Source organism: Phoenix dactylifera, chromosome 3 (assembly GCF_051530095.1).
Source record: "Phoenix dactylifera cultivar Ajwa chromosome 3, Ajwa_hap1_PhDact_Kaust_v1.1, whole genome shotgun sequence".
Classification (NCBI taxonomy): domain Eukaryota; kingdom Viridiplantae; phylum Streptophyta; class Magnoliopsida; order Arecales; family Arecaceae; genus Phoenix; species Phoenix dactylifera.
In genome coordinates this window covers 33,391,051-33,463,139 of record NC_143192.1, presented here as the reverse complement: position 1 = coordinate 33,463,139, position 72,089 = coordinate 33,391,051, and the positions used below count along the sequence as shown (strand labels likewise).

At 39.8% G+C, this 72,089-nt stretch overlaps 2 protein-coding genes across 8 annotated transcripts in view; both read left to right on the top strand.

The window, feature by feature from the left end:
* Window positions 1-16,032: 16,032 nt before the first annotated feature.
* Window positions 16,033-62,683, top strand: LOC103716998 (UDP-Glycosyltransferase superfamily protein). Its single transcript, XM_008805221.6, has 14 exons — window positions 16,033-16,595; window positions 19,351-19,437; window positions 22,988-23,106; window positions 23,318-23,368; window positions 34,382-34,553; window positions 34,654-34,971; window positions 44,994-45,197; window positions 45,287-45,790; window positions 45,874-46,083; window positions 53,570-53,758; window positions 57,269-57,438; window positions 61,415-61,567; window positions 61,647-61,728; window positions 61,823-62,683. Exons 1-14 carry the CDS (start codon window positions 16,200-16,202, stop codon window positions 62,222-62,224), a joined length of 3,057 nt encoding a protein of 1,018 aa, XP_008803443.3. The 5' UTR covers window positions 16,033-16,199; the 3' UTR covers window positions 62,225-62,683.
* Window positions 62,684-69,601: 6,918 nt separating this feature from the next.
* LOC103716995 (uncharacterized) overlaps window positions 69,602-72,089 on the top strand; it is a 54,879-nt gene continuing 52,391 nt past the window's right edge. For 5 of the 7 annotated variants that reach the window (XR_015976224.2, XR_015976225.2, XR_015976223.2 and 2 more), the window contains exon 1: window positions 69,602-70,320. Coding sequence is in view for 2 of the 7 variants with exons in the window: in XM_017845175.5 (XP_017700664.4) it covers window positions 70,111-70,320 (210 nt within the window). In the remaining 5 variants the exon portion in view is untranslated. The remainder of the gene's footprint in view (window positions 70,321-72,089) is intronic. The other 2 variants (XM_039123661.3, XM_088718047.2) reach the window with 2 other exon arrangements.

Below are 72,089 nucleotides of genomic sequence, written 5' to 3'. Positions count from 1 at the left end.
GGAGATAGGGATCACATACAGGATCCCAAAACCTACAGCGAGGCGATATCTGATATCGATTCCGAGAAATGGCTGGAAGCTATTAAGTCAGAGATAGACTCCATGCATTCCAACCAAGTCTGGACCTTAGTAGATCCACCAGAAGGTATTGTACCTATTGGATGCAAATGGATCTACAAAAGGAAGATAGGTTCGGATGGAGAGGTAGAGACCTATAAGGCAAGGCTTGTGGCGAAAGGGTATAGTCAACGCGAAGGCATTGACTATCAGGAGACCTTTTCACCTGTAGCCATGCTAAAATCCATCCGAACATTGCTTGCCATTGCAGCATTTCATGATTATGAAATCTGGCAGATGGATGTGAAAACTGCTTTCCTGAATGGATATCTTGATGAAGATATCTATATGGAACAGCCTTTGGGTTTCACTTCTAGTGATGGAGATCACAAGGTCTGCAAGCTGCAAAGGTCCATCTATGGACTAAAGCAAGCCTCTCGGAGTTGGAACACTCGTTTCGATGATGCAATCAAAACGTTTGATTTCATCAAAAACGAGGAGGAACCATGTGTTTATAAAAAGGTTAGTGGGAGTGCTGTCGTTTTTCTCGTACTGTACGTAGATGACATTCTCCTGATTGGGAATGATATTCCCATGCTAACCTCGGTCAAGGTCTGGTTGTCAAAAGAATTCTCCATGAAAGACCTTGGGGAAGCATCCTATATTTTGGGAATAAAGGTCTATAGAGATAGATCTAAAAGGATGCTTGGCCTGTCACAGAAAATGTACATAGAGGAGGTGCTGAAGAGGTTCAGCATGGAAAACTCCAAGAGGGGTCTCTTACCCCTAAGGCATGGAATTCATCTCTCCAAGAAGATGTGCCCCAACACATCTGAGGAGATTCAACGCATGAGCAAGATTCCTTATGCATCGGAATCATACCCAAACTAGGGCATAGATGGTTCAACAAAGATTGAAGCGATCAAATCTAATAGTGCTTGGTAGAGCTAGGGTGGGGCTAACACGCCGCCCGACGATTCTAGATCAGGATCCTTCACCTAGTCAATTTAAAATTACCGTGAAGAGTCCCTACTCGATCCAACTACCCTAGAGAGAGAGTATAGAGAAAAAGTCAATCCGAGTTCAATCAGGAATCTAGATTTGGTTGTTAATAGCACGGGTCAACCTTGATCAATCAACATGTCTGGCCACGAATCAAGAGAAAGAAACTTTGTAGAGAGAAATAAGAAAGCGAAAGAGACAGAGAGAGGAGAGAGAAAGAAGAGAAGACTCTATTCTTCTCAAAACACGGGAGAGCATGTCTCTTCTTTTCTTCTTTGGGTCAGAGGGGGCGGCAGCCATGGTGGTCAGCCCCGGTGATGGTGGCCACGGGCGGCTCGTTGGCCATTGCCTCGCCGGTGATAGTGGCTGGCCGGCACAAGGAAGAAGGAAAAGAAATCAACAAGAGCAAGGGGTCATCAAACTCGATATGGATCGTGGCCGGTTTCCTAGACCGACAACCATGCAACCTCGACGATCAAGGAAGTAGTGAGGTTCGGCCCGAACTGGCGGTCGGTAGTGGTGAACACGGGAGGAAGGGACGCCGAAATAGGGCACCCTTGTTTTGAATTGAATCCCGACAATTAGCTGGCTCAAACCTAAGCAAGGACAGCTATAAATCTAGGAAAAGAAGGAGAAAGAGGCATAGGGCAATTACCTCGGTCCGATAAGGTTCCGACAGCCCTTTCCGGTGATGAATTGAGAAAGAAGCTCGAGGAAGCAACCTTAAAATTGGCAGTGATTTTCGGCGAATCTGTTGGTAGAAATATGAGGAGGAGAAGGGGAGATATGTTAGATGTATGCCCTAGAAGCCAATTTGGCTGACACATTGTTGATTCTAGGGACATAATTTTGTACTTGACTATTTATTATTGAATAAATAAAAGGCATCTTTTCATTCATATTGTTTATGTGTCTATGAATCGTCCAAGAAATTAATAAGATGATGATACATATTCTCAAGAGTTGAGAATTTGAGCCATGTATCATTGGTGATTAATTTCTAAATGCTCCTGATCAATGGATCATCACGAGGACGGTGATCGATCCGATCAGTGCACAGATCACTTTTCTTCTGGATGGACGAGACTTGAGTCCACAGTGTAGGGACACTGAAGTGATAGTGCAGGTGCTTGTTAGAGAACAAGGGTACTGAGCGTGACCAAGACAAGAAGTCACTTGGATGTCTATCCACTCGTCAGTGACTTGCTCGATGTTGCAGTAGTGTGACTGGTCCTTTGACCTGCGGTGCTTCGGCTACTCACAGTGAGGTTATTGTAGTTTGACTGCACACATACATGGTCTCTAGCCATATGGGTCCATGCAGTGTAGATTGGCTGCAGTAGGTTCACTGTAGGAGTAGGGTATGCACCTATAAGGAATCTATCGACCTTGATAGAAGAGGAGTGATCCTATGTGATTTGTTAGACTGAGTTCTAAGACCTTGGCCAGGGCAGTAATATAAAGTGGAAAAAGAGTTTTCCACTATCGAACTCAAGTCGAATAAATCTTGACATATGACAGACGATGGGGTTTGACGAGTTGTCCATGACCTCCGTCCTGTAGGGATCCACGATAGTAGGACTGTATCACACGTTAACTGCACCTAGAGGTTCATCATTTCATTCTGCTGGGTAGCCACTACATGCTGCTAGGTGTCACTGGTGGATGGTGGGACTCATAGGGATTATCTTGATGATCGATAAATCCTAATGAGTTGAGTTGGAATCGTTCCAACCCATTGAAAGGAGTTTTCAATGATATAGTGATAGAGATCACAATATATCTCACTACCAGTCAGAATAGAACCTATGGGGTCACACACACTAGAAGTATTGACCGATCCGATGATTGAAATCGTGATTAGGAATCACAAGAAATCAATTTGATTGATAAGAAGTTGAAGAAGGAAAAGGAATTAATTAATTGGACTTGAAACAAGAATCCTACTTCGGGTAGGATACCTAGAGTTCTAATTGGATTAGGACTGGCATTCCTACTTGGAATAGGATTCCTCAATCCTAATGAGATTAGGAGTTTTGAATTAAAATTGGATTCCTACTTGGAGTAGGATTCCTAGAAATCCTAATTGGATTAGGACTTCGGATTCAAATAGAGTCCTAATTGGATTAGGACTAAAATTAAACAAATTCTAATTGGATTAGGATTCCTTAAGTCCTAATTAATTATTAATCTAATGAATCAACATGACTCCTAATTGGATTAGGATTGAAGAGTTCAATTGAGTCATGATCCATTCAAGTCCTAATTAGATTGGGACTAGCATAGATTGAACCCAAATTGGCTAATCCTAATTAGATTAGGATGAAACCATGAGAGAGGCACCTAATCCTCTTTGGAAGAGGATTAGGTTAACCAACTAAGAGGGGCATCAGCCCCTCTCCAATTGCTTGGGGCGACAAGAAGAGAGGAGCTAGGGCCGGCGCCCCCTTCTTTCTTTGGAAAGTTATCTAGGGCTCCAACTTTGGAGGAGCCCTTGATAGCTATAAGAAGCACCATGAGGCCGGCGCCCTAAGCATTGGAGCCCTCTTCCCTTGTGCCGTGGCCACCCTCTTCCTCCCTCTTAGTTGCAGCCGCAAGCAAGAAAGAAGGAACCTCCAAGTGTTGGCGGCCTCCTCCTCTTCCTTTTCTTCATCCAGCGCAAGCAACAGAAAGAAGGCTGTGCAGGGGTTCATCTACTTCCTCTTCTTCATCCTTCTTCTTCCTCCTCTCAAGCACAATCAAGGGTTGATTGAAAGAGAAGAGATCAGCCATCAAAAGAAGTCTTTGCAAGGGAGCTAGCACCCCGGAAAGATAAGAAAGCTTTGATCGGTTCTCTACTTCGTGTGGATACCCGTAGAGGCCGGACGTTTGAACGGCTTCAAACGAACCCTCTTCCAAAACCACGAATTCAGATTTGCGGTGATCATCTACCCGCGCAAGGTGAAGATTTGATCTTCCTATTAGTTTTAAAAGTTTAATTCTTACCTAATTACGAAAGGTCTTGAAACAACGTTCATGCGATGAACGTCGAACTCGTGCATGCCGATTCCGCTGCCATCTGAAAATTTTTGAAATATCAGCGGCATGGGCGGGTTCCCAACAGTGGTATCAGAGCCTAGGCTTCGTAGATTAAGGTAAGAATTAAATATCTAAAGGCTTATTAGATCTGAAAATTGAATGATCATGCATGCTGAAAAATTCTGCATGCAGATTTTTCAGGGGTGCTGATTTTTGCATGCTGATTTTTAAGTGATAAAAAGATGATTCTAATAGCATTGTTAATGGAATTACAAAGTTTAGAATCATGATTAGCATGATCAGCGACCTATGTCATGATATAATCAGTTAGTTTTCAGATCTGAAAATTATAATTGTTGCATACGGTGATGATCATAGGATTCAAACCCTTTTGGTATCAAATGTAATGACCTGCGATGTCATGTAATTTTTCAGATGCTTGCATGCATCTTATTTGATGTTTTGAGAGGCCTGCGTGCCTCCTAAAAGGAGATGTAATTTATTTTTATTTTTATTTTACATTTGGTTGTATTTCTGTGATGTGATGTACATCAACGATCAAGTTGAAGCAAAGGCATGAGATGAAAGGTGATCCAAGCGGTTGATGGCGATGGGATCAAGGGTTGATCAAGGATCGAATCAAGGAGGCTTGGAACCAATTCAAGAGTTGAAGACCACTTGATCGATTGATGTGCATGTGCTTGTAATACGACCTAATTAGAATCCATGATCATCACCTATTTAAAGTTTAGCTTTAATTTGATGCTGCGATTATAACTGCCTGTGATGTGCTGTTTGCATGTGATGTAAATGCGAGTCGGGTAGATAGGTTTACATGTGATGTAGCAAATCCAATTGAGACCTAAATCAAAACCTCCTCAATCAAGTCGAGAGTGAACCGACATGAGCAAGTCATATTAGATTAATTGATCTAATTGGTGTCTAGGAAAGCATGAAAGGTGGTTACTTAATTAGGACCTTACTCTCTGAGTAAGGGGAGCCTCCCACCTGCTTACCTGGCCAATTGTTCGATTACCTCTTATGAAGGGCTCAAGTTGCAAACACTAAGACCTGATTAACCAATATTAAGGCAATAGGTCTTCCACTGTAGTAGAGCTGCTAAGGCCTTTCTGATGTTGATTTGTCTCGGCTGGACACAGTGGTCAAGTTGCATCGGGGGGCTGGACCTCTCTATAGACATGAGATGTTGTAGGGTAAAGGTGGGGTTGGGCACCAATAACTGTTAGGTGAGGACCCAATGACGACTTTATTCCTACGGTTATACGGTGGGTCTGACTTAACTAAGAAATGGGACCAATAACTGTTAGGTGAGGTCTTCATGGCTTAGAGACCAAGTTACACTGCAACATGCTTGAGAAGCATTGTACAAGAGTTGTACACTCATCCATCTATGTGTCACCAATAACTTTTAGGTGAGGTGGCATGTAAATTGGTGGGACCGCAGTACCCACTAGAAACCCTAGTCGTGTAGGATTTCCGTTTTCCTACCAGGGGAGTGTGAGGGATTCGAGAAAATAGTGGGAGTTACATTTGTTCTAAAAGACCTTAGAACAGATTAGGATCAAGTACAAAAGTCTAACTAGAATCTTTACTCTCTGCAGATACAATGTCGGCTTCAAACCCTCTGACCCGTATTCTTGAGACCAACCGACTGACCGGAACCAATTACAAAGACTGGCTTAGAAATCTCAAAATAGTTTTGGACTGTGAGAAGATAGGCTACATACTCGATTCAGATATCCCCACACTACCAGCACGTCCTACTGATGTTCAGCGTGAGTTGCATAAAAAGTGGTTGGATGATGACATTAGAGTAAAATACTATATGATGGCATCCATGTCTAATGAACTCCAATGCCAGCATGAAAATATAAAGACTGCTAGGGACATACTGGCACACCTGCAAGAGTTGTATGGTGAGCAGAGTCGCACAGCTCGTTTTGAAGTGTCCAAGAGGCTTTTCAAAGCGAAGATGCGCGAAGGGCAGTCTGTCCATGATCACGGTCTGACCATGATCAAGGACCTAGAGGAGCTTGAGAAGCTCGGTATGGACATGCACAAGGAATTGCAAGTGGATTTGATCCTACAGTCACTTCCTGATTCATTTGGTCAGTTTATAGTAAACTACCACATGAATAAGATTGAATGCACTAAGACTGAACTAATCAACATGTTGGTAACTGCTGAGGGAGCCTTGAAAGGTTCAAGGGGCAATGTCCTTGCTGCTGAGTTGACTTCTGGTTCCAAGAGAAAGTCTACTTGGAAGAAAAAGAAGCCTGATAAGAAGCAGAAGAAAGACAAGAAGCAAAAGAAGGAAGTTCAAAAGAAAAGGGCTAACGACAAAGGAAAATGTTTCCACTGCAATGTCGAAGGCCACTGGAAGAGAAACTGTCCTTCATACCTCGAGAGCCTAAAGAACAAGAAAGGTGACATACCTTCAGAAGGTATAGACTTGCTCATAATTGAAACTAATCTAACGGTTTCTTCTACTTCTAGTTGGGTTATAGATTCTGGTTCTAGTGCTCATTTGTGCACTACCATGCAGGGTCTAAAGGAAAGTAGAAGGCTGGCGGAAGGTGCGGTAACCCTTCGGGTTGGCAACGGGGCAAAAGTTGCTGCTGTGGCTGTGGGCACCTACCATCTGCGACTACCGTCTGGATTTAGTTTAATACTTAGAGACTGCTATTATGTACCTGTTGCTAGCAGAAATTTGATTTCTGTTTCATGTCTAGCACAGGAAGGTCATGTTTTTATATTTGACAAAGACTGCTGTTCTATTTATTTAAGAAATAAAATAGTCGCACGTGGTTTCATGATTGACAGTCTCTATCATTTACATATGGATGTATCTGTGAATGTTACCGAGCAAGATGTGAGTGCCAAAGGATCCAAAAGATCCAGAGATGAGATAAACCAAAGATATTTGTGGCACCTCAGGCTTGGCCATATTGGAGAGGACAGAATGAACAAAATGGATAAAGATGGGCTTTTAGGCTCATTGACTTCCGAGTCATATCCAGTTTGCGAGTCCTGTCTTCAAGGAAAAATGGCTAGACTACCCTTTGTAGGACATGGGGAGAGGACCACTGAAATACTTACCCTGATACATACAGATGTATGTGGCCCATTCGATGTGCTAGCCAGGGGACGTTATTCATACTTCATTACCTTTACCGATGATTATTCACGATATGGGTATGTGTATCTTATGAGACACAAGTCTGAATCCTTTGAAAAGTTCAAAGAGTTCAAGAATGAAGTAGAAAAACAAACTGGAAAACCTCTTAAGGCTCTTCGATCAGATCGAGGAGGAGAATACCTTAGTGGGGAATTCCGGGACTATCTCAAAGAAAACGGCATAGTCTCACAATGGACACCTCCGGGTACACCTCAACTCAACGGGGTGTCAGAGAGGAGGAATCGGACCCTATTGGATATGGTCAGGTCCATGATGAGCTTCACTGATTTACCTATGTTCCTTTGGGGAGATGCCTTACTCACAGCGATTTATTTATTGAATAGAGTTCCCTCTAAATCCGTTCCTACCACACCGTATGAGATATGGCATGGTAAGAAACCAAGTCTTGGTCATCTCAAGATTTGGGGATGTCCGGCCCACGTCAAGAGACTACAGGCGGACAAGTTAGAGGCTAGGACCATAAGTGCTCGTTTTATAGGATATCCTAAAGAGTCATTAGGATATAATTTTTACGTCTCAGAGGATCACAATGTGTTTGTGAGCCGTCATGCCATCTTCTTGGAAAATCAGTTTATCCTTGATAGAGGCAGTGGGAGGAAAATTGAGCTTGAAGAGAAAGTCTCTGAAAAGCAACGAGTCATGGATCCTATTGAACCCGTTCATACAGAGCCAGTACACGATGTCCCTCGACCACCTCGTAGATCTAGTAGGGTCTCCCATCCTCCCGATAGATACTTAGGTATACTAGAAGAGGATACCGAGGAAATGTTCCTAGTGGGAGATAGGGATCACATACAGGATCCCAAAACCTACAGCGAGGCGATATCTGATATCGATTCCGAGAAATGGCTGGAAGCTATTAAGTCAGAGATAGACTCCATGCATTCCAACCAAGTCTGGACCTTAGTAGATCCACCAGAAGGTATTGTACCTATTGGATGCAAATGGATCTACAAAAGGAAGATAGGTTCGGATGGAGAGGTAGAGACCTATAAGGCAAGGCTTGTGGCGAAAGGGTATAGTCAACGCGAAGGCATTGACTATCAGGAGACCTTTTCACCTGTAGCCATGCTAAAATCCATCCGAACATTGCTTGCCATTGCAGCATTTCATGATTATGAAATCTGGCAGATGGATGTGAAAACTGCTTTCCTGAATGGATATCTTGATGAAGATATCTATATGGAACAGCCTTTGGGTTTCACTTCTAGTGATGGAGATCACAAGGTCTGCAAGCTGCAAAGGTCCATCTATGGACTAAAGCAAGCCTCTCGGAGTTGGAACACTCGTTTCGATGATGCAATCAAAACATTTGATTTCATCAAAAACGAGGAGGAACCATGTGTTTATAAAAAGGTTAGTGGGAGTGCTGTCGTTTTTCTCGTACTGTACGTAGATGACATTCTCCTGATTGGGAATGATATTCCCATGCTAACCTCGGTCAAGGTCTGGTTGTCAAAAGAATTCTCCATGAAAGACCTTGGGGAAGCATCCTATATTTTGGGAATAAAGGTCTATAGAGATAGATCTAAAAGGATGCTTGGCCTGTCACAGAAAATGTACATAGAGGAGGTGCTGAAGAGGTTCAGCATGGAAAACTCCAAGAGGGGTCTCTTACCCCTAAGGCATGGAATTCATCTCTCCAAGAAGATGTGCCCCAACACATCTGAGGAGATTCAACGCATGAGCAAGATTCCTTATGCATCGGAATCATACCCAAACTAGGGCATAGATGGTTCAACAAAGATTGAAGCGATCAAATCTAATAGTGCTTGGTAGAGCTAGGGTGGGGCTAACACGCCGCCCGACGATTCTAGATCAGGATCCTTCACCTAGTCAATTTAAAATTACCGTGAAGAGTCCCTACTCGATCCAACTACCCTAGAGAGAGAGTATAGAGAAAAAGTCAATCCGAGTTCAATCAGGAATCTAGATTTGGTTGTTAATAGCACGGGTCAACCTTGATCAATCAACATGTCTGGCCACGAATCAAGAGAAAGAAACTTTGTAGAGAGAAATAAGAAAGCGAAAGAGACAGAGAGAGGAGAGAGAAAGAAGAGAAGACTCTATTCTTCTCAAAACACGGGAGAGCATGTCTCTTCTTTTCTTCTTTGGGTCAGAGGGGGCGGCAGCCATGGTGGTCAGCCCCGGTGATGGTGGCCACGGGCGGCTCGTTGGCCATTGCCTCGCCGGTGATAGTGGCTGGCCGGCACAAGGAAGAAGGAAAAGAAATCAACAAGAGCAAGGGGTCATCAAACTCGATATGGATCGTGGCCGGTTTCCTAGACCGACAACCATGCAACCTCGACGATCAAGGAAGTAGTGAGGTTCGGCCCGAACTGGCGGTCGGTAGTGGTGAACACGGGAGGAAGGGACGCCGAAATAGGGCACCCTTGTTTTGAATTGAATCCCGACAATTAGCTGGCTCAAACCTAAGCAAGGACAGCTATAAATCTAGGAAAAGAAGGAGAAAGAGGCATAGGGCAATTACCTCGGTCCGATAAGGTTCCGACAGCCCTTTCCGGTGATGAATTGAGAAAGAAGCTCGAGGAAGCAACCTTAAAATTGGCAGTGATTTTCGGCGAATCTGTTGGTAGAAATATGAGGAGGAGAAGGGGAGATATGTTAGATGTATGCCCTAGAAGCCAATTTGGCTGACACATTGTTGATTCTAGGGACATAATTTTGTACTTGACTATTTATTATTGAATAAATAAAAGGCATCTTTTCATTCATATTGTTTATGTGTCTATGAATCGTCCAAGAAATTAATAAGATGATGATACATATTCTCAAGAGTTGAGAATTTGAGCCATGTATCATTGGTGATTAATTTCTAAATGCTCCTGATCAATGGATCATCACGAGGACGGTGATCGATCCGATCAGTGCACAGATCACTTTCCTTCTGGATGGACGAGACTTGAGTCCACAGTGTAGGGACACTGAAGTGATAGTGCAGGTGCTTGTTAGAGAACAAGGGTACTGAGCGTGACCAAGACAAGAAGTCACTTGGATGTCTATCCACTCGTCAGTGACTTGCTCGATGTTGCAGTAGTGTGACTGGTCCTTTGACCTGCGGTGCTTCGGCTACTCACAGTGAGGTTATTGTAGTTTGACTGCACACATACATGGTCTCTAGCCATATGGGTCCATGCAGTGTAGATTGGCTGCAGTAGGTTCACTGTAGGAGTAGGGTATGCACCTATAAGGAATCTATCGACCTTGATAGAAGAGGAGTGATCCTATGTGATTTGTTAGACTGAGTTCTAAGACCTTGGCCAGGGCAGTAATATAAAGTGGAAAAAGAGTTTTCCACTATCGAACTCAAGTCGAATAAATCTTGACATATGACAGACGATGGGGTTTGACGAGTTGTCCATGACCTCCGTCCTGTAGGGATCCACGATAGTAGGACTGTATCACACGTTAACTGCACCTAGAGGTTCATCATTCCATTCTGCTGGGTAGCCACTACATGCTGCTAGGTGTCACTGGTGGATGGTGGGACTCATAGGGATTATCTTGATGATCAATAAACCCTAATGAGTTGAGTTGGAATCGTTCCAACCCATTGAAAGAAGTTTTCAATGATATAGTGATAGAGATCACAATATATCTCACTACCAGTCAGAATAGAACCTATGGGGTCACACACACTAGAAGTATTGACCGATCCGATGATTGAAATCGTGATTAGGAATCACAAGAAATCAATTTGATTGATAAGAAGTTGAAGAAGGAAAAGGAATTAATTAATTGGACTTGAAACAAGAATCCTACTTCGGGTAGGATACCTAGAGTTCTAATTGGATTAGGACTGGCATTCCTACTTGGAATAGGATTCCTCAATCCTAATGAGATTAGGAGTTTTGAATTAAAATTGGATTCCTACTTGGAGTAGGATTCCTAGAAATCCTAATTGGATTAGGACTTCGGATTCAAATAGAGTCCTAATTGGATTAGGACTAAAATTAAACAAATCCTAATTGGATTAGAATTCCTTAAGTCCTAATTAATTATTAATCTAATGAATCAACATGACTCCTAATTGGATTAGGATTGAAGAGTTCAATTGAGTCATGATCCATTCAAGTCCTAATTAGATTGGGACTAGCATAGATTGAACCCAAATTGGCTAATCCTAATTAGATTAGGATGAAACCATGAGAGAGGCACCTAATCCTCTTTGGAAGAGGATTAGGTTAACCAACTAAGAGGGGCATCAGCCCCTCTCCAATTGCTTGGGGCGACAAGAAGAGAGGAGCTAGGGCCGGCGCCCCCTTCTTTCTTTGGAAAGTTATCTAGGGCTCCAACTTTGGAGGAGCCCTTGATAGCTATAAGAAGCACCATGAGGCCGGCGCCCTAAGCATTGGAGCCCTCTTCCCTTGTGCCGTGGCCACCCTCTTCCTCCCTCTTAGTTGCAGCCGCAAGCAAGAAAGAAGGAACCTCCAAGTGTTGGCGGCCTCCTCCTCTTCCTTTTCTTCATCCAGCGCAAGCAACAGAAAGAAGGCTGTGCAGGGGTTCATCTACTTCCTCTTCTTCATCCTTCTTCTTCCTCCTCTCAAGCACAATCAAGGGTTGATTGAAAGAGAAGAGATCAGCCATCAAAAGAAGTCTTTGCAAGGGAGCTAGCACTCCGGGAAGACAAGAAAGCTTTGATCGGTTCTCTACTTCGTGTGGATACCCGTAGAGGCCGGACGTTTGAACGGCTTCAAACGAACCCTCTTCCAAAACCACGAATTCAGATTTGCGGTGATCATCTACCCGCGCAAGGTGAAGATTTGATCTTCCTATTAGTTTTAAAAGTTTAATTCTTACCTAATTACGAAAGGTCTCGAAACAACGTTCATGCGATGAACGTCGAACTCGTGCATGCCGATTCCGCTGCCATCTGAAAATTTTTGAAATATCAGCGGCATGGGCGGGTTCCCAACAAGATATATAGGCGCGATCCTAGAGTTCGAATCGAACTCAAATCGCCTTATCGGAGTCTCTGACTACGCTGGATTCGGAGGAGGAAGAAAACTCCTAACCAAGGTCTTCTTCCCTGTTTCCCCCACACCTGAGCACGGGTTGACCTTGTGCCTGGCCTATTCGGGCCGGCCCACAAGTCTACAAGCAGGGTTGGTCTAGGTCGGGCTGGGATTGGCCACTCCAGGCCGGCACATGAACCCTTTTTTTTTTTTTTTGCCTTTTGGGCCAAAGCGACTGGGCTGGTCAAGTGGACTAGCCCAACTCGGTATCACGCCCGGGTATTACAGTAGATTTTGGAGTAGCTTTTATTGTAATGCCCCAGGGCAGCCTTTCCGTCATAAAAAAAAGTAGATGATGCTATATTATGAAGAAGAGAGTTATTTCGAGGGGGAGGCACGTAGCGCAGATAACCAAGTCTTTGACGGCTTCATGGGAAAGCTTCGTCCACCTTGGAGAAAACTGCAAGAAACCGTGGACGGTGCCCACCTCACCTCTATGGATGGAGAGCGCGATGAAAACGACTAAATATTGAGAATAAGATAGACGAGAGCCCATTTTCCCCATTTCTGTGGGAGATATAAGGGTCATATTGCAACAAATTGAAAGTAAAGGGATCTAATTATAATTGTTTAAAGAAAGGGAGACTAAGAGTCACGAGGCCAAAGTTAATAAGGTCTCATTAACTAATTTTATTTGCCAAAAATTATTTATCTTTGACCAATACCAGTATCTTTCCAATACGAAATATATTATTTGGTTTGTTAATTCACGATCCAAATCTTCCCCGATCAAATATTTAGGAGGATTCTCTACATTTTTTTCTTCATTTAGCATCATGATCACATATTTGGTAATGTGAACTCTTCAATACGAGACTCATTCATCACCTCTTCGTTTTTGTCTCCATTCCTAGGGCGATGCTAGCAAGCTCTTTTCTTTTCCTTTTTTAGTTTTTTCCTGTTCCATGGCGCACCTTTCTTTTCTCTCATTTAAGTTGCATGCAAATTAAGCATGCATTGAATAGTCATATAAAACAAACACAAACAAATATATTTACATGCATGGATAGGCTTTCTTCATGCATGGATGAAATTCCTGTTCATCCTCCAAATAAGAAAAAAAATTATTATCATTGGATACTAGAAAATTTTGGGGGGTTAATACTTGTTGGAGCTTTAATTAAAAAAATAAAATTTCTTATCCCCTAAACTGTATTTGTTTTAAATGCTTTAAAATATTTTTTTTATAAGATGCCTTTTTTAAAGAGTTGTGACTTCTCGAAAGAGAAAGTAGATATGGTGTTTCCAAAATATGACGCCTTTTTGAAACCATCACGTCTCTTCAGTCTTCCAAATAGAGTTTATAAATAGACTCCTCCGAGATTAATAAAAAAAACAATCCAATCCCTCTCTCTCACTCGCACTTTGTCTTCCGAGAATTTGTTCCACATCTTTCATTCTTTAACTTTCTGTTTTCTATTTTTTTTTCTTTTTGGACGTCTGAAGGAGTTGGTCAGGTCAAGCCTCCCTAGCAATCGTGTTCGTTAAAGGAGGGTTGGCCTGAGCCGTATTGTTACACTTTGGAGACGAGATCGTCACAAACTTGTATATAGAAGGCGAATTACATTCTTAGGGCAGTGGATATCATACGTCTCGATTTAGGCAAGCTCTTTTCAATCTTCTAATTTTATACTAGTAGATTATTCCTTTATCATACTTATATAAAATAAAGATATAGCAATTTCTAGGCAAAATATTTCCAACAATACTATCCAAGGAAAGACTTAAACCATTATATAGCTTTCAGTCTGATTGGTACCTAAGATTTAGCAGTTTTTGCAAAAGAATTTCCAAAGTTTGTTTTGAGTGACTAAAAGTGTACATTGAACACCTTTTTCTCATTCTTGGTACTGTTGTTGACCTTTCTTTGAGCCTTTTTCTTGAGATTTCGAGTTATATTTCAGTTTATATTTTAACTGAACTCTATTAAATAATTTAAAGATAGTTTGAAACAATTGAAGGAGTTTTTGAGCCATTTACCTTTTTTTAAGTTCGTTGGTATTTGGAGGCTGCCAAGTGCATTGGCATAGCTAGCAGGTATTACCTCGGTTGTCACCCATCTCATAGGTGCTTGGTCTTTGAGAGGTTTAGTATTTAAACTTTGGTAGTAATATATTACTACTATACTGTCCAGTAATAATTAGGGTGGGTTTTTAAACCTTTGGAGAGACCTTAGGATATTTATCAAAAGGATGCCATCTGAATTTTCTATTGTAATCTTTTGCATTGTCTAGCAGGTAAATGGTAGTTCCACAACGCTATAATTTAAATCTTTAATTTATATTTGAAATAACTGGAGCAAAATCCTTAGCACAATTCGCTAATATAGCATGCTCTAGACATTCAAATTGATATATTTGAATGTGTGCCCATAAAGCTTCATTTTTATGGCTTTTTAAATTTTAGCCATGTTTCTATTAAAGAATAAGGAAATAGCCCCGCTCAGTGAGCAACAACATAGGCTATCACGAAAATCCTCTTTCTTAATATTTATACCCACTAGATTTGTTCTTTAATAAAAAAATATACAAAATAAAAGATGGAGTATACTGATCCTTTTTTTTCTCTTCTTTCTTCTAAAATTAAGGTGAGCTAGAGTTCATAAAAGGAAAAATTGTGGTAAGGATAATATCAAACCTAGCGTTCAACAATATTCAATTAACTTTAGCAACTTAGTCAATTGCACCCTTATAGTTATGTATGGTTGTTATGTTTATTAGTTTCACTCCATAGAAGTTTGATCATTAAAATCAAATCTATTCATAGAATAATATTTTCTGAAATAAATCACATGCATCATAATGCTAAGATTTTTTATGTCCCTATATTCAATATGAGACTGTGGTGCCAAATTATCTCTTACATCTTCATATTTTTGTTGATAAAAAAAAAAATTCTTAGGCAAGACTACAAAATATAAGATAGTCAATTTATATTGTCAGTCCATCTAGATTAAGGGTGGCAATTTACTCCACCCTATCATATACCTAACTCAATCTGTCCCTAATGGGGCGGGTTTTGCTTGACTCACAGCGAACACATGATATATGCGAGTAATGATAAAACCTGTTTAGAATCCGAATCCGATATCTGAATATATATTTCTTCACAAATCTCTTCCTCAAGATAAAAAAATATTTTGTTTGCAAAAAAAAATAATTTTTGTGTAGTTCACCCAACCGAATTCGTCCAACCTACTCCATCCCGCCCAATTTCAACATAAATATGGAAAGAATATAGGTAATGATCTACTCGGCCCATTGCCATCCTTACGCTTAGTCAAAGATAATTACTATGTTTTGCCAACAAACTAGTCAAAACTAAATCTTGACCACTGTGAAATCTGAAATAAACGGGATCTAGTTACCTAATTGTGATGCGATGGGACCCAACAACGTAGCAATTAAGCTTGATGCCATATGGCATGAGCCTATTGGAGAAATGAACAAGAACATTGCTGTTCTCTGCACGAAACGTGGCAGCGGAGAGTTTGAATCTTTGCATGGAATAGGCCCAAAGCATTTTTCAATAGATAATATTTTCATGCATTTTCAATCTCAGCCGTCCACCTGGAAAATGTAGGAAAAAATAGACCTTAGGTTAAAACTAAATGGTTCGCTAATGATATAATTAGTTTCCATCATTAATTAATTAAACACCCGAGACGGTTGGTAATCCAAATCAAGGAGGAAATCCAATAGGAGCCTTCGCCATTAAATTAAACTCCCCTAAATCCTCCCTTTCCCCTATCGTCCCCCCTTCCCCTGCGTGTCGCCCGCTGCTAAAGTGCGCCGGACGCGGATCCTTTATAGCACCGCGTCACCATTTCTCTCCTCTCTCCTCTTCTCCTTCCGCGAGAGGAAGCGATGGCTCGGGAGCTCTTCTCCCGGCGGGGTCCGCATCCGGCCGACCCCCGGCTCCCCTCCGACGGAACGCACCGGCCGGCGATGGATCGCCGGCACCGGGCCCATGCGGCAGCGCGGAAGGGCTTGACGTGCCGGCCGTCGCGCGTCATCATCGGCGGCCTCGGCCTCGCCGTCGTCGTTTTCTTCGCCCTGGGGCTCTGGCAGCAGAGCACCATAATGGGCAGGCTCGGGGACGACGCAGCCGGCCGCCGCCGCGGAAGCGGCGGGGGCCGGCCGCTTGGTAGCGTGCTGCGATTCGTTCCGGCGGATCTGCAGCGGCGGTTCGAGGAGCAGGGCGGGCTCGATAGGCTGAGATCTGAGCGGGAGCCCGGCATCCGGCGGCCAAGGGTGGCGCTGGTGAGTGATTCTTAATCCCTTGGGATTGCTTCTTGATCTCTTTCTTTCAGGTTCTTGGTTCAAGATTCTGGGTTTTGAACGTTTTTCGTCTCTTTTCGTTGCTGTTGGATTTGATTAGAGGAAATTCATGCCAAGAATCTTGCATCTCAATTCATCGTTCTTTCATGTTTGTTTTCTTTTTCTCTCGAGCTGGAAATTTCTTTTCACTACAGTTCTGGCGGATTTTGAGGATACACCACAGACTGTTTTCACTTAGAGTCACTTGCATTAGGTTTTGCTATATGCTCTGATTCAACTGAATCTAATCAGATTCTTTTGTCTTATAATCCTAACAACTACAATGCTGTCAGTTTCCAATTCGAATCTTCTTGACGTATTGGGTACGTCATTCTTATTACATTACTCTTTTCCCATCATGTTAATGATGTGAGAGTAGTGGTGATAGAAATGAATTATGCTATGTAGATTACATGTGAACTAAGTGGCACAAACCACAAGCTAATACTAATCTGTCATGGAAATAACTGAGCTACATTGCACTCCAAATTCATCACCCCCATCAGATCTATAATTGGAATGCTTTCAACAACCCTTATTCCTAGGGAGTATGGAAAGAAAAGAATTTAATCCTAGACTAGTAGTTATTTGAGACTCACCCGCTCACCAGATGAGATCAAAAATAATTGAACCAAGGAATCATAAAGAAAGTACTAGGGCTCAAAGTCAGCTTTGAGTAGATATAGTATACAATTGAATTGGAATGAAAGCCAAGAATCATAAAAGGCATTCGACCCATATTATCTAAAAATTCACTTCTTCATTTGACCTATCTTTTTTGGTAATTTGATGCCAAAACTGAAGGCTGATTCAGGTTTACACTCCTTAGAAATCCTGCTTTCTTGATGTATAAACTAGAAGAATCACTTGGAGCTTTCGGAAGTTTTAGTTGCTTCTCCGAGCCATTGGCCTTTGCTATTGTGATTCAAGAAACTTTTAACGTAAAAATGATTAAGTTCTTTTGCTGCAAAAATCAACCCCTTGGAGAGAATCTTAATAGTTTCTTTGTTTTATGCGACAACCTTAACTAGTTAGGACAGTAATAAGATTGATCTTATTTCGCACATGATGCATTCAAACCCTTATGATGTTCTGTTACTTGTTTTTAACATTGATTCTTGGGTGCTGATCTTTCATTGTATAATTAGCCTTAGTCCAACATGAATGTGGCTTGATTTAGGTCCAACCTAGATTCGTGACCCAGCTCCATGGATCAAAATTGGGTCACCATGAAGTTTAAAATTTGCAGTATGCTGGTATGGTACTTATCATTATGTTATATCATACCAACACAGGGTATGGGCCATTATAAGAATTTTGAAAAAAGTTCAAAAACACTTTTAGGGTTGATATTGAGTGGTATGGGTTGGTATGATGTGGTTTGAGCTACTTCAAGGCGGTATAATTGGTTTGAGTTGGTTAGCTTGTGAAATCGCCCCTAGAGATGCGGTATACCAAACCTTTGGTTGTTAAGGTACACACTGGTTGGTATGGAATATTATGTGTGAGATTTGAATTTTCAGTTCCAATGTTGACTTGGCTCTCCTATTAGGCTATGTAATTTCATTCAAAACTAGAATAGCCTTGCTAACCCAAACTTGACTTAACGAGACCTACTAAAATTTATCAAAAATGCTAGGACCATAAATATCAACTTCTTTGTGGACCTTTTGACAATATAGAATCATATTTTGGTTCCAATGGTTGATAAAAACCAATTCAGGTTAGTTAGAGTTCATATCGGACCTGGTGGAGGTACATTTCATGTCAAACTTGCACCATTATGTCTCACTACCAACACCCTCTAGAACTGTTAATTACAAATTGATAACAAGAATAGCCATCATCAATGCAAATCTATGAATAAATGCGTCAAATATTTCCTAAAGCAAATTGATTTCTAAAATTCAAGGACCATAAAAGCAACACTGAATTTGTTTATTGTTAGCTCATGTATTTGATAGAATAAGTTAGCGATGCATGTCTGGTCCATATTTGAGATAGTTCTTTTTTTCCAGTCCAAGCCTGATCTTTTGATTGAATCAGGTTATTCTTGGGTCAGTCCCTAACTATATAGTTATATTTGTATTGCACTTTTGCTTCATTAATACTTTTTTCCCATCAAAGATGCATTTTTATTGGTTTTTTCTTTGAGATATTAGATTCGGAATTGTATAACATAATTTTCTATTGTATTTTTATTATGAGAGTTTGCTTTCCCCTACTTTGGCCTTACAATTGTATATAAAAGATATAGAAACCCATATTTGATCACTTTATTTTTTAACTCCACTACGAAACACTGCATTATTAAATAATGTGATGCTGCTAGAAATTCCTCTCAGGCACCAATTATGTGGACTTCCTCTTAGCATCATAAATCTTTCAGTTGATTTACAGAAGTAGTCTTAGTAGTTCAGCATCCACAACCTTCTTTTTGTCCACCAATTACATGACAACATTTAAATATAAATGGCTCTAAGTTGAAAATTTCTTAACCCGTCTCAATAATTGGATGGATGTTTTATGTTCTGAGTTTGGCATTAAATCCCTGAGACTGAGAACCATAGATTTTTTATTTGGGTTGTACTTAGAACAACAGTCTAGGGAGCCCTGTGCGCTGAGCCACTGTTTGTATACTATGACACGACAATGATATTTTTCTGTCAACTGACTTTGGCGATGTTCATTATCTCAGGTCATAGGAAGTATGGACAAAGATTCGCGAAGTTTGATGCTATTAACTTTGGTGAAAGATCTTACAGAGCTGGGATATAGATTTACAGTGAGTTACTTTCGCATTCTCCTAGAGAATCCTGCGTCACTTACATGATGGAAGCTCTTGCAAAGCCACATCTCTATATATGTTTGTGTATGCTAATTTCTATCTAGCAACATTGTTAAAGCCTAGTTGCATCAAACTCATATTAAAAATACATTATCCAAAAGGGTAATATTATTAATGCTAAAAAAGTTTCCCATTCTTATCGATAAATGAAATTTCATTTGTGAAATTTGATTTATTGTATATGTTCCTGTATCTTGTCTAGAAGTTCTGCTAACAAATTTTTGATAGATAGTATAATCCAAAGTGCTGACATTTTCTTGTAAATTTTGTGTTGTTCTTATATTAGAAATCTTAGTGGTCTTCCATTGATTCAGTTTATCTTAGATTATGCTTTACTTATATGGAAACAATGATCATCTCATAGGTTCCAGTTGCTTCTGCAAGAAAGGCAGGACTATTTGGAGTCTGATTTTTGTAAGGCATTTTTAAATTGGGGAAAGTTGTAGGATTGTTGAATAATGATCGTTAGTGGGAGATTCTACATGATCGTACAAGACAATATGAAGGTCACTAGTACAAATTCTAAAATGACATCAAGGACATTCTATTCTAAGTTGTTATGGTGCAATTTTTGACTGCAATCTGTCATTCCATGTTAATTTTTTCTTCTAGAAATGGTGTTTATGGATTTCTGGGATCATTTTCTTGTTATAATTCAGAAACTCCCATCAATACTCTAATGTTTAGATAAACCTTCTTGTTTCTGTACAACAACTTCATTTTGTGTCTTTTTAACTAAGTTTGTTGTTAAGATGAGATTGTCGCCGAGATTAAATCAGTCAAGTTTTCAATTATAGTAGTAAGTTGGTGTATATGGATGATATCTTTTCATGATGTGGTGCTTAAGCCATCAATCTTGATGTTTTGGGTAGGGTTGTTTTTTCAATTCTTCATCTGTGGATACAGTTTTATTAAAAACAATTAGAAATGTCAGGATGGTAGGTTAGTTTCTTTGTTTGATCCCTTTATTTCCATTGACATAATCTCTACTAATATATGATTAGTTCTGAATTGGAAAAACATCATTTTTTCTAATACTATGACTGAAATAAACTTAATAAAAGCTAGAGGCCTGGTAATTAGGAGACAGAATGGAGTGAAGGTGGAACTTTGCAGAATGCTGAGTGGACTTCGTGATGACATAGATTCCATTTGTCTGACTTGTGTAGATGGTCCTTAAGAAAGCTTTAGACAGTATGCTTGTAGTTAGCCTACTAGGTGATACTACCAACAAGGAACTAGATGGGACCAAGCATAGCTATGAAGGTGTTGTAGTAAAAAAAGATAGAAAATGATTTAAAAGCTGTTTGTGAAGAACAAGAACTAATGCTTTAGGCGCATTGGTTGCCCGGGTAATACCACTAAAAGCAAAGAGCAAGTGAGATGACTTTTTGGTAATTAAGGCTTCAAATCTGGCATTTTTTTCTCTAAGGAAGTCAAGCAATGGATGGCGATAGGTTCAAGGGAAATCTTAAAAATCTACAGACTATATGCTTGTGTAGTGGGAGAACTTGTCAAAGTAGAGGAGATGTGAAAAAGTATTTAGGATATGAAAATAGAATTGGTGGGTTACTGAAGGCTTGTTTGTTAAGAACTTGATCAAGAAGATTGAAGAATGTTTAGGAAAGTTTCTTGACTTGGGATGGGTATCCTATTATATTACATTCTAAAGATTAGACCTTCAAAAAAATGAGATAGATGGAATAAATTAAAATTTCTCATATTTTTCCATGATGATTTGTTATAGTTTGTCTATTGTTAGATCAAAAGCTAACGACGTTTCATAAAAATATAGATGACAATCCTGTCTTCCATGGCATGCATAACAAAAGACATCTTAAGATATACAATTGGAAGAAAGAAGACAATGTGGAAGCTATTATTGTCAAAGACGCACCTAGGTGCAAGGTGCATGCAAGGCTTAGCCTAAGCACCTAGCTTAGCCGCCCTAGGCAAGGCTCCTTTGATTAGGTGTTGGAAAAGAATCCTTTTTTAGCACTTTGATAAAAGCCCGAGTGCAAATGCAAAGTGTGCCCTCCAACTTTGATCCTAGTCATAGGATTTCAATCACATTTGATAATGATGACCAGCTTAAAAAAAGAACGGGAGAGAGGATTAGGATCCGAAGTCCTAATCAAGAGGAACCATCTAGCGAATTGGAAGCTTCTTCTTTTTGTCATTCTCCTTCCCCATCTCCTTTCTTCTTCTTCTTTTTCTCCTTCTCCTTCTCCTTCTTCTTCTCCTAAATCTCCTCCTCCTTCCGCTCCTTCTTCTCCTTCGCCTTCTCCTCCTCCTCCTCCTCCCGAACATAAACATGATCTTACTATTCAAAGAAGTCATACCAGTGACAATCACAAATAGACGTTATATATTAAAGTCTATGGGGTTGAATTTTAGAATTATATTAGATTTTCCTGATTCTATCAATTCTCCATTAAAACATTTGATATCAGTTTTGAATTATGACAATGTGCAAATATACTTGAGCTTGATGGTTCGTTATCCCTTCTGACTTACATTGTAATGAATTTTTGTGATATGGTGCATTGTAACAAATATGCATCCATACCCGCTGTCCGACATAAAGTGATACATGATGCATGGGACTGCATCAAGCCGGTAAGATTGCTGCTTGGTGTAGGATCATATGCATGGTGTACTAGGAACTATCACTGGAATCTAATGATAAGAACTTTCTCTTTTGTTATTTTGCTTTGCGAACACTCTAGTTGTAATATTTTCTTCACATACTTTTTTTTCCTATTTTAATTCAGCCTTCTTTTAGTTGAATATCCTTTTATGTATCATATGCATGTCTAGTTGAGCCAATATGTGACTGTGGATCACGATATAAATTTGTATGGAGACTACTATTTCTAGCTATTGATGTACAAGATACACTTTTGTGAGTAGGAATTCCTCTCTTGTTTTTTGGGTTTCTAGATACTAGTCTGGGATTATTATTTTTTATTTCTGAAACGGCATTAATGTCTATCTAGCAAGCATCTATCATCCAGAAAATGACCTCCTGATTGAATAAAATATTTCTTTTCTATTGTCATAACAAGGGGCTTCGTGAAGTTCACTATGAAAATCTATGTTTTTTAAATTTTTCCTTTTTCAATAGCAATAATGGGAACTTATTGCCTTTTGATCTGGATATTTTGATTGGCATGCGGAAGGTTCTTGTTAGTGTTTTTCTCATATTCTATATAAGCATTCTAGATTTTGTACATGCTGCTGATATTTCAGATTTTTCCTGCTCTATCAGGAAAGTGCACCTCTACTAGTTCTTTGCTTAGCGTTCTGAAAGTGAGAGACAGCTAGATCTTTGGCTGCTAATTCCTAGTTGTTTATGCTTCTGCTTGTCTCTGTAATATTTCTTATTATTTTTCCCCATTTTAGTGATGCTTACATGCTTATGTGATTATGTTTCTTTCTGGCCATCTTGTTATACCATGCTATATAAACATTAAATATTAAGCAGATTTTCGCACTCAAATATGGGGAAGCTCACAGTTTGTGGACATTTTCTGGTTATCAAGTATCATTTCTAAGTACTAAGCAAGATTCCAAACTGGAGTATGGCTCTATTGACTGGTCAAAGTGAGTTTTGGTCTGTGACATGCATGCATCCATGAACATATCTGTCATTATTTCTTTTGAATTAAGTATTTCAACTAAATCTTTTCACTAAGTATGTCTTTTGCTTGCATTGGCATGTAGCATAGTTGAATTATCCTTTTCTGTTTCAGTCATGTTGGCAATGATGGTATTTTCCTGACTATTGTAAAAACTCTTTGTTCATATGTGATAGCTATGAAGGTGTTATTCTAAGCTCTCTTGAAGGCAAACAAGTGATTTCAAGGTACATACATATTCTCTTAACTTACATATTTAAACCCCTACACCCTTTTTGAACTGTCAAAACTGTCCATTTATTATACTGTGATGATGATATTGATGTTCACATATATTGACAAAGGAATCACTAAGGTAAGGAATAATATTCTTGAAATATTCAGTATTTTTGTCAGATAACTAGAAGAAATCTAATTTTTTTTAAGATTAATTTCTAGACTGGAAGAAACAGCATGATGGATTAGTCGAATTAGTGAATGTTAAGCCAACTATAGGGGCTGGATTTACATATCCTTCTATGCAAACCCTTCATTGAGCTGCATGCTCCATTGATTGTAGCTTCCTATTTATGTACGATTTTCTTAAAATTGGTTCAACCTGAAAATGGTGTGAGACTAACATGATGTCCAACTATAATAGCTGAGTTTCATACGTATACCTAAGTGCATGCATAAATACTTGTATATTTGCAAGCATTTATCAAGATGATTTGTTAGTCATGTATATAAAAATATATAGGCATGCCCAGGGTTTTAAAGTGCTAGATGCTGGTGTCATGCTGGACTGGCACTACCGTACTATGTGCCGCATGCGTGTCTTGCCATGTGCATGTGGTTATGTTTCACTTTCATGCACTAGAATAATGAAAAATGCTCTTTTTTAAAAAATAATTGACCATGTTAAACATCTTGTTGAGGTGTTTAAATGTTGTTTCATCTAAAAAAGAAAAGAAAAGAAAAAAATATACTATTAAGGTAAAAGAACATGGTTTTACCCCTAACAATGCATTGGAGCCAACAAAATCACATTAGGTTACAAAAGTAGACAAAATTGTGCTAAAACATGTAAAATCATGAAAAATAGACAACTCATGATGGAGTATCAATTTATTAATTAATAACATCCTAAGTTATTCCTTTACCTTACAACACTATTAATGTGTCTATACTAGTATCAAATACATATTTTGCCTCACCTTTGTGCATATTGACTGTTTAACAACCTGCTCAACATTCTTATCAGCTGGTAGGTCAATGTTTTATATATATATATATTATGGAGGTATTGCCACTATCATGAGAAACTCATGTATTATTAGTAATAGTATCATAATAACATGTGCCCATGCTAGTATCAAATACATGTTTTGCCTCACCTTTGTACCATATTGAATGTTTAGCAACCAGCTCAACATTCTTATCGGCTAGCAGGTCAATGCTTTATATATATATATATATATATATATATATTATAGAGGTATTGCCGCTATCATGTGAAACTCATGTATTATTTGTAATAGTATGATACTATAGCCATAACCATGTGAATCAAGCATTCTCCTAATTATCACAGGTAGTAAATTTGTGAGCACCTCTATGTCATGCTAATGACTTGCCAACATTTCTTGGGGTGGCTAATTTAATCATTTTCTGTTTCTGTGCATGTATTTTGTGTTGACCAAGGTTTGCCGAACTAGTACCAAGACCTGTACTAGTCGGCGGATGGGTCGGTACGGTACCGGTTCGGTATCGTACCGACATGGTATGCTTGGGGGTGCGATTTCGAATTGGCACGCCTATTTTTTTTTTTTTTTTGAGTTTTCAAGTTCAATTAATTGGTAATCAATCTTTTTCAACTTTTTCAGTGATTTTAAGTCTAATTTGATATTTTTTTGATATTTGTTGATATTTCTATGATCTTAGTTTAATCTGAATGATACATTTTATTGTTTTAAAACGATACAAAATATAAGATCATTAGTGAGATGCTACATGCTAGAAGATGTCAAATGATCTGAATCCATCTCAATGAAGGGTTCCTTTCATTAAATAAAAAATTCTTTCCTTAATTACAGCCTACCATCAATCTCCTATCAATCAAAATCTTCCTAAACAACTGTTGCCTATCTATGGATATACACTATATAAGGAAACTATATACAACTGTTGCTTATCTATGGATATACACTATATAAGGAAAAATTACAACACACTGACACCAACACACCCACACCAACACACACACAGCTGTACACTGTACAGTGTACACACTGACATCCCCCCTCAAATTGATGTTGGCCGATCAAGAAGCATCAATTTGTCAACCATGAACTGACGCCGGTGACGTGGTAGAGCCTTGGTAAACACATCAGCTGTTTGAAGGTCGGTGGAAATGTGAGGGAGAGTAATCACATGTTGATCAAGTGCTTCACGAATGGAATGACACTCTACTTCAATATGCTTGGTGCGTTCATGAAAGACCGGATTGGCAGCAATTTGAATAGCACTTGTGTTGTCAGCATGAAGTGGAGTAGGGGTAAGTTGAGGAATACCAAGTTCGCCCAATAGGCCCCGAAGCCACACAATCTCAGAGCATGCTGATGACATAGCACGATACTCAGACTTAGTGGAGGACTTCGATACTCGATCTTGCTTCTTTTTCAAGAAATAAGAGCATTGCCAAGAAACATGCACCAACTAGTAACCGAACGATGAATATCCGCACAACCAGCCCAATCAACTGTAGAGAAGACCTAGTAGGAAAGAATAACCCTTGATCAGAAGTACCCTTCAGATAATGAAGAATACGTCTCATCATGGCCAAGTAGAAATGTCGAGGTGCCTGCATAAACTGACTGACCTACTGGACTGCAGAGGAGATATCAGGCCTGGTAATCATCAAATAATTCAAACTCCCTACCAGCTGCCTATATAGGGATGGATCAGATAATAGCTCACCCTTCTCCTAACGTAGCTTCAAATTTACCTCCATAGGTGTAAGTATCGAGTTTCCTGACTGAAGACCTGCAAAATAATAATCTCCTAGGTATACTTGTGCTGATGCAAAAGCGTATCAGTCGGAGTAAGTTGCACTTCAAGGCCAAGAAAATACTGTAGCGGACCAAGATTCTTCATATGAAAGGAAATCTTGAGGTGCTGCTGCAGCTGCTCAAGAAGCACAACAATCCTAGTAGCAATTTTTCTAAGAAAGAGAGAGGAATCAAACTGACTCTGAGTAAAATCAAAATCAAGAAGAGTAGTACGAAACTTCTCAAACCATGCACGCAATGCCTGCTTTAACCCGTACGGAGACCGCTTCAATCGACAAACCTCAGAGGAGTGAGTGAACATGCATGGAGGAGTCATGTAGATCTCTTTCTTCAGATCTCCATGTAAAAATGCATTCTTCACATCCATCTGTCGAAGAGACCGTCCCTTCGAGGCAGCCATGGCCACGATGGTTCGTACGGTAGTCATCTTAGCCACGGGTGCAAAGGTCTTCTCATAATCAAGACCATACGCCTGTCGATTCCCAAGTGCCACCAGACGTGCTTTATACCTTTCTATGGAACCATCAGGCTGCAGCTTGATTGTATATACCTATTTGCATCCAACAAGCTTCACCCCATCGGAACACGGTACGATATCCCAGGTGTGGTTGTCTTGAAGAGCCTGAAGCTCTTCTTGCATAGCTCGCTGCCAACATGCTTGAGTAGAAGCTTGAGAGTAAGACGAAGGCACAGAAGTAGTATCTAGAGTTGCCTGAAGCGTTGTATGAGAGAAACCATACCTATCCGGAGGGCGAGTGACATGGGTTGACCATCAAGGTTCAGGCGCGACTGGATCAGGCGTTGGTTCAGTGTCAGAAAGAGGCATTGGGGATAGTGGGCGATGTCTCTAATACACGACCTCTGGCTTAAAACGCTCAATAGTACAAGGCACATCATTAAAAGTAAGAAGCATAACGGAAGTGGAATCATGAGTGACACGAGACTGAAAGAAATATTGGTTTTCAAAGAAAACCACATTTCGAGAGACACAGAGCTTGTTAGCAGCCACATCATAACACACAAACCCTTTATGTGCATTACTGTACCCCAGAAATGCACACCGAGCAGCTTGAGTAGCAAGCTTGTGATGTTCAGTGGGTGGCAAGTGAACAAAACAAACACAACCAAATGTGTGGAGAGAGTGATACTCAGGAGCAACACCAAACAAACGAGAATACGGAGAATCATAGTGTAAAATCTAGGAGGGCAAACGATTAATCAAATAAATAGCCGTAGATAGGGCTTCTACCCAAAATTTAGTAGGCATAGAAGATTCAATCAACAAGTTACGAACAACATCCAAAAGATAAATAGGATTGCGATTTAGCAAACCAGCCTGTGCAATCTCAAATTCTGGTCTTAGCTTCATCAGAAATTGATCTCTTTGACTCTCAGCATGGACTACTTGTAGTGCCGCTAGTGCTTCCTTGGGAACCTTAGAATGAACTATCCCAGAATATTTGCTCCACAAATTAAGGAATCCAACATAGAATTGTTCAATAGAGAGATTACCTTGACTGTAGTTAGCAATCTCTAATTCCAACTGAAACCTTTGGGCATTATTATTTTATTTATAAAAACGCCTGAGATAATCCCACAGCTCCTTAGCGGTAGTGAATGATCGAAGATTATTTACCATATGTGGCTCAATTGAACCCAGCAACCAAGACACAATTCGTGCATCCTTGCTCTCCCATTGGTCAAGCTCCTTTGACTCAGTGGGAGCCTTAGACGAGTCATCTAAATGACTCCACAATTCCTTTCCCTTCACAAACATCTTGAATTGGAACTCCCATGTGGAGTAATTTTTTTCATTAAAACGAACAATAAAATTTTTTCCTGACATTATAAAGCAAAATGGAAGAAAAGGGCTGAAAAGTTTCAAAAAAAAATATTGACCTGAGAAAACCCGAAGCACTTCAAGAGAAGAAGAATTCATATCTTAATAACCAGGTCAAGCCGAAACTTGCTTCTGCAGACCAGTACCGAGAATCTCCAAGAGATCTTGCTGCCGAGAATACTGCAAACTGCCGAGAACTTCAATCTCCAGAATAGCCGAGATTGGCTAGCACAGGCACCAGAATCAAAACTGACCAGAAACTAGAACAAAATGCAAGAGCTCGAGGGCTTTACTGAGAGATTGAGATCGAGAAATCCTTAGGATCAGAGGGGAGGCTCTGATACCATGTCAAATGATCTGAATCCCTCTCAATGGAGGGTTCCTCTCATTAAATAGAAAATTCTTTCCTTAATTATAACTTACTATCAATCTTCTATCAATCAAAATCTCCCTAAACAAGGAAACTATATACAGTTGTTGCCTATTTATGAATATACACTATATAAGAAAACTATATTCAACTGTTGCCTATCTATGGATATACAATATATAAGGAAAGATTATAACACACTCACACCAACACACACATAGTTGTACATTGTACACATAGACAGAAGAAACAACATAAAATATCCTCAAATCAAGTAGTGAGGTGAAAAATATAAATTAGTACAATCAATTACATATATTTAAAGTAACGCATACATATCGATATCTAAAATCTTGTCGAGTGGCGATGCCTCTTGTAGATATTCGGATCACTAGTATAGTTAGGAGGTATATCTGTCCATCCATCTATTCAAGCAGCGTTGTAGTCTTGTATGTTCATCCTATAAGGAACGCGCTCTGGGTTATAAGCATTCTCGGATCTCTCACTGAAGCTCTAGCTCTGAGAGGTGTTCTCTGGTTGATAAAAACACTATGAATGGGCCCATCCGAATAAGCTGGCAGCAAAATCCGATATGTAAGATGCTCCGAGTTGTGTAAGGTAGTAACTACCGGAAGATACTTCAGACGCACTATATTATATTCGTATTTATATGAGTCATTGGCTGTCCGTGGCTGCGGATAATAGGATCCAGTTTACGACTCGAAATGTGATATATCTATGAATCCTACTCCACGTGCGAGGTCATCTGCAGCTGCATCGTGTCCTCCTGAATGACCTCGAGAAGCCCGTCTTCTATATGCAATCGGATGCTGGCGGGCTCCACCAGATCGTGCACTATGGTCGCTATCTTGTGTAGCATGTATAAATTGGGACTTACCGGTGAATTGAAGATCACCCAGTTGTTGTCTCATAAACAGTGATCTCATATCCTCCACTTTCTTCTTGATCAGTAGATCCATGACTACCAGAACTGCTGCTCCTGATATCTGAATTTGAGTGAACTGGCTCCTCCACACTGTCCATTAGAGTTGTGGGTGCCTTTTTTGTTTTTCTTTTTTGGTGTGTTGGGCAGCTGGCTCCTTACTCTTCGTGCCTGTTTACCATGGGCATGGGGAACCCACCGTACCAACACAATTGGCTGGTGTTGCTGATACCGAATTCGTGCCACTTGCTGCTTGTTTACCCTTCATTTCTCTCTCTACCTGCTTATCCTTCGTGCGCCTCTCTGTCTGGCTATGTTGGAAGGATGTATGATGCCCTCCTAACCGAGTTGACCGGATAGTATAGTGGCCTCATCTAGATATCTCTTGATCATATCTCTGAGAGCATCTCTCAGTCCGATTTCGATCTTTTTTGTCCGATTCCGGTCGGTTCGGAACCTATTCCGGCCGGTTCGGGGCTGAAACCGAATTTAATAGACGAATCAACCTGGTTCCTCATCGGGGTTGGCTCGGTATGGGCCGAACCGAACGGTTCGGTCCGGTTCCGCCTACCTTGGTGCTGACCAATGGCTGATCCAAATTAGGCCCGGTTAAGTCGAGTTTATTGAATCCTTTTGACCTAATCATCTAGTTATAACATCATCTGGTTGCAACATGCCTAGTTACTTGAATGAATAATTGGCTCAGACTTGGTTTTGGGCCAATTTAACCTGATTATGTCCTGTTTAGATATATATATATGCATGCATGCATTATGCATGTATATCTCACAAAACAAATATTGTAGATTTAATATTTAGATTTGTTTGATTTAATTGTTAGATGTAGATCAAAACCTAATGGTTTGGGTGATGACATTTCACAGATGAGGGAGGGGAGAGACACTTTACATGAACATCTCCATTCCTTGTCCTAGTGTCAATTCCAGTTCTCCCCTGCCTTTCAACCATAGGACGTCCTCATTCATTATGGGCATCCATCAACCTCTGATGACCATTGATGGGACCAGCAGACATTGACAGCCAGTTGCAATCACTTTAGGCCTAATAAACACATTCTCTTCATCTCCCTCTCTTTCATCAGCTGGCTGTGATCTCCATCTCTCTTCATGCACACTCACCTTCAACCGGCATTCCCACTTCTAGCCTTGCTGCCCTCATCCAGGTCTGAACAACATCGACACCACCCTTTGACCCTCGATCACCCAAATTCATCTCCATGTCGAATACAAACACTGACCCTAGTTCAAAGTCTTAACTGGATCAGGTTAGCTTATGATGTCGAATACCTGATTCTTGGCCAGATTATGTTTGCACTTTCCAGTGACTTTTTGCCAGCCGGTTCCCTTATAAGTGATTGACCTTGCAATAACAGGTTGCTAATGTGTCAATTCCTTTTCCAGTTAAGTTCATTGTCCTTTTCCTTACCTAAGTTATGTTGTTGGCACAAGATTCTAATAATTGATATCAGGATTTATTTCAACAATGAATCTGATGATCTCATCAATAGATACCTTTGCGCTTATCCATTTGCTTGACTCTTTTCTGTTATGCGAATTCAAAAATTTGGTGTTTGGCATTGTGTGTCATATTCCTTGAAACTTTGTTAATTCAGTGTTCACTAAGTAAAAGCTCACTAAAATGTTGAAATATTCAAGCTCATTTATTGTGATATGGTTTATAATTTAATTTTATCTTCGTCCATTTCTCTAGCATTTCTGTGCTTATTGCACTCTCTTGGTTCTATATGCTAAATACTTTTCCTTAAATTTTTAATCTTTCAAGTTATTCATGTTATTGTTGGAAAGTACCAGTTCTTTTTACTCGTGCATATATATATCATTCCACTATTATGTCACTTTGTTTCTGTGCATATTAGTGTTTAGGCTCTCTATTTGTCGTATTTTTGAATTGGTTTATTTTCTGTGATAATGTTTTGCATCTGTCTAGTGCCACATAAAACTAATAATATGTCAGTCTCCCTCTCTATCTCTCTCACCCTAAATACTACGAGTTATATAAAGGCAAATCCTTTGTTCAACCTGCCTATTTTTCACCTGCATGAATTGAGGAAAGTTTTCCTCTATTGTATTTGATGAATCTTCATTCAGACAGCTATTATGTTAATACAGTTTTTATTATATCTTACTATATGGTTGTGATTAAAACATAAAACAATTAAAACATTCTATGAGGTATTTTATGTATTTATGATTCATTAAGTGTATAATAAATATAATTCTCCTGAGAAGAACTTGCACCAACTAGTTGCTGGTAATTGTGTTAATTTTGTTAAAGTGAAGGAAAATGAGTTATAAACATGGACCCGGATTCGCTTATTTTTATTGTGATATTATTATATTTATGAGTCTCTTAATACATAATTATGTACATTGTTGTTATAAATGTTATGCCTGATTTGAGACATAACATGGCCATGCTATGGACATGTACAACCCATGATAACACAAAGCCAACAATCATAATCAGCCCACAAATCCATCACAAATAAAATGTAATAAAAAGGGTCCAATTCCATCATCCATTAAGTAATGAAACAAATACTGGTTTAGAGCATCTAAATCCAAATATAAATACCAAAATTTATAATCCTCAAAATTCAAAAAGTCTCTAACTACAAATTTATAATCAATTAAAGAACTAAAGTTCTGCTTCAAAATCGCCAAGCTTGTTAGTGCGAACTTCAAGTCTGGACCATCCTTTGTTCCTAGGGATCTTATTCGTCTAGAAAGAAAAAAAAAGGATGTGAGCTACATAGCTCAGTAAGTAAAACTTACATACCTTATCAGATCAAGCATATGTTTTTCTACGACAATGCATCATTTATAGAAAATAACAGATATTAAAAAAATAAAATATTTTATAGTACAATATGGTAAAGCAAGTTATAAAGCAAATTATGCATTAACAAATCATCCATATTTCGTAAACATAGTTCCAAGCAAGGTCCGCCGTACCGGGTCCGGTGGGCGTACCGGTTGCCTACCGGACCGGTACGGGCCGGTTCGTACCGTGCTCCGGGCGGTACGAACCGGGAAGCTCTTCCTCGTCGGAATCGGGGAAGAAGAAGAGAACCAGAGAGAACGCGGGGAAGAGAGGCAGAGAGCCCACCTTCGGCCGCCATCGGAGAGCCGCGGAGGGGCGTCGGAGGCCGGTGGGGGGCGGCGGAGCCTGCGGGGGCGCTACGGAGGCCGCGGCCGCGTTTTTTAATTTGGGACTTTTAAGTGAAGTCGGCTCCCCCGTCCTCCGCCGGGCTCCGCCGCCCCCCACCTGCCTCCGACGCCCCTCCGCGGCTCTCCGATGGCGGCCGAAGGTGGGCTCCCTCCCTCTCTTCCCCGCTCTCTCTCTTTTTCTCCTCGTCTTCTTCGTCTCCGGCAAGAAACCGGCCTGTACTGGTTTCCACGGCTCCGCCGTACCGGTAGCTGGCCGGACCGGTTTGTACCGGCCCGTACCGGCCGGTACGGGCCGGTTCGGCATATGCTGGTTCCAAGTTTATATTGCAAATAAATTCATAAATCATTCTTTCCATTTAGCCAAACGTAGTTTAAAACGTTACTCATAGATATTCATTCTATGGCCACTTTATACCCATGACAGAGCTCGGATTCATAATCAACAAAGCATTATGTTTCATAATGATAACTCTATACCTGTTGGCAGGGCCTGTGTTCATATGAAAGTAGTTACGGTGTCGATTTTTCCTAGTACTAGGGGTCATACATGGCTATCTAAGAGCCTTAAAAGCATTTATATCCCTTTTCTTAAAGCATACACATAAGTAGAGATGGGCATTGGGCCGGGCCGGCCACGGCCCGGCACGAAGCGGGCCGTGCCAGGCACGGCCCGCTTGCTACAGTAACGGGCCGTGCTAGCATATAAGGGGGGCGGGCTGGGTTACGAATTCCTGGCCCGCGGGCCGAGCCCGGCACGGCCCATAAGGGCCTGGGCTGGCACGATTCGCGAGCCAGCACGGCACGGCCCGCGAGCCAGCCCGGCACGGCCCATTAGGGCCTGAACCGGGCCTGGGCCGGGCCAGGCACGGCCTGTCCCCCTTAAAATAAATGAAAATAATTTTTTTTAATAAATTAATAATTTTTTTAAAAAATTTGCTAGACGGGGCACGGCCCGTCTCGTGCCTTACGGGCCGTGCCAGGCACGGCCCATTTCGCGGCCCGTGATGGGCTGTGCCAGGGCCCGGCACGGCCCGCCACCCCACGGGCCTAGGGCCGGGCGTGCTTAGCTTTTAGGCTAAGCGGGCCGTGCCCGGCACAGCCCGTTTACGAAACGGGCCATGCCAGGCACGGCCCGTTTATTCTGTGGCCCGGGGGGCCTGGGCCGGGCCGGGCCCGGCACGGCCCGATGCCCATCTCTACACATAAGTAGGTGAAAAAATACTAAATGGCATGATAAGATTCATGCTTCATAAACATGTTGTTTTCATTAAAAATATTCAGAAAACCACTTTTCATAACAAATTATAATTTTTCATAATACATATGCTGATCCTTTATTTTTAAAAAATATGATATCATCAATGGCAAATTATATGCATGGAAAATATGATAGTTTGAAAATTAATAAAGAGTGTAGGGTTTACTTACCTCTTCTGCCTTAAACCTTCAAACTTCATATTCGGACACCATGAGAAAATATCAGGATTCATTATCTGATTTTGCAATTCAATTTTTCCTCCTCTTACATCTTAAGAAATGTTACATCACATTGCTCTGATATCTTGTTGTTATATCTTGTAATGTTATGTTTCCATTTTGTATCATACCTAAGAAAGCTTGAACAAAATTTGTTTAGTTGCCGTATATGAACTTTTTAATTGAATCAAATATTTGAAGTTTAACTTCTTTTTCTTTTTTTACTTTGATCTCTTTTCTTTTTCTTCTTCTCCTTCTCCTTCTAGAAGATATCTATGGTTCATTCAGTTGTTATCTTGTTCTACATGAGTACTTCATGTTGTATCTGTAACTTGTGCACTGCCTGCAGCCTTATGCTAGAGCCTTACATATCTGTACCACTTATCTGGCTTATTCAAGAAGATATCCTTGGGAAACGCATTTCACATTATACCGAATGGGGCTGGCAGGATCTTATCAGTGAGTGGAGAAGTGCTTTTAGTAGGGCTGATGTCATGGTGTTTCCAGATTTCTCTCTTCCAGTAAAAACCCAATGCTCACTATTTTGTATAAAAGCAGCCACAATTGACTTCTTTTTAAAAAATTAAATAATGTTTGACTAGCTTCTTATTTATTTTTCAGTTATTGTATAGTCTTCTCGATACTGGGAATTTTTTTGTGATTTCTGGATCTCCTGTGGATGACTGGGCGACTGAGAGATATATTAAATCCCATTCGCGATATGAGTTGCGGAAGAAATATGGATTTGGTGAAGATGACCTGCTAATTCTCGTCACTGGAAGTCATTTATTCTATGATGAGTTACCATGGGACTATGTCGCAGCTATGCATGCCTTAGCACCTCAAGTTAAGACACACGCAAGATTAAAAGATCTGGGAGGAATGATTAAGTTTGTCTTTCTATGCGGCAATTCTACAGATGCCTCTGGCTCTTTTCAGGTACCTTATTAAGTGCATGATATAGTTGTGCTATCCTCTTGTAAATTACCTATAAGAAGCAAATGTTGTTGTTGTTGTTGTTGTTTTTGTTATTATTTATGGGCAACTTATTTCAAGTGACATATTGTGAAAGCTTCTCTATTTATATGATATATGACTTGTTTTTGTTCTCCAGTAAATTTATCAGCATATAGAGTAGTTGTATATAACAATCAGTAAGTTTTTTTTTAAAAAAATAATTAAGATATCTTTCTTTGAGCTTTACTCATCTTTTTGACATATTTGTCAACATATGTACTTTGGTGTATATATGTATATCCATGTGTTAAGAAGCAATATGAACAATTTATTTATTTTCATTCACAATTTGTTTGAGGCATAGAGCTGTATTTGTAGCCATATTTTAATGTGAATGCTGTGAATATCAATGCATTTGCTATTAACATGTATCTATAAATTTAGTCATTATTTATTTGTTTTCTGCTCATTATATTTTGTCATGTGACTTTCGTGCTGGATTTAGCAAGAGTCTAAGAGTTGTTCATATTTTTTTATTCTGCTTTACATGTGAGAAATTAATTGGAAATTATAACTATCAATATCAACCAAACTCATAATATCACTTGAGTTTGAATCTTTTATGATGTTAACTAGATATTATGCATGGGCCATACATTTGATTGTTGCACATTTGTGTGCCATCAAATTTATCTTGAAATTTCTCACATAAAGGGCTTTTGTATTTTTGAAAATGTGAATAAGGAAATATTTTCTTGGTTAGTTATGTCATGACTATTTCATCCATCCTATCTTAAGTAGGTGCCTAATGTGCCTGGGCTATTTAGAGGTATGTTGAGGAAGACATTAATCCTATCTTAACCTAAACACCCATACCCCTAGCACCACACAATTATCTCCCTAACGGTGTTGTACAAGGTTCGTCGTTTGGGTACCGAACTCCATAATGGTACCATGCTAGTATAGTGTCAATTCACCTGGTATGGAGTTCGGTTCGGTATATCGAGACTCGGTACGCCCGCTGTAATGAGTTTTGGTTCGTTGCTAGTATGGTATGCCTGATTCCGGGTACACAAAGCAAACTACTGAGTCTTAAGGATGTAATTGGAAACCATGCAAAGCCTAAGTTTTTTCCTGAACTTAGTCTAGGAAAGTATACCACGATGATTTTGGATACAACCCGACCTGGTAATAGCCCAACCGGATCTTGCATTGTTATTGATTGTATCTATGAATTTGTTATTAATCGATGTGACTAGTGAATTTTTGATATTTACTGGAATTTCTTGGCAAAATAGCATGTAATGCTTACAATATCCTGGGTGCAGCTAAATGATAGCCTTGTTTATTCTAATCTCAAATATGATAATTTTTTTACTATGGCAATTTTCATCTTGATTCTCATGATCTGTATGTTTACTAACTATACCTAGATGAAAAGTCAACTGCTAGCAAGATTTTCATTTCAGCTAAGATATTTGTTTGTGTCATTATTAGGCATTTAGGTCAGTATGTTTACGAAGTACTTAACAATATGATGTAGTTAAGATATTGGTCCTTGCTATCTTGGCCAATATAAAATGATATATCACAATATACTAGCCAAAATGATATTAATTTATAGGGCAATGTCACTTCATCATTTTTTTATGTTAGACACTACTTTGGTGGCACACATATCACCTACGATGGCAGGGATGTGTCATAAAAATGGAAGTTGTTGACTACTAGGCATATTGGTGCATGTGGAACATAGGGAAGAAGGGAAAAAGCACAAGGTGGAGCATGAAGGAAACATGCCAAGGCATCAACCTCATATGTCATATCCTCAACCTGAATTCATTAGCCGAGGATGTGGCAACTGCTGCGCACTCATAGAAAACTCTTTCTACAAGCATGCAAGGCATCTCATCATGATATCATAAAGAATTAAATAATCAATTAAATAGCCCAAAATTTAAATAACAGAAATCCAAATTTAATGTATCACAAAATTCCAAAATATCTAATAGTTTTACATGAGCTTTAATAAAATTCTAATAAAAAATATAGAAACCAAAACTCCACTTCTAATCACTCTCCCAAAACATATCCCTATGCCATCTTAGTTCCTAGGATTTGTAAAAATAGTAAAATATCGAATAATGGGCCAGATAGCTCAGTAAATAATGAACACTTTAACTAAATAAATCAGTTAATAAGATAAATAATAATCTATTGAAAATGATCATATGAAATACATCAGTTCAAAATCAAATCTAGACATGCAACATTATTATAACATTATACATGCAAATCCAATCTCTCAAAATTCAAATTTCGTTCATAAATCCAATTTTTTTAAAACATCAAATTTATCTTATCAGCCATGAACTACTATCACAATTATACCATGTGGTTGGGCTAGATAATGAGCTTAGAAATAGTCGTATTGCTAATGCATAACTCCCACTAGCAGGGTATCGAAGTGCCAATATTTAACCCCCACTGGTAGAATATCAAAATGCCAATATATAATATTTACCAAGTAGGATATCAAAATACTAATGTATAACCCCCACTGGCTGGGGATCGAAGTTCCAATATTTAACCCCCACTGATAGGATATCAAAATGCTAATGTATGATTTTTACTAGCAGGATATTGTAGTGCCAACATATAACCTTTATTGGTAGGGTATCGAAGTGCCAATGTAACCTTTATTGGCAGGATATCGAAGTGCCAACATATAACCCCTAGTGGTAGGGTATCGGTGTGCCAATATATAGCCCTCACGGGTAGGATATTGTAGTGCCAACATATAACCCCTATTGGCAGGGTATCAAAACATAGTTTGCGAGTCCAAATTTGTCTCGAATAAAGCTCTTTTTCTCAAAAACATATTTCATGTTTCAAATCCAAAGATAAATAAAACCATGTGATATCGAAATTAATCGAGCATAGTCCATATCGGCATCAATACGTTCGATCATGAGTCATATAATATTCTAGAAAAAGGCATACTCAATAATAAAATACTATGCATCAATTTCATAAATCATGAATAATACGACTTCAAAATCTATTAATATTTTGTAAATTGCCAACAAAATCTAGAAAAGTAAAGCATTACTTACCTCGCAAGATAATCAAAAGCTAAACTAACTCTAGGAATCATCTTCAACACCTAATATCCAAAAATTATATCTCTACTAAAATTAAAATTAAAATCTGAATCTCAACACCCTCACACCGAGTTGAACCCAATAATTGGAAACCGATTGCTCGGAGGTAGTGCCCTACAGACTGTGTTGAATTATGGGATAAAAAGAGAGGAGACCTTTCATGGTTCCCACAAAATGGGAAAGAGGACTTATGGTTGAAAGGTGGAGGTGGTCGAAGGGTGATGCTCTGCAATGATTGCGGGCAGCATCGAACAATGACAAGCATGGCGAAAGCCGGAGAAAGGCTAGAAAGGAGAAGAAAAAGGGCAAGAAAATTTGAAAAAATTCTCCAAAATAGGGAATCATGAAGGTTAGGCGCCAGATCATGCTTTAGCCATTCACTAGCAGTCGAGCTCATGGTCATTAAGGGTCGATGACTCAGTCGAAGCTGGCATAGGATCTATAGTCGCCAAACAGATAGGGGACTTTTCTCTCTATTTTCTTTTCATTTTCTTTTTGAATGAAAAGAGGAGCTTCATGGCCTCCTCAAAATAGGGGAAAGGGGGAGAAGGACCAGCGGCTCGAGGGTGGCCGTGGCCGGAGGGTCGCAGTTTGCGGCAACTGTGGGTGGTGGCGGATGACTGGCAACAATGGTGGTTGGTGAGGGATAGGTCTAAAAACAAACCAAGACATAGCTAGAAATAAGGGTTTGATTGGCTCGATTCTGAACACTAGCTTGCATGTCGGTGGTTGGGCTTCGGCATATGGCCATGGTCGGCCAAGGGAAAATGGAGGAGACGATGGCCGAAAAAAGAAAAGAAATCGACAAAAAATGGTGCTAAAATAGGGGATGCCTTACCAATCCAAATCTGATGATCTCACTATAGGATCCCGATCAGTTTCGGCTTTTCGACAAGGTGTGGGATCATCAATAATCTTGATGGCTGTCGGCGGTGGAACTCAAAGAGGTTGCATTGTGGCCTCTCGAGGGATAATGGAGATCTTATATAATCGGCGAAGGCTAGCTTTTCCAACTTCGGTTGGAGATTGTGGAGTCCACCTGCTTAGGCTGAAATAAGGGTTTTTGTCTTGATTCAGGCCACACGAGCCCTTGTTTCAGGCTAGGCTATGGCAAGATCTGCTGAACTGGTATCGTGATCCATATCAATCGACGAGCGGATCGATACAGTACCTGTTCGATACCGTTCCGACACGGTACGCTTGGGCTTGTCGGTTCCGTACCGGTACACCAAATTTTTTTGGGAGTTTTCCAAGTTGATTTAATTATTAATCAGTCTTTTTGAACTTTTTCAATTATTATAAGTCCAGTTTGATGTTTTCTTGATTTTTTTTATGTTTCTATGATTTCAATTTAAACTAAATGATGCATTTTATTGTTTTAAAATGATGCAAAACATAAGATGATTTTGTATGATGTTGCATGCTAGAAGAAGCAACATGAAATATTCTCAAATCAAGTAGCGAGGTGAAAAATATAAATTAACACAATCAATTACATATATTTAAAATAACACATACATATTCATATCTAAAATTTCGTTGAGTGGCGATGCCTCTCGTAGATATCTGGATCATTATTTTAGTCAGGAGGCACAACAGCCCACCCCTTTAACCAAGCGGCGCTGTAGTCTTGTATGTTTATTTCATAAGGAATACATTTTAGGTTATAAGCACTCTCAGATCTCTCGTTGAAGCTCTGGCTATGAGAGGTGTCTTTTGGTTGATAAAACAGCTGTGAATGGGCCCATCCGAATAAGTTGACAGCAAAATTCGATCCGTAAGATGCTTCAGGTTGCGTAGGATAGTAGCCATCGGAAGATGCCTCAGACGCACCATATTTGTATCTGTATGGATCATAGGCTGCTTGTGGCTGCAGATAATAGAATTTAGTATACGACTAGAAATCTGAACCTGATACGTCTATGGATTCTATTCCACGTGTGAGATCGTCTGCAGTTGCGTCGTATCCTCCTGAATGACCTCAAGGAGCCTATCTTCTATATGCAATCGGATCCTGGCAGGATCTACCAAATCGTGCACCATGGTCGCTATCCTGTGTAACATGCGTAAACTGGGACTCACCGGTGAATCGAAGACCACCCTGCGATTGTTTTATAAGTGGTGGTCTTATATTCTCTATTCTCTTTCCGGTCAGCAAATCCATGACCACTAGAACTACTGCTCTTGGTCTCTGAATTTGAGTGAACTGGCTCCTCCTCGACACTTTATTGGGGCTGCAGATGTCTTTTATTTATTTTTTGGTGTGCTGGGATGCTGTCTTCTTATCTTTCATGCCACTTTCTGTTTGCTTATCCTTCGTGCTACTCTCTGCCAGTTTATTATTTGTGCTCCTCTCTGCCTGGTTATGTTGGAAGAATGTGTATCGCCATCGTGATCGAGTCGATCGGATAGTATAGTGGCCTTATCTAAGCATCTCGATCATAACTCTGAGAAGATGTCTCGGATCAGAAATTATGTGGTGACCGATTTTTCTATGGCTATGGCTGATCAACTAGAAGGATGCATGAAATATTGCTTTTTTTCATTGCCCTGCATTGACCCTAGCCTCGCTGGCTACGAAACTGGTCTGTTGTAGCTACAATGGATGCTATATATATTTTTCTAGGTCCGTGGGCAGGTATCAAAAGATACTTATTTCTTATTTTTTTTAAATTTAGGCCTAGGCCACTGTGCGCATGATCGCATCAAAATTTGAATAAATGGACACCAAATTTTGCTAGAGAGTAGCTTGCATGCCCTTAAATACGCTTCCGATTTTACAATTATTTTTAAATTATATATATATTTTAAAAATATATTTTAAATTTTTAATAATTATATATAATCCAAAAATTGAAAATTTTTATATCATGTAGATCATCCATAGATTTACCACATATAATAAAATCAAGTCCAAACTGAAAATTTTGGCATGATCTTATCTTATTTTGTAAATTTTGAGCTATTTTTTAAACACCCCTAAAAATTAGAGAGAATGAGATAGGGAAGAGAAAAGACATCTTATTTAGGCTTAGATCTTTTTTCAATCGCGCTGAATCGGTGTGATTTCGCAAATTGGGAGGAAGGGGAGCCGTTTAGGCTTAAAACGCCTAAATGAAGAAGAGAATGAGGTGTTGGGAAGGCCGAGGAGGGGGACCAATTCTGAACTAGGTTGACTCAGTGCGAACCGGACGGTTTGCATCGAGTTCGATTGTAGCCGGCTGGTTTCGAACGGTTCCGGCCGGTTTGGGCCTTTTCCGACCGGTTTTGGCTGGTCGGAAGGCCGAAATCGAATCCAATAGGCGAGCTGAACCGGTTTTCTACTGGGTCGGCTTGGTATGGGCCGAACTTGTCCGGTTTGGCCTACCTTGGGCATGGGCTAAAGCCCAGGCTGCGATCCAAATTAAATACCGAGCTAGTCAAGTGGACCAAGCCAAGTTCATTCTGGGCCGGATATTACATCATATTAGCCATGAAAGTTGAGAGAAAGAGAGATATAGGTAGAGGCAAGATTAGTTGTACCGTATTGAACCGAGCAATGCATGCATACTGTATCGTACTAGTTCGATACCGGTACATGGTACTGGGATAATGTCAACACTTGATATGCTGAATTGGCTCCATATCGTACCGTACCGACACAATGATAGTGTGGCACCGGTATAAGGATCAGTACTGAGACAATGTATCTTAGGTATAGGAACCTAAAATCAGAGATAGGAGAATGAGTAATGGAAGCGTGTTTGTGAACTTGCAGTATTGGCATAGAGAATGTGAAGATGCAGCTGGGGGGCTTGCAGTTGAGCTTGCCCAACAAGGTACAATTGAATGGACGAAAGATGTTTTTTTTCCAAATATTAATTTCATTGGTCAAGATTTTGATAATTGTGCATATCAGATTCATCCTACCATCCTGGTATTGGATCAAGATTAACCATCATCTTGACCATGGTCTGCCGTACCGATCGGTACGGGTCGGTACGCGCCGGTACGGTACAACTATATTTTTCGGTTCCGACTATTCGCAATCCTTATCGGTCGGTACCGGCCGGTACCGAACGGCTTGTACCGACCTCAATTTTTTTTGGCTTTTGGCCTGAACTAGCCGAACCGGTACAGTACCGGTTCAGTTCGGTATGGTACCGGTACCGTACCGGTACCGGTGTCCACCGGTACGTCGGTATGGTCGGTACAGCAGACCTTGATATTCTTGACCAAGATAATTGGGATGTTTGTCTGGGTATTGGATCACGGTCACAATGATTAAGATTTCCTACTTTAAAACCTTGAGTGCTAGTTTAAGATGCTCATCATAGATTAGTAAGATATCCTACTTTAAAAAACATGATTGTTATATGTATATATAACTACTGGTTATTGCTAAATTGTGTCAAATATATGGTTTAATAATTTACTTGAAAGTTAATGGTTAGATTTTTGGAGCCAATAAACTTTTTTGCTTTGCAGATGAATGTGGTGTATGAATTATGCACTATGAGCATGTACCATATTGAGGTCACATAATAGAAATAGTCAAGTCATATTATGACAAGCAATAGTTGGGCAAGGTTCAGAGAGAGAGAGCATGTTGATAGAAATGCTTGGTTAGAGGAAATAACTAGCCTTCAGCATTATGAAATATAAATCATAAAGGAGTGGAGAAAACGGTTTGTCATGATCATATTATATATAGTGTTAAAAGCGTACTAAGCCCGTGAAACAACTTTGACAATCAAAAGTGGTGAACTCTCTGATGGATTTAAGGATAAGCTAAGAAAAGAAGTAGAACCCAAAATGCCAATCTGAAAGGCTGGACCAACATATGCCGTACTGGCCCGAACTAGGCGGTACGGAGCGTACCGTACTGATCTGAACCAGACGGTATGGAGCGTACCGTACTGGCCCGAATCAGGCGGTACGGAGCGTACCATACCGGTTCGATATTGGTACCCGGTATGGGCGGTGTACCGACATTCAGTATTTCAAAAAAATTTCGTACCGTGCCGTACCGACACTGTGCTAGTGTAGCACTGGTAGAGATGGCGAACCATGGGCTGGACAGCATGATAGTTTTTGGTATGATTTGTGATGCATTACGTATAGTAGATTGAAGCAAATTTGGGAATATGAGAGATGTGGAGAAGACCATCGAGATCGAGATATTAGTAGCGGTGAACAGTTAGTATGTGCAGGTCTAGGAAGAAGATGATAACTTGAGGCAAACAACCCTTAAACACGCTGTTTTAAAATGAACATGATAGGAGGAAAGATAATATAAGATTGAAGCAAAGGATGCCATATATTCTCATCCCAGAAAACATAGAAGAGAGCTCCAATAATTTCAAAAAAAAAAATGAAAGAAAGACAAGTGTTCGTGATAGAATGTAACCCCCTTTGTAGTCAGAAGCATATGCCTAACATCAAAAGGGTAAACAGAAAGAGAACTAGCTCCGTATCAAGTGTATTCTACAAGCTAGAAGGGATGGCGTATATTTGAAATGGTTGTGCAAGCTTTTATATATTAATCAAGAATTTAGGAATCAACCGTGCTAGTCCATACTAGTATGTTATGTGCCATACAGTCATATAGAATTGGGACCTAGCAACCTGTGTATATTATAAGGTTCTTAGGCGAATTGCTTCAGTGCAATCGCAGCTGAGGGAACACCTGTTGATGTTGCTCTATAACAAGCTTAAAGGTATGAGGACACTTATTCTACTTCTTTTAAATGGGCCTTCTCAATAGGCATGACATATCAGTGTGCCACAGCATAGTAGAATGTGAAATGCAAAACTAGTGGTCGGTGGTTTTGCAATAACCAAATTTGAATCCAGTTACCATTGCCAGCCCTACAAGAGATGTGCACCAAAGCATTGATAAAGTGCTTTGAGTTGGCAACTTTTGGTGTCCTGAGATGCCTAGGTCATTGGAATTCATTGACCGATTGGTGAGTGTTATTGTCAAATATTTCCATATTTTGTCTTCAGAGCTTCAAATTGGTAGCAGGCAAGCAGTGGCTTTCATACCTTTAAACTTTTGAAGCTAAGAATATTTTCATAAGGTCATGGGGCCAACATATACACTTGAAGATTGTGAGCATGGTCTCAAATTAGGGTTCCATATTGATCCCATACAAACTATCATATACATTATTTGACAGCACTATTACATGTATATTCTCTGATGTATATGCAATGAAATAGGCTACTGGATAACTTAACATAGCGTATATTAAAGTTGGTTGATCCTTTTGCTCCTCTGTGATAGTTTGCCCCATCACATGCATAGCAGGATTCCTTATACTTGTGTCACTGTACTGTTTCTCAAGCAGGTCACATTTCCACATTTTGGCAGCCGATCTGGTTCATGTTTTTATTTTGGGTTCAAATAGGTCCATTGGGCTAATTATACTATAAATAATTTACATCTTTTCTTTACTGTCATTGTTCTGGGGAACCTTGACACCAAAACACTTTGCTTTGGTTTAATAGTTTCTGTCTTTCTTCACTCTAACTGTCAAACCATGAGATACTTATATAGTCATATTACAGACTCTCTTATCATGCTGCTTGGATTATCAGGATTCCTGTTGGATTATCTCAGTATAAGTATTAATACATGACTCACGGATTTTTTGAGCAGTTAATTCTTGATGATATATGTTTTTTTTTTTTGGGTTGCATTCTTCACAGTTTGATCTCGCATGTACATTTCAGATTGGATATGTTCTAACGTCAAAACGTTGACTGTTGTCGGACTTGAGAATATTGGCCTTAAGGTCTTTTCTTGTGGAGTTATACTATGTATTAGTGGACTGATCTTTGTTATTGTTGGGACAGGAAATTGCTACTCATTTGGGATTTCCAGAAGGTTCTGTGAGGCAATATGGTATGGATCATGATGTGAACAACTTGCTATGGATGGCTGACTCTGTACTTTATGGGTCTTTTGAAGAGGAACAGAGCTTTCCTCCACTGCTGTTGCGAGCCATGTCATTTGGAATTCCCATTGTTGCCCCTGATCTGACTACAATAAAGAAATATGTGAGCTTAATTCTGAATCAGCTACTGGTTTCATTTTTTCTAAGCATTCTTGATCACTTTTCCTTATTAAGACACTATATGTACTGCAGGTTGTTGATCAGACCCATGGCTTTATTTTTCATCCTAGTGATCCAGAATCATTGGCTACAGCTTTTTCACATTTAATAAAAGATAAGAAGTTGTCTTCTTTAGCTTATCATGCTGCATATAATGCCAGAGAACTTTCTATGAACATGCAAGCATCAGATTGCATTGCTGGTTATGCAAAGCTTCTTGAAAATGTACTCCAGTTTCCATCAGATGTAATGCTCCCACATTCCTTTTCTCCAACCCGGCAAACCTCTTGGTTATGGGACCTTTTTATGGGGGATGAGGAAGAAAGCAATTATCATGTGCAAACTGAAGGTTATCTTCCAAGAGAAAGATCCAGCATTGTATATTTGCTTGAGGAACAATATGCTAAAAATCATATGGATAACAGATCTAGAGTTGAAAATGAGGCTCACACTGAGGACTTCCCAACTCAGTTAGATTGGGATATTGTAAGTGAAATGGAAATATCTGATGACATAGAGAGACGAGAGATACAGGAGGTAAGCTGGTTATCGGCATTTCTATGTTTGATATTTTGTTGAATCATCATTGCTGAAATGATTTTTTTTTTGTTAATCTATAGCTTGAGGAAAGGATGGAGAGAACTTTGGGATCATGGGAGGATGTATACCGCAATGCTCGGAAAGCTGAAAAGCTGAAATTTGAAGCAAATGAACGTGATGAAGGTGAACTAGAACGGACTGGGCGGCCATTGTGTATTTATGAGATCTACAACGGAGAGGGGGCATGGCCGTTTTTGCATCGCGGTTCTATATACCGTGGAATAACTCTTGTAAGCTTTGTTAGCTTAAATAACTTCCCATCTATCAGTTATTCCACTTATTCATATAGCAATTCTTTGATTTCTTGCTATAAGTTAGTATAATAGTCAGAAACCAATTTTTCTGCTACTTCTGACCACCATTTTTTGTTTTAAACTTTTATCGTTAATCTAATGATTCTTTCATGCCCTATTGTCGAATTTTCTATCTTTTATCCGTTTGATGTTGTCATCTAGTTGATGTAATAAATCCTGACTTTAGAGTTGAGATTCCTTTTCTTGTACTCTGCCATTATTGTTGTTTCTTTTTTATAGCTTGTTGCTTCCCCCTTTTAGCTCATGTAGTGTCATTCTGCCCCTATATTGACCTTTCATTATTCTTTCATGCCCGGATGTAGAATTTTGTATCTTCTGTCTGTTTGATGTTGTCATCTAGTTGATGTAATAATTCCTAACTTGAGAGTTGAGTCTCCTTTTCTTGTACTCTGCCATTATTGTTGCTTTCTTTTTTTATAGCTTGTTGCTTCCCCCTCTTAGCTCATGTAGTGTCATTCTGCCCCTGTATTGACCTTTGTAACCATTTATGTGCTTGCACATGTCGGTATGCTTATTGTAGACATTTAATTGATATGCATATTGCAAGCAGTTTTTTTCCTATTTTTTGTTTTGATACTTAGTCTTCTACTATTTGGGGACGTAGGAATTAAATTTTTTTGATTTATTAATTTTAACACGTTTGACACTTTTTTATAGGTATTGCCCTCTCCTGGACCTAAATCACATTAGTGATTGTTATAGGACTTTATTAGAAGTGTGATATGTGGGGACCATATAACGAAAGAATTAAATAACATGTACCTTAAGGCTTTGTTATGCATTCTCAAGTAATTACTAAATTACCCAAGGTATGCAATCTCGATACTGGTGATTGCAGGTACCAATGCAGTATTGTATCGAGTTGAACCATGCCGACACATTACGCAGACGTATACCATACTAGTTCGCTGTTTTTTGCCCTTTTGTTTTTCGATTTTTTGGTTTTTTTAGATTATTTTAATATTTATAGATCTTTAAATTATGATTTTAAGTATTTTTAAATATTATTTTATTCCATATTGATCTCAAGGGACTATATGATTACTTAATGGATGTATTTATAATAATTAAACATAGATTTATCAATAATCCAACACATACAATGCATATTTTTGAGCTTGAAATATATATGCCAAATTGATTTGAATTACAAAATACATACCTGTCTCTAACTTCTCGTGGTGTCTATGTTGTTCATAGACATTGGGATCTTGTCCATACTCGGGGCTTTAAACATGACTCCAGCCCATGTACCATGCCCAATCCTGCATTCAATAATTTGAGCCTCCATGTTTGACACCTTGTTACTGGTCCTCTCTCTGATGTTGTGTTCGCTATCCCACTCCCTTCCGAGGGTAGAAGATCTCGGCAGCAAGATCCAACCTATAATCTGGTTGAGGCTGTGGAGGATAGTAGCTACTCCAATATGATGGCTTAGTCAATAGATATGTTTATGGGTCATACTCTGGTTGTGCAGAATAGGATCCAGTGTATGATAAAGATCTAGGTACATGCAAGGACCCTACTTTGTGTGCTGTCATGAGCTGCAGCAGCATCTTGCCCTGAATCACCTCAAAAGGCCCATCTCCTATATAATATGGCATCCTTGCAGGCCTCACAACGTGTGTCGTGGATTGTATCTTGCATGGCATAAGGACAATGTGACTCATTAGTGAATCGAGTCAAATTAGATGGCTGTCGTATACACCCCCATGTTCATCTTTACCTCCTTGACAATTTTTAGTATCATCACAAGATGATCTGGGCAACTGGTCATCCAAGGATGCAGTGGTCTCAAAATCCAAGTAAACAGTCTCCTCGCCAACCCTCTATGGTGGATCTGCAGCTTTCTTTCCATTCCCTTTTCAATGTTTTGGAACTTGTTCCTACCTTACTGGACAATGAGCCATGATGGCCTGTCCTTAGCATCTCTTTGTCATATCTCTAGATGGATATATTAGGCATAGAACCTTGCGATCTTGATTGGCTCCACCTGACCTCCATGGATGCTCCTACTGCTGGGCATCAGCTAGTTGTGTGGCATGTGTGGCTTTGCCTCTTTGAACTTATCCAAGCCTCCTTTGCTATGACACTAGCAAGTTGAAGGAATGATTCAGACTCATCAAACTCTTGATGCTGTTGCTAGCCTTCAAGTCAACCAATTATGGATCCTCGTCATTATATGCAAAGTCATTATGAAGTGTGTCATCACACTTCAACTCCTAATGGATGATGCACTTCAATCTAAGCTGTAGACTGTAGTGCATGTATACCAAGTCATGCAATCTCTTCTATGTTACACAGTTCCTGTATTTGCTATATATTAAGGAAAAGGTTGGCCAGTTGCGCTCACAGCTACTGGAGGAGATCACCTGACAGGATTCATATTGCTAATGTCTTGAGATTTTTATATGAAATCCCTAAATGTAACCACAATTCAAATGCAAATGCAATCCAGTAAATTGGATATTAGTAATGACTTATTATAAAACTTGAACCAATTAAAGTTGGTGTCCAAAGATACTTGGATCATAACGTCTTTACGCACAATTGCCTTCTCACTAAGATTAAGGCCCTTTGTAAAAACTTTAGACTAAAAGACACATGACATATAACATCATATATCTGCTTGAATTGACAAAGTTATTTTCCCACCTGTTAAATTAGCCTACCTCCTTTAGACATTTGGCATCAATGAGCTTATCAGGCTCCATCTTCTAAATGACATTGCGCAGGGCAATCAATAATTCGTCGTCTATGTCCATTCATTGGATGCTATGTTCGTACTTTGGGTTGAGGTAATAGGCTGTCAGGACATATAACTGATTTCGTTAGCAAACAAAGGATTGTATCATTATATTTTATACAAATAAACAAGCATTGTGGCTTGTATTCGGATTACCTACTAGGTGCAGCTCTCTATCTATCAGGTAATCCTATCTCTCAATGATGTGAATATACTAGTTAAGATATTTAGGATCTACCTGCTTGATCTTGCACTTGGCAGTCATATATTTTTATGCAAGAAGCCCAACTGGGGTTACCTGTTGTTGCTATTCACAATCCTATGCACTTGACATAGGGTTGCGATTGTCATAACTACTCTCTCAGCTCACTTAAAACTGCTGGCTTGTCACAGATCCCTCCACATGACTCCCTTCCATGCCAGCATAGGCATGTCTACCTTTTTTCCACTCTAACACTTATGAATATGTGAAGCAAGCTTGTCTTCTTTCAAATAAGGCTAGAGAGTGCAATTTGTGCATGGAGAAGCAGGTGACTGCCGGACTCAATATATCACCCCCCCCCCCCCCCCCCCAACCCCCCCATTTGCTTCCTTATCAAAGTGAACACTCATGTGTAGTAGTGATAGCTCGGGCTGTCTCCATCACCTGCTTCGTCTTGTGAATCCTGCCTGTCTCCATTAACATCAAGTCTATGCAATAGGCAGCACATGTGGTCCAGAAGATCCATGAATCATGATCATCAGAATATATCTGACAGCCTTGTACTATACCATCGTACATTATCAGTAACCACTTGCAAGACATGCTTCTCTCTTATCTGGGCAATTACCTACTCCACCAAGCTCGGGATGCGTGGGACATCATGCACCTTGTCAAAAGGATCAATTGATTTATGAAAGAATGCCTTTGTATCATAAGATATCAAAAAAATGGTATTCTTCATCTCATGGGTCCTGTCCAACCATCACACATCAATATCACATCATAAATCTCCTACTTGCTCTTGTACAAGGCTATCCTTCTTTTTGGCTCGTCATTTTCATCAAGCAATGCACTATGGATATCCTTGGACCGAGGAGGATCAACATCCTGATCAGTTTCTAGATGAGTTGATAGTAGAAGGGTAGTAGCTGTTATCTACAATATTTACAAGGATGTGGTTGTAGTGGAATCATGAAGTAATAGCTCTCCACATATCCTTTTTTCTATCATTGAGGAGTATAGAATTAATTCTTTGCTGCTTTGAGTCTTTACTGGAGGAGGCATATGGATCTAAATCATGAATGGTGGTCCCTACTGATATATCTTTGGGCTCCTTTCTCTTCTTGCTAGTAAAAACCCCAAATATAGATTATTTAGTTGCTACCTTCGCCCACAACCTTTCTCACAAACTGCCTCCTCATTTAGCTTAGATCTGGCCTAGCAGATTTGGATCTAGAACCCACCTCATACTGTAAGGACCCAAATTATGCATGTGGCTGACAACCTCCTCCCTTTACCAATGATTATTCAGGATGTCTCGAATGACAAGCAAAACTTGAGCCTCCTCCATATCATGTGGATTTATGCCTACGGTCCCTTGGAATTCTAAAATTGTATGGTGTCTCAACAACCCGACAATCAATTTTTCCTTATTTCTCCGAACTGTTTTCCTTGCTATATCTAGAGTCAAGAATATGCTTCTTTATTAATTTTCGGACTTTTTGTTGACTTCTCTTACTTGCAGCCACATGGGGATAACCACCGACCGGATGCTGCTTTAATCTTGTCACCCATGTCCCTCCACTATGCATTGCACCACTTTCACCTTTAATGGTGCCATCCCAAAATCACTATACCATTCTTACAACCTAGATTTGTATCACTGTCTTGAATTTGTTTGTGCAAGTTTGATGAACACTTGTCATAAACCACCTCATTCATTATTATGAATCAAATAAAGTGGATCTATTAAAAATTTATATTTTTAGATTGATTAATGATTTTTATAATTTTATTTCATTTAATACATCTGATAATTTATAAATTATGTAGAGATATGTATGTTGTCCCAAAAAAATATGTGCTAATTACTAATACTCATTAATATATTTTTCATGAACTTTAGTAGATTTAATAATTCTTTAAGCAACTAAATACTTTAAAATTAGACATTTACATTGTATTGCAAAAATTGTTGAATTACTTAATGGAATGCTTCTATATTATTTCTATATTAATATTTAATTATAAAATATCTAAAATTAGTTTAATTCAAATCAATATAGAATCCTATCAGCCATGGTATGCTGAATCGGCCCGTACCGGACCGGTTTGGTCCCGGACCGATCCGGTACAATGGTGGAAAATGGTTTCGGCCCTTTGGGGCCGGAACCGAGCAATACAAAGGTGTATTGGTGCGAATCGGACCGGTTTGCACCGGTACTCGCAAGCGAGCGGCAGCTCGCAGGGATGTGGAAAAACGTGCCTGCGCACGCGACGTCTCGCGGGGAACTGCGCTCGGGCGCCCAGAACCGCGCGGGCGTGTTGGGAGCTGCGCAGACGCACGCCCATGTGCAGAAAACCTATAGATCGGTTTGGTACCGATTCGGTATGCCCGAACCGGTATCGAACTGTTCCGGGTCTCCATCGGTACGCTGACCGGTACTAGTTCGAGTGGGCCCGACAGGGGAAACGCATCCCTTTCTTAACTTAGTTAAGGGTAGTTGTTGTTGGTTAGGTAGATGTGAGGAAAGAGCAGTGCACCTTGCTGCTAGCAATACTACATATATTTTTTTAACACATGGGTATGTCTTAATTACCACCTAATTTTGAAAATTATTTGAATTTGGGCTTAGATTTGGTTTAGCCATAACTATGCCCAAATTCGAACAAATTTCTATTAAAACAAGTAGCATGCATACCCCCAAACATGCCATCATTTTTTATAAATTTTTTGAACATGTGTATTTTATTATTATTATTAGATCTAAATTATATTTTTAATCTAAACAGTTACATGATCACTGAAAAATCATGATTTCTTCTTCAATACATAAATCACCCTTAAATCTATAGCATATCATGAAATCATGCCAAATTGCAAAATTTTGAGATGATTTTCCTGGATTTTATTTTTGCTTATTTTAGGCATAAAAATGAAGTTAAGAAAAAGAAAAATGAGGAGGAGAGAGGGGATTGTACCTTGGATTTGGGCTCAAAACAACAAATTGTCCTGCTTCCCTGTTTTTTCCTCAAAATCTATTACTGAAAGCTCTCATTTGGAAGAAAAGAGAGGAGAAGGTCATCTTGTGGCCTCCTCTCTTATTAGTGAATGGGTGACCGAACCATCCCGAGTTGCTCCAACCTGAGCGGACATACCAACATGGTTCTTGCTAGCTCGAGTTGGTACAGCCCAAACCTATTGGTTCTAGTCAGTTTGGCAGACTGTGAAACTACCTAATTGTGTTGAGTTTGATTTGTTCAATATGGACTTTTTTTAAAGTCAATTTGGAATTTTTCTTCGCAGTTGCATACTCAAGGAAGGTTGAGGCAGATTCTCCATCCGTTGTACCCTCGCCAAGTTGCTTCTTAGATCTTCTCCATTTACTAGGAAAGGCCTCTAGAATTGATAAATAGATATGCCTTGGAAAGACAAAAAAAAAAAAAAAACTGAAGATATGAAATTTGCAAAAGATATTACATCTGCTTATGTTTTTTTCCCATTTGGGAAAGATAAATCAGATCAGATTTATCATGATGGCTTCAATCATTGTTCTACTACTCAAAAATGTGGATTTTCATAGATCTAATCTTAAATTACCTTGATGTTGATAAATCGGATTAGTTTTAGCATGATAGCATTGATCTTTAATCTAATGCTTAAAAAGTAGAGTTTCGCAGATCTAGTGTTAAATTGTCTTGATGTTTTTTGTGAAGCTTCTTTCCATATATATGTAACACAAAAGTTATTTCCATTTTGTATATTTAATGGAGTTAGACTACTCAATAGAAGTTAAATTTTTGTAAAAATATTTAACTATTCCAAAAATAAATAATGGGAATTCAAATTGAAAATTCACGCTGTTGGGTTTGATCTACACCTCTATAAATGGCCAAAAATCATAAATCATTATATTTTGGAGATCTTTAACCTGCATGTGTAGTGACCAGAAAGATGGCTGGTATCAATTGCACTGGAGTGCCCAAATGTACGATAAGACACATAAACTGAAGATACATTTTATTGATCATGATCGAGAATCGAGATATTTTAAAACATGGGTAGATTTGAATTCAATGGGTTTTGATGATTAGGTCATAGCAAAACATAGTAATGTGCTACTAAACCCTTTCATCTTTCTACCCATTTGGTGCTTGTATGAAGGACTACCAAAAACACATGATTTTTCGTTTAAGGCTTTGCAGTGTTGTTCATGTTCAGTATTTTGGATCTTTAAATTAGGTGGTCCATCATTAATATTGAATTATTATATCTTTTACCAAACATTTAATATTTAGTGTTTAGTCCAACTATATTTAATATATCTGTTTATTTAGTCAGTAGATTTTTTTCTTTTTTATTATTTTTAGTGGGAACTATTGCACTATTAGGTTACTAAGTTATTCAACCGTGTGTCCCTTTTGATATTTATGGCCTGATCTGCTTGCTTCAGTTAAGCAGTGCCCAAAGATCAAGAGCAGATGACCTGGATGCAGTTAGTCGTCTTCCTATCTTAAATGAGACATACTACAGAGATATTCTTTGTGAGCTTGGTGCCATGTTTGCGGTCGCAAATAGGGTGGATAATGTTCACAAATTACCCTGGATTGGTTTCCAGTCATGGCGGGCTGCTGGAAAGAAGGTATGTACTGTAATGTAGTTTGAAATGCAGTTAATTCTTTTGTTCAAATACTGTCTAGATTTATAATATTGGAGTAAGTGTCAGTAATTTATTGCATCAGAATTTGATGGCATAAGTTTATTATTGGCAATCATTTGTCTGAAATCTTCTTTATTTGCTTTGATTTTGTTCTTTATCCACTATACAGGCAGACCAGGGTCATAACTGAAATCATGTTTAAATTTATGTAACATAACAAAATGTTCTCTAATTTTCTAATTGAAATTTATTTGTCTTAGAATGTATGAACTTTTCCTTTTTACTCTTTTTCTTTTTTTCTTTCTTTTGTGGGGTTTGAATTTGAAGTGCATCCAGAAATTAAACTTAATCCACTCAAACAGTAATTTAGTGATTTATTATGCTCAAATATGTAATACAGCTGATGCTTAGATGTTTCTCCTTTTCTTTTAAAAAAAATAAAAATCTGTATATACTTTGGTAGGACTGGTGTTTTATTTGAAAGATAAAATAGTAATAGTACATTTTTATATTGCAAAGAAGTCATCCTGGCACCAATTAGATACATGTACAAAAGATTCTCTTTAGTACAAAGAAGTAATCGCATTGATTTCTTATGCAAGTTTTATGGAATTTAACACATGTGAAGCTCATTATTTATTGAGTGGACACAATTGATTCATAGTTTTCAAGCAAGTGGTTGGCCCGTCTGGTACATGTGGTGGAAGCATGGATGGCTGTGATCATATATTATTATAATCTTTTGTTAGCTATGTAACTAAGTAAATGCACTTCCACTTTCATTGGTGCAGATCTCATGATTCTTTACCTCAAATAGAGCAAAATGGAACCATGCTATGTTTATTAATAAAGTGTGTGCTTATAGATGGCTGATGCAAGGGTTTAGGAGATGTGGATTATCAAGGCATGGTAGAGGTAGAGATGTTATTTTGGTCTTTTGACATTGGTGCTCTCAGGCCGCATGGTGCCATGCAAAACAGTAGGAAAATTAGATTATTTTTTCAATGTATTTGCCTCATTTGTTATTTACTGTTGTTTTAGGAAATTAGACATTGTAGTGAACCACGTAAACCTTTTATGTGAAAAGTCATGATAGTGATCTTGTCGCCAAATATGAGAAGTTTCCAACCCGAATCAAGGTTATCAAGAACTTTATTTCCAATATACTGCAACTCCATAACACAAATACAAACAATAATGCCTTTCTTATATTTTTAATATGTTTTGATAGAAGGTAGCAAGGTTCACCGTACTGGTACCGGTAGGCGTACTGATCGCCTACGAGGCCGGTACGGTTCCGGTTCGGATCGGTTTAAATCAGTACCAAACCGGCCAGCTCTTCCCGCCGGAGCCGGAAAAGAAGAAGAGAACAAGAGAGCGAGCGGTGAGGAAGGGAGGGAGGAAAGGAGAGGCCGCCCGCGAAGGGCCGCGGGGGGTGGCAGAGGTCGGGGGAGCGGCAGAGGCTGGGGGGACGGCGGGACGCGGCGGAGGCCGAGGCCGCGGCCATGTCCCTTGTTTTGAAAGAAATAGGGGACGTGGCCATGGCCTCGGCCTCCGCCCCCCGCGGGCTCCGCCACCCCCCCTTCGCCTCCGCCGGCCCTCCGCGGGCAGTGAAAGTTTCTCCTCCCTCCCTCTCTTCTTTGTTCTCTCTCTCATCTTCTTCTTCTCCGGCTCCGGCTGGGTTCGGCCCCGTACCGGTTTCCATGGCTCCACCGTACCGGTTGGTCCGAACCGGCCGGTTCGGCAAACCTTGGAAGGTAGTCTACTAATAGGCTAGCAGCATTTTTCTTTGCATATTAAGCAAGTCCTTGGTGAAATCTCACAATGAATATGGTTTGTGTCACTCCTGTTGGACTAATAGGTCGCACCATTTAGATTGGCGCACATTTAGGGCTTTCTTAAGGGAAGATCACCAATAACCAATATTTCAACAATAATAATATTTAGAAATCAAAAAGCTTGCTATAAATGTACTAAACCTGAAACCAATTTGGTCAACTATATTATAAATTCAATCATCGAAGCAAAATATGTAAATAAAAGAAAAAATCAATTTATTTTTTATCCCATAGATGAACTCTTGTTATTAAGCTACATTAAAACATTTGTAATACTTTGATAGTTTGGTGCCAAATGCAATGGAAGCTCAATCTGAACTGTTAATATTTTTCCATTAGTTAACAAATAGAGACAGTATGATTCTTGATCCTTAGGGCAAATTGTACTGCAATAATGTATTAGTACAATAGTGATAACCAATATATGTACTTCATGTTGGTGGTTATTTATTGATTAGAATACTTGCTTATATGTAAGAATCCCAAATGAAGATGATACAATAAATGTAGATTAGTGTGCTTATTAGATACTTGAAGTGAGCTTAATTATGTGTTCTCAATATGAATCTCAGTATACAGAATAGACTGTAGTGAGTATATTAGTGCAACAGTGATAACCAGCATTTATACATCATATCTGTGGTTACATATGGATTACAGTACTTAGTTCACATATAAGAATCCATATGAATACAATGCAATAAATGTAAATTGGAAGGTTATCCATATCTCTAACATCTCATTTCAAACTATGGAGCAAATGCAAAGTGATCCCTTTTTAGATGCCTGTAGTGAGCTAAAGTATGTGTTCCCATTCATGAGTTGTGACCTATCTTGTAGATCCGACATAAGGAAGCAAGCATGTATGCAAATAAGTTTCCACAAAGCAGCTCCAATGTGCAGGTAGCTGGAATACCACATAGTACATATGCTATATGTTGGTTACTTGTGGTTGGTATTTTGGAAATATTAAAAAAACAAATGAGTTCTCCACATTAAAGGGAAAAAGAATTAGGTGCATGCTTTTTTACACATTTGACATTCCATTTTAGTATGGTAAGACAGGTTAAAGCAAAACAAATTGTTGTCAAGATCTACATCAATCTATGCACAATCGTGTATTGAGCTAGTTAGCATGTTACTGTGTCCAAACAAAATATTTTGTCGACAAGGATTAGAGATTGATTAACATATCATACCATCATCCAATATTTCCTCCTCTCTCATTCATTTCATAACCTCTCTCTTCTTTTTGTATTTGTAGCCTTTATGACCAATTTTTGAGCTTCGTACTATATCTGAACCTTCAGGCTGTTATACAAGGTGCATGATAACAGATTAAGTTCTCTAATTCTATAGATCTGGAGACATTCTCTCACAAGAATGAAGGCTTTACACCCTCAAATTTATACACTTTGTCATCTTGTTTATATGCCCAAAATATTTTATTCTACCAATATGCATACCTATATATTTGTTGTACAAATTTTGTTAGAAATCTTGCTGCTGTCTCACTTGATACCTTAATTTTTCAGGCCTTGGAATGGGCAACTCTTTTCTATTATCATTTGTTTTCTCCTAACTTGATCTTTAACAAAAGCCAGTTAAATGATTAGAAATTTGTTGATTGATGTTCCATCCTTTTGTCAAACAGGTTTCCTTGTCTGATAAAGCAGCAGAAGTACTAGAGAAGACTCTACAATCAGAAAATAAAGGAGATGTCATCTACTATTGGGCACTGATGGATATTGACCAGAAGGATGTGGAAATGGAAGATATTGACTTTTGGTCAATGTGTGACAGCTTAAATAATGGGCATTGCAGGTATCTTCTGTCTTTTCTTTCAAAAAAGATAATTGCTCGACTTCTCTAGGTGTGCCATTTATATGCTTGTAAGCTTTGATTAGGCTATCCAGGTTCTTTATATTGCCTTTCAAATTGTTTCAACTGATTTTTTTTAGCAATATGGAGGCATGTTGGCATGTGCTCCTCCATTGAATTGCTTAAAATTTTATTTTTTGGGTATAGGTATAATGTTCCAACAAAGACAGCATATTTTGATTTTATTTGGCAACTTATACTACGGAAAACTTAATTATGCCTTAAAAATGTTCTGAATTACTCAAAATGTTCAATCTTAAGGGTCTTTGTGAATATGTTTGCGAATAGTATTGACTTAGTATGTTGTTCTTCTTGAAGGTCATTTCATTTTGAAGTATGTTTTCAGTTGGTTGCAAGCGATAGTGATTTTATTTTTTTTTGGATAAAAGGGAGGTGGTCCCCCACCCAGTCACCCAAGGGTGGGTGGGATTTGAATCCAGGTCATTGGATAACATCTCCCAATGACTTTACCAGCTCAACAAATTGGCAACCATACAATGATAACAAGTATGTTAATGCCTTGAGTGTAGGTGGACCTTCACTAGGTGTGTTATCGTGTGAGGAAGCATAGCATCCAAATTATTGAATGAGTCAGACCAGAGATTCGATGATAAATAGAACAAAACTTAAACCTGAAGAGACCTTTGCCTGATGGCATTTTAATATGATACATAGATCCAGAATTATATTCTCTAGAATTTGGAGTTTCATGATCACCAAGTCCTTTGTGCTATTACCATCTTCTATTTCACATCAATGGAGAATGTAAATTGAGTCATTGATGTTACTAATTATTCCATGAGCTTGTATGGTTTACAATATGAAGTTCCTCAAGTGACAATATCTAAATGTAGTTTGTGCTTCCATTGGAAGCATTTATTTACATTTGTCCTTTTTTCACATCATATATTGACATGTTTCCTTCTTTCAAAGTCTTAAAATGTGATGTGTACTAAATGATATTATGTCATGATTGGTTTTTATGCCATAGTTGCACATTTATTCATTTTCAAGAATTACCACAAACAATCTGCTCCATTGATGTGGCACAAGTCTAAAGTGAAGAAGATGAATCTTTGAAAGCATGGACTTGGGGTTCAGATAACTTGTTAGGGTTCAACATTTACTGTCATGCCTCCGACCCGAAATCGCGAGCTGGGGTCGTGGCAACCGCTGCATACTTATAAGAAACTCTCCCCATAAGCATTCCAGGCATTTCAATCACAATTTTATAAAGCAAGTAGTGGAATAAATAATCAATCGAATGAGCCCAAAATTTAAATTACTAAAATCCAAACTTAATGCATCACAAAATTCTAAGAATATCCAATAGTCTTGCATCATACTTTTATAAAATCCTAAAATAAATCGACCAGAATTGTAAAAACTTAATGTCTCCCGAAATAAATGCCCATGCCATCTTAGTTCTTAGGATATGTAAAAACAATAAAATATCGAATAATGAGCTAGACAGCTTAGTAAACAATGAACACTTTAACTAGATAAATAAGGCAATAAGATAATAATAATTTCACAAAATTCAACTTGAAGATTAGAGGTCGTTACCTTGGTTTTGGCGAGATCTCGCGGTGGCACAAAGAACGGACATTGTGGATGGCGTTGAAGACTGAGAGAAGAAGGAATACTCAAGTGAGGAGGCCTAAGATCTGTGATGAGAGGTTGATGGGAAGCTAGGGCGGTCTAAAAGAGAGCCGAGATCCAGCATTAAAGCTTTTCTCGGCATCGGACTCCTACCAGAGTTGATGGAGAAGATGACCCCCATTGGGTGTTTGTCTTCTCTTCAGCACATGTGGTGCATGTGCACCTTAAGTCCGCCTCCAGCATATGCAGAGCATGTGCTGGACTGCATGTGCTGGGCTTAAAATTCCTTTTTTTTAGATTTCTGGTTTTGGGCCTGATGAGTCTTGGGCCAAGTGGGTCTTGGGTCTAATGGGCTTCGGCTGATCCATTTTTTTCTTTTGTGGGCTGAAGTGTGCTTCCGGGCCAGTCAAATGGACTCGGCCCGGTTCATTTTGGGCCGGGTATTACATTTACGTTGATCATATTACTGCAAATATATCAAGTATGCAATCCATTCGTTCATCATGATGCATTGAAAGTAGGGCTTTGGCAAATTAAGTTATTAGTCCTATTATGTTATCCGCTTTGTACTTATCCCACTAATAGCTGAAATATATCAAGTATGCATACGAATGCTTGTTTTTATAAGCATTTATATTGCACCGGAACTTTGCTTGCTGTCTATAATTTTCCCATCAAAATCATCCCCAATTTGGCAACTCACAGTATCAGTTTCCATGTAGTCCTTGAGGACTTGCTAACTCTACTGAGCTCATATGGTGTTTGTTTACAAAGCCTACCATCTTTTCTCGACTTCCATTTGTCTGAATTTTGAGCATGATATTCCAGACTGGAATTACGTGTCATCATTTACCCATCACTTTCTCTGTCTTAAGCCCTATTACCTTTTCTTATTTTTCATGCATGTTATTCTGTTAATTGATTTTTCAGACCGTGTATGTACCATACTTGATTTAGGACTTAAAATGGATCTGAGTGTTGGTCCGAGATGAACTTTTAAATGTATATCTATATTTTTCCCTTTGTACGTATGCACAATGATGTAATTGGATGTTAGTTACCACATTTTGCTTGATTTACTTGCTTACCCCCTCCCCCTCTTTTGTAAGAATTGTCTCAATATAGTGTTCCAATCAACACGCATCTACTTAAGGATGGGGTTTTGTTTTACAGTTTTTAAGTTTACCTGCAGCTTTGATTCATATCCAGTCATTGCCTTTTTTATCTGATTAGGTTAATATTTTACTGGCTATACTTATTGACATCTGAAGCAACAAGGATGAATGCTTTTTTTGGAAATGGAAGGCTTCTGCGATTATCTGTGAATTACCTGTCCCTGACTTGAAATCGATTCTTCAGCAATGTGTCACTGATCTAATCTTTATCAACTTTTTCTGGGTTTCGAATGTAACTTGTACACTGCATCTCCTTTGCCTTGCCATCTTAGCAAAAGAGGATTAATTGTGCCCATTTCTTTGCCCTCCTCTTTTAACCTCAGCCATTTTCTGTATGTTTCTCTATAAAGTTGTTGCACATCTTGGCATAAATGGCATGTTCATCTTCAGTTAACATCCTGCAATCTTAGGTTTTATGCAACATATATAACTCCTAGGCAATTATAGATTAATCTTTAAAGTGTAGTTACCTGATGAAGATGACCTTTTATTTAGATCATCTATGTTCATCACATTCATGAGCATCCAAACCTTCCATGGAATTGTATTAAACAGATTTTAGTGACTGGCTTTCTACCTAACACCAAGCCTTATCAATAAGCAATAGTGCATTGGTAGACCTGGATATGAGGGTCACAATGGGTTTCCTTCGGTAAAAATTTGGCGGAAAAGAATCCATGGCGTTTAAAAGATGAATGCAGTCTCGGAGGCAATCTTCTAAATGTTGTGATGGAGGAATTCTGGTATAATTGCATGCAAGTCCTGCAATTTTGTTTCTCTGTTTTTTTCCTCCCCTTATACATGGGGTAAAATTAATCTAGGAAATAGATCTTATATATTTTCATATTGTCACTACAGCATTTACCTAATGCACAAAATACTGCTTTATTAGTATAGGTATATATTCAAACCAAGGATTGTTATTTATAGTTCAAACATGTACAATCCTGATTCCTGAATATGTGCCAATGCTGTCTTCTCCAGTTAGATTCCGCACATGAAATGTTTTTTTAAAGAAAAATGTTCCTTATCCAGTATCTTTTGGAGGTTAGGAAGAACTACCTGTTATGATCATTTTTAATGTCAGTCTGGAAGTTACATACATGGATTGCAAAGCTTAATGCTATTTCATTTTCTTATAGGGCTGCATTTGAGGATGCATTCAGAAGGATGTATGGGCTACCTGATGACATGGAAGCCCTGCCCCCAATGCCTATTACTGGCGGCCAGTGGTCTGTTCTCCACAGCTGGGTGATGCCGACACCCTCCTTCTTAGAGTTTGTAATGTTTTCCAGGTAAGTTTTTATAGTATGACTTGAAATGCTGTACTTCAAATATTAACATTTGCTTGACACCTTTTCTACTGAATTACAGAATGTTTGCCGATTCCCTTGATAGCTTGAATAAGAATAATAGCAGCACCACTGAATGTGTGCTAGGATCTTCAACATTAGAGGTAGATTAATGTTTTTTATGATGATATTTGAGTTTAGGTGATTGATACTTATTGATACCTGTCTGCCATTTGTTTCCACTCATTGTAATCTCAGAAAAGGCACTGCTACTGTCGGATTTTTGAAGTCCTGGTCAATGTCTGGGCTTATCACAGTTCCAGAAGGATGGTTTACCTCGACCCAATCAATGGGAAGCTTAGAGAACAGCACCCTCTTGAGCATAGGGATATGTGGGTGAAGTACTTCAGCTTTCCATTGCTGAAGAGTATGGATGAAGATTTGGCCGAAGAAGCAGATGATGGCATGCATCCAGTGGATAGATGGTTGTGGCCTTTAACTGGTGAAGTTCAATGGCAGGGAATCTTAGACAGGGAGAGGGAGGAAAGATACAGGCGTAAAATGGATAAAAAGAGAAAAACGAAGGGGAAATTGTTAGAGAGACATAAGTATGGATACAAACAGAAAACCTTAGGGCAGGAACAGAAAGACAAAGCATGATAGCAGGTCCAACCACAATGTTAACCAATCAAAACTAAAAGCTCCAACTTCTATGTCCATATGGAGGTCCAAAAGGTTCATGCAGTTTCAACAGTGATTATTTGCAACACTGCCACAGGTGCAAAGGCGACATCCTTGGTGTACATATATTCTTCCCCCCTTCTCCGCCTTGGATTATGCTCCGAAGGAGTAGAAGAGATAAAGAGCCACGCTGCCAAAGTTTCAGTTTTTTTCTTTTTTGGGTTCTTTTTTCCTATTCTTGTTAACCACCAAGGTAGGAGTACCAGAAAAAATTTTTTCCTTATAGCCAATTGATATTCTTTGATTACTGATACAATGAAGCAGCTATATACAAAGAACTTTTGTTCTGCTCATGTAATCATCGCTTCTTGTACATTCAGGATATTAGGGGTGATTTCCAATGAGAACAGTAATTCTTTGGGGGGAGAGTGATCTCTAGTCTATGGCATTTTTTTCCTTTTTTTTTTTTTTTTTGGTAAAACGGCTACTCATTTCATATAACTCTAACGTGAGTACAACCTGCTAAATCGCGGGAAAGTAAAACATACAAGTAAGGATGAACATCATCATCAGACGTCCAAGTAAAATCTCCGGAATGCCGGGCAGCATGAGAGGCGACCCAGTCTGCAGCCCTGTTCGCCTCTCTGAACACATGTCCTATCTGAACGTCGCCCATTAGCCATACCATCCTACGTACCTCTCTAATGAGGGGATGGCCATCCCCAAACCGATCCGCCCCTCGGAGCCACTCGACAACCACAGATGAATCCCCCTCAAGGCAGACCCGCTCCACACCAAGAACCTGCCACACGTAGGATATACCCTCCCAAGCCGCCCGCAGCTCTACTCCGACCACAGAGAGTCCAGGCGTACGCCGCCCTCCTGCCGCTATCAACCTGCCATGGTGGTCCCTAACCACAAATCCAACCCCTCCAACCACACCATCCACTGACCGACTGCCATTGAAATTTACTTTTAAGATAGCCAAGGGGTGGGGGTACCCAAGAAACAAGGGCAAACCGGGGCGCTGAAGCAGCGTGGAGAGTACCCCAGATGTCCCTGGCTATCCCAGAAGAAAATCGCATGGTAGCCGCAAGAACCTCCCTCGCAGATAGCGTCGCTCTATCCACCACCCTCCTCGGGGGCGACCTCCTCCCCTCAAACAGGCCGGCATTCCTATCCAATCAGATGTGATAGGACAGGTATGCCACCAGAATCCCTACCTCCACAGATCGGGGACTCAGCGTGGAGGCTCTCAACATCTGAATCATATCCTGTGCAGAGACTATCGAGTCGGGTAGTAGGACCGGTGATCTCCTCCATATCTCTCTGGCTCTGGGGCACTGCAGGAGGACATGCTCGATCGTCTCCTCACTATCTGCACACTCCTCACAGCACTGAGAGACCGCCATGCCACGCCGGGCTAACAAGCTCCTCGTAGGAAGGCAGCCCCAGGCCACCTTCCAGATGAATAAAGCCATTCGCGGATGAATCCGCAACCTCCATATCCAGCCACCCTCAATCTGACGAGCTGGCTCCCTACCAATCAATGCACGGAGATCTCTGACCCGTACCCGCGTCCGTCCCGTCGGAACCCATACTAGCCTGTCGCCCCCCCCCCACCAGTGGGAATCGGAATAGACAGAACCGACTCCGCCAATCGCTCTCCAAAGACCTCCCGGACCATCTCCTCCCTCCATCGAGCCCCCTCTAGTGTCAGCAGCTCACTAACCCTGCAGCCAGCTAATCTCGTCACATCAACCGTGGTCGGCATACGGCAGATCGGTATCTCGGTCACCCAACTGTCCTCCAGCACATCAATAGACCGTCCATCGCCTATGATCCATCTAATCTCTGGAAGCACCACCCCAGCTCCAGTGCAAATCTCCCTCCAAATCGGAGAATGGTGACGGCCAGCTCGCACCCCAGGAACCAAGGCACCATATTTGGCCCTCATCAGTGAAGACCACATACCCTCGGGCTCAAGCAAAAATCTAACTGCATGTCTAGCAACTAGTGCCTCCCGCGTGGCCACCAAAGACTGCACCCCCAATCCTCCATATCTAGCCGGCTGGCACACAACATCCCAAGCCACCAAGTGGACTCCCCCTCTGCCACTGCACCTCCCCCAAATAAAGTCCCTAAACAGCTGCTCAAGGGATCTCAGGACTGTAACTGGAATGATAGTATTGGAAAGTAGATAGATAGGGACCGAGGTAAGAACTGAGCGAACCAAAGTGATCCTACCCATCATCGAAAGTGTACGCATCTGCCACCCCTCGAGTCTCCGTCTGATACTGAGCTCCAGAGCTGCACAATCCCTCCGCCGCAACCGCTGACCGGAGAGTGGGACCCCTAGATATGTCATCATGCCCTCCTGCTCTCCCACCCCCAGGATCTCCACTATCGAACGCCTCACAGCTACTTTGGTCTTTGGGCTGAAAATAATAGATGACTTGGACTGATTGACCCGCTGTCCTGATGCTGCACAGTAGTTCCGAATAATCCCACAGATGATCCGAGCCGACTGCACCGACGACCTGGCCAAGAGCAGACAGTCATCAGCAAACAACAAGTGGGAAATCGGAGGAGCCCTCACCACCGGTCTATAAACCTCCAGCTCCTGAGAGGCCACTGCTCGTCGTAGAGCTCTAGACAATGCATCTGAGCACATAATGAATAATAGGGGAGAAAGGGGGCACCCCTGACGCAACCCCCCTGTCGACACAAAGAAACGGGATGGCGTTCCGTTCATCAAGATAGCAAAGGAAGGGGCACGTACACAGCCCATCACCCATCAGCTCCTGACGCATTTTTCCCCTTAGGGGTGGACCTCTGTGTTTTCTTTTTTTAACAACTTTTCAGCAAAGGTTAAGCTTTCAAAACATCAAGGCAAGAGCCATGTGAGAAGACAGGATTTTTTTTTTTTTGGTCAAACGAACCCTTTTCTCCCCTCTTCCAAGCCCATCCCTCTCCCGGTAAGCTGAATGGTTGGCCTTACGTATCAAAGTTGTCGGAACAATTGTTGTCGCGATATATTATTGTCACGCTCCGAACCCAGAGTGTAACAGATGTTATATATTTCTATAGAGAATCATATAAGTATGTAGGGCTATAAATCATATCAAAGTAATAATAATTTTTGAAAATTTATTCAGTCACGAATTTATCCAAATGATTCTTACAATCGCTTTGAAAGACATAAGTCAATATATGTTAATTACTAACATATCTCAAATAAAATGTTCTAAGTAGACCGACTCAAACTTAAATAATTGAAAGTATCTTCGAAAGAACTAGCGCATTCTAAGTCTCGAGCAATTATGCATTTAAATCTGAAAAATATAGAAAACATAATAATGAGTTATACTAGCCTAGTGAGCAATATAGTACTCCAAAGTGGGGTCAAAGCATGCTAAATAATTAATTAAAAACACAAAATAGTGAATGGGAAATGAATCATTTCTCGAAGAATGCATGTTTTTTTTTTGAAGTATATTATTGTTTTCACAAAGAAATACCAGAAATCAGATTTTAGGCTATGGCCACATAACCCAGTGGCATGGGTCAGAATGCACAAAGTGCCAAACACCACTATTATTAACCATCGATGGTACGATATCCAAATACCACTATTTTTATCATTGGTAGTGCAGTGTCGAAATCAGTTTCTCATAGACTATAAGTCGACAAGGCAACGAATAAACTCCATTAGTGTGGCCAAATTAGGTCATAGCAATGCTAAGAATGCATATAAAATAATTTTTATATAATTTGTCTAGTCATATTTTTCAGATTTTATAACACAACATTTTTTAAAATAATTACTATCATAACATTAACATGCCTAACCCGTTAAAACTATGTATAAAATAGATATTATAACCAAATTTAATTAAATAATTATCATTTTACCAAAAATTTGAAAAACACACTTTGAAGCATTGGTTACTTACCTCTTATCATTTCAAAATTCCATTCCAGTTAGATGGTTCAGGTTCGCTTGCTATAATATCATTAAAATATAATTAATTTTTATCAATATCCTAAAAGGTAAGCAAAGTCAAAATTAAAATACTATTATGGATACAACCTCATGCCTAAATCAGATCAAATAGGTGATAGTGCCTGACTGCTTAGGTCGGTCCGAGCAAGAAGATTTTAACTAGTCAGGTAAAGATCAATAGTGGCCAAATTTCAAAAAATCTAGTTGAGGCTGAAGTAATAGGCTGGTCTACCATCTGGATACCAAAGCCGTTCAAGGTCTCTAAACTGGGTCAACTTAGATTCGAGCAACGAAGAAAGTAAAGCTTATACTAGGATCTTTAAACTTCTCTAGAGAGAGAAAGAGGGAGATGAGAGAAAATCTGAGCTCAAGTTCAAGCAAGGGTCTGGGTTTGGTCCATCGATGGCACATGCCATCCTAAATCATCAATGTATTTGGTCCACGAGTCAAGTAGAGGGAGAAAGTGGAGAAGAGAGAGAAAAGAGAGCAAAATTAGAGAGAGAAAAGAGAAGGAGAGAGAAGAGAGGGACTTTCTTCTCCAAAAAAGGGGTGTCCATCTCTCTCTTCCTCTTTGATGGGATCTAAGAGCGGTCGTGGTGGCCAACCCCGACAGCGGCAGGAAGCAGCAAGGCGGCTACACTAACCTCGACGCCCGACGACGGGGAGCAAGGGCCGACGGCGAGAGTAAACGGACCACAATAGGGCTCCCCCGTTTCGGGCGGTTCTCTAGTGATTCACCATCCCAAATTGAGGCCAATCATCCTACAACATTAGAAGAGAGAAAGGAAGAAGAAAGGGGAGTGCCCACCTCTGTTTGGTGAGGGTTTTGACGGCCCTTCTTGCGACAAAATGAGGAAGAAGGTCAAAGAAAAAGCTTGGGATTGATGGCTCAAACTTGGGTAAATTCGAAGGGAAGGAAATGGAATCTTAAATAGCTGATCCCCAGCCTTATCTGACCAGTCCCCGAATCACGATGAACTCTCTAGCTCATCGCGATCAGGGAGGAAGAAGACTTTGGCCGGAGTCGTCCTCCCCTACCCTCACGTGCTGTGCACGTGTAGTGGCCCAAATGTGGCTGGCCGGTCAAGTGGACTGGGCCCACTCCATAGGGTTTCAGAATTGTAGTCGGGCGGTAAGATGAATACATGGATGATTCCTAGTATATTTGGCAGCTGCATTGCATGTAGAATGAAATAGAATTCAAATTATTCAAAATAAATTTTTTGAGCAAAGTTAATTATGAGAGAGATGAATGGTTAATTCGAAAGAGAATTTTTTCCAAATTTTATTATGATAGTGGATCCTTGAGCCTATCTTTGCACAATTCCATTACTCTTTAGGAGGCATCCACCTTAGATAAACTACCGACCTTGCAGTATTCTGCCCCCTTGAATGTTCGGTGTGACGGTTAGGCATTTTTAGATGAAAGAGTGGTTTTTCAGGATTGGTCAAGGTTGTCACTGCGAAGCTATAAGAAATTTTTTTCTCAACTTTTCTAGTATTTTAAGGAAGGGAGGGCTAGCTAGTTCAATCAAAAAATAAAAAAATAGAGAAAATAGACGATTAGTTAAGAATCAACTTTTTTTTTTTTTTGTTTGTTTCTTTGCTATTCTTGTTATGAGTTGGAATCTAGTTTGAAATCTGACTTTCCTATGTTAATTTCCCATATATCATTTGATTCCACTCTTTTTTTTGGTTTAATATTATCACTCGCTTGAGTCCTAGTTGAATTCAAATTAACATAAATTTATTTCTTCTCACCCTTTAGGCTGTGTGTGTGTGTGTGTGAGAGAGAGAGAGAGAGAGAGAGAGAGAGAGAGAGAGAGGAAAGGATTGAAAGCCTTCATTGAAACAAAAATCACCTCTTTCATCCCTCCCTCTCTCTCTTCCCCTTCTTCTCCGTCCTTTCCTTCCTCCCTCCCTCCCTCCCTCTCTCACTCCTCTCTCTCCCCTTCCCTCTTTGGCTCTTTCTTTGTAGGTATGTCTTAGAATAGCACGATATGGATCATACCATGCCGAACCAATTGTTAGCCACGAATCTTGCTTTTAGGAGGTAGAATGAGAGTCCAGTTTTTTGTACTGGGAAGAGCATGAGTAGATGAGTTCCACAAGTGATCTAACAAGTAAAAGAAGTTGAGCCAATTCTTAGTGAAAGTCCACTCCCAATTGACGGTCCTTTTCCCTAGCTAGTCTCTTCTTCTTTGATGTTTTCTCCAACTACTATAATCCTGTAAAACTTAGGGGTGGCATTTTTTAACCTGGTATATTTACCTGACCTAGATTCAGCCCACTTAACCTGATCCGTTGAGTTTGTGGTTTGGGTATGGGTCAGCAATCCCGTTTAAGCAGGTCAAGTTAGGTTGGGCTAGGTCCCTCAACACAGCAGATCCTAGAGGAGTATTATATATATATATATATATATATATATATATATATATATATATATATATATTGGTAATTATATGAGTTATTAGGCCATTTATGTAACGATTTAGAAATAAAATGAGAGATGGGTTATTGCACAAATATTCCAAAAGCGTACAAAAATAGCATACTCATTTAATATATAGCCCCAGATTGAATGGGGTTGGGCCTAAAGTGGGTCAATGGGTTGTTTTGTGTTAGCGGTGGCTGCGGTTAGTATTCAGGTCATCTGGGCTTGAATATATGGGATCAACTCAAATCCAAACTTTGACCAGACCTGTTGATTGCCACTTATTATAACATGAGGACTTTTGCATTCAACATAGCAATCTTTTTTTCAAAAATAATTGATATCTAGGACAAGGATAATGGAAATTAGATTTGCCTTTCTAAGGGAACGATAAAGTATACATAGACTCAGACTACCTCTTTATAGTAAGCACGGAGGCATGCATCCACCTTTCTATATAATGTTATTAGTATAGGAGGTGGACGAGCTCAAGATCTAATAAACGACCAAACATCCAAATTCACCACCAAGATCTTCCTATTGAAAACCCTTGTAGGTTGGGTTAGGTTCGTGTCAGGCCATCTGAGCCTAATATACGAGGTCAACTTGATCCAAACCCATTGATTGCAACCCCTAGTATAATATGAAGGTTTTCGCATTCAAAAGAGCAATCTTTTTTCCAAAACAAAATTGACATCTAGGACAAAGATAATGGAAATTACACTCACCTCCCTTGGATAATCACAAAGTATAGTTGACTCGGCCTTCCTCTTTGCAGCAAGCATGGAGCCACGTATCCATCGATCTTTGTAGCGTTATCAGTATAGTAGATGGGCAAGCTCGAGATATAATAAATGACCCAATATCAGAATCTTCCTATCTAAAAACCTTGGCAAGAATTTTAGCCCTCAAATGCAACCGCAAACGTTGCAAGGCCCGTGAGGACAAATTGACGGAGCCACATCCGAAGTAGTTACCGGTTTAGCTCAAGATGATCATCATGGTTCCGGTAGAACCTAGGCTCTCTACTCGGAGCCCAGCCGCCGTGACCCGACACTGCGTCCCCCCTCCGTGCCATCCATCCGTCCGCTCAAAAGGCCAAGAAATAACCCGAGGCTTCGTCCACGTAGGGGAGAAAAAAAAACCCACCGCGCTCTTCCCAAGTCTCTCCGGCGCTGCAAGGAACCAAACCAAACAGCCAGCAGTCTCCATCGCTTCCGTTTCAACCCTGTTCTCCCTCTGATCTCCGGCGTCGAACACCTAAGTCCCCGCTCCTCCCCGACCCCGATCCGATCGCCGGCGAAAGCCCCGCGGAGAAAGACGGCGGGCCTCCGAACCCTCGCGCGCCTCGGCGTCGTCGTCATCCTCTGATGGGAGGCGGGAGAGGCGGTGGCGTGGCTGATCTCGCCGGATGTGGGAGCTGAGATGCAGCGGGATACGTCGGGAATCCCCTCGTTCCTCGACGGCGGCCGTCCGACCCAGGAGTTCGAGAGCCCGGGCCCCCTACTGTTTCTTTCCTTGCTCTTCCTCCAGGGCGGAGGGATGGATCTGTCCCGGGTCGGCGAGAAGCTCCTCAGCTCCGTTCGCTCGGCCAGATCTCTGGGTCTCCTGCCCCCGGCGTCCGATCGTCCGGAGGTAAGCTGCTTCTTGCTCCGTTGCTTTGGTATTTGTTTCGTTCTTGATCGGGTTATATGCGCAGTAGTGAGGATCTCGGCTTGGTCTTTACTCACGAGTCAGAGTGGGGCTTGTTTCTCAAAATTTCTAACCTTTTGGAAAACTAGTTCTCGGTAAAAGAAAAATCTGGTTCTTTATGGAGTGATATACCCTAAATTGATACAAAAATCTTTGCTCGATGAGCCATGGCGCAGTTTAATGTTGGGGGATCTGGTCCCCAATAATTCATGTTCCAGTAATCCCGTGTTAAGCATCTCAAGTGTGCATCAGGAAGACCACTTACCACTTCTATGTGCATTTATCTGCCAGGGGTTGGCCGCTAACTAGATTCATAGGATCACTTAAAAATTCAAGAAATTGACAGTGAAAAAATTAGACACTTGATACTTGCTGTTGATAGCATGATATTGCATAATCATTGGTATTGGAGCCATCAACTGCTGAAAGCATTGTATCTTGTTAAGCAAGGACCAATGTTAAAGTATCGACCTTAGATGACTTCCTTAATCATCAGCATCAATAGTTTTCCATGCATCAGATTGTCATTCCTTGAGCTCTTCCTATATTCGCCCAGATTGCTTAACCCTCACTAACTAACACATTAAGAGCGTGCATTTGTTGGTTATGGATTTGGTGGACTGCACAGTTTAGAGTCCTTCTTGTACACTTGAGCAGGGGTTGCCATTTTAGTTTCTTTGAACAAGCAAATAATGGGCAGGGTAGCAAACCTTCTGTTCTGTTTCAGGGGAAAAAGAAGGGTGATTTGCCAGGATTTTGTCTCTTCCCATCTTCATCCAATTTAACAAGAGGGGATGGTAATGGCCATAAAATAGAGCCTGAGCAGCTGGAGGATTGAAACATCTCTGACGCATTCAAGTTTTGGGGATTTTCTAGTTTGTCAGGCTCGGGGTGGGGGTGGGGGTGGGTGGAGGGAGGACAAGTAGATCAGTGCCCCCCTAGATGAAGAAAACTTGTAAATAGTCTTGTTAATCTAATGTGCCATACTTGCAAAGAATCTTTATTGTTTGGTGGAAGGAGGTAGGCGTTGAGGTTTACCTTTCCTTTTTTTTTCTTTTTTCCCCTTGAGGTGACTGATAAGTGGAAAACTGCTACCTTGATGAGGAGAAGCTTAGGGAGTTGAACAATTTTGGAGGCAACTTTAGTGGGAATGTGGCTGCAATGCACTTGGTTATTTAAGGTTGCCAAGACAAAGGAGGTGTTTTGTTGCAGTCATAAACATCTTTATAAAGTTTTTGGAGTTTTTTTTATATATTTTGTTTTATTTTATTCTTTGTTGGGGGGGGGTGTTATGCAAAAGAATTGGGGAAAAGTGTTAGTGAGGGAAGGGGCGTGTTGGGTGTTGGATTCATAGATGATGGTAGATGATGCAAAATCAAAGAAGGTCCTTCTAAGTTTGCTCCATTTAGGTGAGATTCTCATACCATGGTCTCCACCCATGTACTAGAAACATCATCAAGTATTCTCAAGTGTTATTAGGAAACCAAGGTTTATAGATTAACCAATTGAAATAGTACAAGTCTTGCCTTTGTGAGTATTTGTACTGTATTTGATGCTAAAGAGGTGCTCCATGAGGTCATGAGACCTATGGGAGAGCAAGAAAGGAACAATGCTCCAATGCGGAAGGAGGACAAAGACAATAGGCGCCAAGTAACGAGAATCTCTCTACTAAAACCGGTGAGGGACAAAAAGCTAAGGTAGGTATATGAACT

Coding starts and splice junctions, on each gene's coding strand:
- LOC103716998 (XM_008805221.6), top strand. CDS start 16,200: ATGGCTCGGGAGCTCTTCTCCCGGCGGGGTCCGCATCCGGCCGACCCC. Junction 61,568..61,646: donor GAGTTTGTAATGTTTTCCAG/GTAAGTTTTTAT, acceptor ACTGAATTACAG/AATGTTTGCCGATTCCCTTG. Junction 61,729..61,822: donor TAGGATCTTCAACATTAGAG/GTAGATTAATGT, acceptor TTGTAATCTCAG/AAAAGGCACTGCTACTGTCG.